Below are 60467 nucleotides of genomic sequence, written 5' to 3'. Positions count from 1 at the left end.
CTTACGTAGTCACTAGCAGAGTAGGCGGATTAAGCCTATGAAACATTCTAAGTGACGGTTCGAAATGCTTCCCAGTTGGGCTGCAAAGGAACAAGCTAGGGAGCATTTGGAATGAACATGCTAGAGGGGATTTCCGAAATCCTCCAGCAACTGCAAGATGATGACGTCATTCCATTGGGCGGCATGGTGCATCCAGAAGTTTATCAGCGTGCCGTGGAGTTGAGCAATTTCTTCAAATACGAATTTGTCGGTTTGGCTGAAAACGAACAGCAACGGGAATTACATGCAAAGGTGTGGCCCTACCAATGAAAATATGGCTTCTTCTTTATGTGCCTAAGTGATTTCTTCTCGACCAAATACAGCAATGTGTTATATAAGCTACAGAGAACAAGCATAATTCTGGTTGCGGACGGCTGCCTCATACCACTGCTGGCCTATTTGGTCGGCCTGTCGTTGTCGATGTCATCTCACACAGAGGAAGTCTTTGGCAACATCACAGAGCTTCGATTGCAAAGTTGACAAGTTGAACGGCTCTCTGGCTAGAATGGTCAACTTTTGATGGCCTATCTTGGTGTCTTCAGCTTTGATCGAGTTTTTGCACGGCTCGCCTTTCTTCGGCGTCCCGCAACAGGAACCAGGACCCTCGTGAGGGCTGACGTCGATCTCGCAAACAACAAATGGGTTCCAAGGCAGCATAGTAGACATTGAGTTGATGAAAAAGGGCAAAAAATGATCCGGATGGGAGTTGGTGTTGAGCAATCTGTGCAGCGTTCCAACGCCAGCTTTATATGCCATCGCCATGGGATCTATACCTACATAGCCTCGTGGCTGCTGACATGGAACTTCTCCCTTGAAACAGTGAATACGTCGAAGAATGCATTCGGATGCAGTATGCGCCGCTATACAGCCAAGCAGTGGCCTGCATGAAGGGACGTCTCATTCCAGATCACTGTTGCTTAAATCAATTGCATCTGTGGCTGTACATTACAAGCATGCATTGGCGTAATGTCTGGCTGCCGTTCCAGGTGGCATGGTCCGCAACGTTGTTTGTCGCCTATGGACATTACGAATTGCGCGTTAAGGCGTGGTTTGCTTCAACGCTGGAAGCTCTGGATGCGACATATGATATAGGAATCCCTTTTCCGCCCTGGGAAGGCATGGTGCCACCCCAGGAGCTCAACAGGCTTTGAAAGCCCCATATGCCCTCACAAGCACAAGCCAAGCATTCAGAATGGGAAAGCTATCTCCCGGAGCGACAATACTAAGTCATTTGTGATGAAGCCATCCGGGTCCCCACAAGGCCTGGTTAAACACTTATTCGTGGGATAAGGCGGAAGTATCCAAGAAGGCTAAGAATTAAACTTGAAGTGACCTTCCTAGAGACTGAATGGCTATCTCTAGGAATTTAGAAATTGCCCCCAGGAACACTGCCATGCGTTCCTTGGAGTCTCTGAGCTCCTTGTGGGGGTCTCACGTATCTGTAGATGAGGACAGCGTATTCAGATCAGTAATCAATATTAAACAAAGCTATAGTCGACTCTAGATACAAGAGGTAGCGCGAGGAAGCAAAAGGAAGGTAGCTTCCTCGCGTTCAGGGGAACCAAAATACACCATGTGGGTCCCGCGCAGATCATATCTCCATCCGTTCCATATGCTTCATGTATATCCTTGACACTCCTAAACTCCAATAACAGAGCTCCTAAGGTAGATTCCAGGAGCTACCGGATACGGGAAGTCAAATGACTTCGCTCCGCTGATCATTTGTCGTGCATACATCTTTCTTGGGCGATATAAAGGCCAGAGAGTAGTATTGTACTATTCTATATCAATTCAACTTCTAAATCTTCAATAAACCAGATACATTGAAGCAAACATCAACATGCCTCCACAGAGAAAAAGAACAGCGCACTTTTTCGGCCACCGCCCCCTCCCGAGGCGCTCGCTCATCTAGCCACACTCACAAACGACCACTCAAGACTTATGTGGGGCACGGGAAGCCTTTCAGCCAGACGGCAAAAAACACAACATGGAAAGGAGAGATTGGGGATCATAACCACCAAAATCCACGCTGAATATGCAGAAATTGTTGGCATGAATTACGAGATGGAGGGGATGCTACAAAAGGGGAAAGAAATGAGTGGCAGAACTGGAAAACCACATACAATACCTGACGTATTGCCTTCAAACAGCCGAGGAACGGGGTTGGGGACTTGAAGAGCGGGTCAAAGAGCGGGTCAACAAACTTGAAGTTGAGGTGGTATCGAAGGCTGGGACATCGCGAACACATCAATAAAGATAACAGTGAGAGACATTCATCTTATGGATTCGTACAGGGATGAAAACCCGCTCTCAATATTGATGCATTGGTTCAATTTGTGCGAGCAGCGATGTTGATGTGTGTTGTGTTGAATGGTCAGGCGGGAAAAACGACGGTTCAACTTTCGGTCACGTTGAACACAAACGTCATACTGTAACACACGGTCCTATTTTGTGATGACGCTCCCTATGTCAACTCAACAAGTCGTGAGGCTTGCAGGTTTTTCTGTGAATCGAGTGATAAGACGTTGTCTTTCAACGTGACCAATCCGAACTACAAGCCCTTCGCGCGTCGAAAGGAGATTTTAGCTTACAACAGTAGTGGTAGAAGCTCTAGCCGACCATCAATAGAATGCAAGTATTTTAATTTTTACATGTACAGTACAGTGTATGAAGAGATTTCTTGTTTACAACCCACTGGATCTCTCAAGACTTCCATTCCAAGAAAGGCGAGGCTCTCATTGCGCTTTCAGGAAGTGGAATATTCTACATCATGGATATATATCGTTGCCGTAGCCTGCATATCGCTTTGCGAGTTGGTAAATCAACTTTGCGAGGGGTCAGGGCAAATGAACACTACTACTACTAGCTGTATTGGCTGTACTGGATTGGGGCGCACAGCTATTAATTACTAGTCTTTGCTCTGTTTAGATGAAATGGAGTTTGGAATTTCATTAAAGCCGAAAGCGAGAAGCTACAAGAAGGAGTATACGCTGCGAGCACAAATTGGAGTCCTTCCATCGACTCCACCAGCAAGGTCGTGGGCGGCAGTTTCAGTTAGTACGCGCAGCCAGATACCTCTGATGACAGCCAGCCCACCAAGCAGGATCAGATCTGCGTTCGCATCAGCAGCCAACAATCATTTGGACCCAAAATATAACAACCACACCGAATAAAACATCGTCGACCGAGACACCGTTCTAGACGAATCTCACCCTTTTTGTACGTAGCTGAGATTGCCCCTGCGTTTGAAAGGAGCTGTAGCACCTTTTGTGGTCTATGCCACTTTGCCGCACCCTTTCCGATTGCTCTCTGTTGCTGGTGGCGGTCCTCTCACTCACCAAGAACCGCCCAGGGGACACTGTGTGCCAGTAATCCAAGAACAAATTCTTGATGGACTCTCTGTTCCTGGCGCATGCCTCAATCCATAGCGATATCCTATCTAGGTCTAGCACATCGGGGTTGCCACCACTTAAGGGCAGCAATTCTGCGAGTTCATATTTGCCTCGAAACACGGCAAACCAGAGTGCTATCTGTCTGTTGCAATGCAAAAGGTCGATTGCTATACCACGGTGTTGAAGCAGCTTCAGGACAGTAGTCGACCCGTATTCCACGCTATACCACAAGCCACTTTTGCCGGCCTGATTTCCATATTGATGAGCGTATTTTTGTTCCTCGGAAAAAGGGGGATGGTCGAGTCGGACCCATATTTCACGGCTGTCATCGAGGGAGAGAAACCACCAAACAAAGCGTTGACTTTGGCTCGATACGATAGGAGAGCAGAGTCTTAGCGAATTTGGCGTTGTTTGTTTTGGCGGCCCAATGCAACGCGGAACTGTTCTGATGTGATGTTGTGTTTTATCAGAGCCAGCCGTAACTTAGGATAGACTGTTCGGTTGGCCCGAGCAAGAGCCGACATTTCCGGTGCATTCAGGAAGTTCCTTATGATCCAAAGAATCTCGGTCGGCAGGTCGAGGATACTTGTCCGTACCTAGTCAATCTTTGAATACTTGGGCAAGACATTTCGCTGTAGCATTTGGAAAGATGGACTCTCAAACCGTGGCTCTTGGAGTCAATTTCAGCTATCGACCAAGAAGATAGGAAATATGAGTTATCCCGAAAATGGTAAAAGTTCAACTGGATGGATGACTAAAACGCAGAGCAGTGGACGTGCAACGACTGTAACAGGGAGGCAGATTATATAGGCCCTTTCACTATCGGAGATGGTCCCATAAAATAGTAGTATGTAGAATACCTGGGAGACGGTCCCAGGAGTCACATGGCCCCGGGAAAACCCGAGGTAGCCTCTGAGGGCTTCTACCTCCGTCTCGGAGACTCACGTCATGTTTCTGATGATGGATCCCTCAACCTTGCGAACACACGTCTTCGCTCTGTGAATCTGTTACTCCTGGGAATATGGCTTGGCTTTCGGACAAGGATCGGATTTGTGCGCTGGTTTGGCGAAGGTATCGTGTCAGGCAAAACATTGAATCTAGTGCCCAGAAGTAGAGTCCCATCAATGCAACAGCTCTCAGACCCAGCCCAAATGTGTTCCGAATGCCCGTTTTGTAGTCATTCAGGAATTTGGACTGGAATTACCAGGGAATACACAGCTCCTAAATAGAGAAGGCTTTCCCTTTCCCCTCTTCGCGGTACAATATATGTCCAGAGGCCAGGAGAGAGAGATATTTTTCTCTTATTGACTAGCATCAACCACGAGCGAATCCGTAAAGTTTCGTACAAAACAACTAATCATCAAGTTGCTATGTGGATTCAACTCTAGCTTCATACATTCAGGGGCTTCGCTTTATTAAGTCCTTCTGAGTAGACCGTCTATTGGTGATCTTCCCCAGACAATTTTGGAGCACTCGAATCGTTCTGCACCTCATGTGCAAAATAAACTTTTCACGAGCCGCAAGAGACAGGCTGACTTAATTATGAGCGTGCCGTGGAGTTGAACGATTAATTTCAGCGCGAGTAACTGATTTGGCTTAAAATGAGCGCCAGCGCAATTGCGTGCAAAATTACGAAGCTGCAATTGGAAGAAAGGAAGACTCCTTTGGTAGCGGATGGAGCGGGGAGCCGTGCCAGCCAGAACTTGTTGCTTGGAGAGAAAGACGGGACCTGAGATCTGTTCTCTTAGTGAAGTTGGGAACAATCGTATTACAGTACCAGTGCCGAAAACGTATCTTTCATTCGTCCAGGCCTTCTCCCCTCTCGGTGGCTTCCCTAGTCTGGCCACGGGTTTATCTAGAACCCGCATATTGAGAATTTCCATTGGTCATCCGCGATAGATCTGCAGGCTGGGCGCAATCACCGGCGCTTAGAATGCAGGGGCGCCATACCTAGTCGTGAACCATCACGTGTTACTCCCTTTTTGTCTTAGCTTCTCCTATCATTGCTACTTTCAAAGACGAAAGCTCCAGCTTGAGTTTCTCCGCACCACTGTCAGGTTCCGCGTTATGGGCATCATAGAAAGTAAGATACTGGTGGTGAAATTGGCGACTGCATGTTCAGTCGCCGAGCAGAAGGGACAAACTGAAGTTCAACATGTTCTCTCAGACCAGCAGGTCAGTCAGTACTATCAGAAAGGCATTTCATGTCTAATCAAAAGCAGGTCGTCGACTGTCTCGCAAAACTTTGGAAGCATCTGCCTGATGTTTCAAAGCAAAAAGTCGATCCCTCCTATCGCAAACGCTGTAGGAAAGCCCCAAGAAAGCTCAAAGACGAGAAAATCGATTTATCCAAACACTTGAAGGCAAACATGGCGCGGTGGAGTACAGATATCCGCTCATTTCTTTATGCAAATGGCACTACAGAGCCTCCCAGCATCGTGACGTGTCCGGTTGCAGGGTTCTACGAAGAGCTTTCAAAAGCCGAAATTCGCAACTCCGGGGATGCCATACGTTTGCGTTTTCTGAAGGTCCTGTTCCATCATTTGAAAGACAGGTTCTGCGTAACGTATCTTCGGCCTAATGCCGTGGAATGGATCACTCAAAGAGTTCTCGCGGCGGGGTTGGATGACGGTGACTCAGGCAGGATTACGTGCAAGATCAAAGACTGGGCTTACGTGGGAGGAAGATACGAAGCATTGAGCAGAGATTTAGGAGACTACAATGCGACACAAGATTACAAGTATCTAGGAAGCTTGTTTCGGTTACCTGATGATGTCACAGATAGATAGTGAGTGGATCAAACAATTTGGATTCTAAGCTAATCACTCCACAGCTTGCTGAAAGAAGTTCCCGTTAAAGGCGAAGACAGGACAAGCTTTATTAATTCGTTAACACGTCGTGGTGTCTGCAACCTTGAAAAAAGTGAAGACACGGACAATTTGGCGAATGAAATCTTTTGCTATCTGTGGAATAAGGTCGAGTCGTCAATTTCATTTGGACAACCCGAACAAGGAAGCCCATTTGTTGGCTTGAAAGGTAGCGTTGACTAACAGTACGGTAACCGCTGCATTTGTTGACAATGTTTCAACTAGATTGGCGTCGTTTACAAGGCACTCGAATCCTCAGACTCCAGAACGTGGATCACCCAAGCTTGCATTTCACAAACCCTGCACAGAATTCAGAATCAGCGGGAACAAGTCAATGTACCCCCGTCAGAGGAGAGCTTGGTACCGACTGTGTTCAGCAGGTATCAAGCGAGCTCGAAACCCCGGATGGGCCCACTACCAATCGGACACAAGCGTCTGAAATTTACACTAGCAACTTAACGGCATGGGACTCAGGGGTGTCGGGTGCCAATGAAGGACGTCCAAGTGGCTCTCAGAATGTTGGAACCGCCTTTCAGGATTCTGCGAGAATGTTTGCACAGATTGACCAAGAGAGGACGCACTTCAACCCTACGACGAGCGATGAATTTTTCAGTCTATTTCCAAATCCCCAACTCGCCAACCCTGAGGCACAAATCGATATAGATTCAGCACAAATCGGTTCTGCGAGATGCGAGACTCTTTATTCGCGCAACGTCTCAGCTTGATAATATCAAGACTAATTGCAGAGGAGAATCTCAGGCTGCACTCCGCATGGCTACGTTTTCTCGCGCAACACATAGAACCGAAATCGCACTTCGTTGACCCCGGGAAAAGGAAGATAACACTTGCCTTAAATCTGCTAGGATCTAAACAATGTGAAGTTCTCGGCTTTGTGAAAACTATATTATATTTATATATAACTATGCGTCGCTCTGGTAGCTAGTTTCCGAGGAAAGAACGCCAAACAAACTTGTACAAATTTAGATTCCAGAAGATGGGATAAGCCTCCTTGACCCTGACATGCAACCTAAGGCAGAAGGACGATAAGACAATCCAATTGAGCATCCAAGTTCAAAGTGCTCGTGAGTTGGATATAGGTGCCAGGCTTAAGAACTTCGCCTGCAACCTGCACCTCTCCTGACACTATGCTTTCAGGCCCCGAGCCAATAGACAGTGGGAAAAACAACAACGATCGATAATTATCAGGCTTCTCGATCGAACTGTTCCCATATATTCGCAATAGTCCAACAAGATGGCCCTAGAATCTCTTAGAATCTTCAAATTAAGACTATCAAGAACGTATTTGTCTTTTACCTGTATTTTGTCATAACCCAGTTTCTCCAATAACGGTCGTACTTTCGCTTCACGAGCTTCTTTATCCATACATCTGGAAAGGTTCTTTTCCCCCTTCTCCTCCCCCATTTCGGCTGTTTTGTAGACCCATGTCGCCAGGTTCTTCAACTCCAAAAAGGCGTCGTCAGCGATGTTGGTCGGTGGCATGATCGAGGTAGGTCTAGCTGGACAAATAGACGTGCACTATATGGTAGAATGACTCCTCAGCAGTCTATACGTGAAGAACCCAGGAAGGAGAGCCCGACGGGAAATTACCTTCAATCAAATAGAGTAGCTGCAAAGAAACGAGCACATCAACGATAGATTCATGGAAGGGAGCGTATAAAATAACCCCCAACGGCGGGGTAATAAGGGAAGGAAGTGGGATAAGTTTAATGCCCGACCCTTTGGTTCCGGTCCCGGAATAACATATATCCATGAATGCACTGTGTGGGGCGCTCCTGGTGGGAATACCGGAAGAAACATGACATTGAATGGTGTCGGAACGTGGACGTTACAGTACGGCCTAGTACGAGCATAGCCAATTGAGTACTTGAGAGTGTAGTCTAAATACTATAGAGGGTGCAGAATAAAAAGGGGTTTTGGAGCTTAGTAAGGTCATTGAGAGCCTTACGATCATGGTTGAAATCTGGCATAAGTTAACTATGGGGATGATGATTATCCTCGGGCGCACTAGTAAAATTGCGGCCCTGTTTTCTCAACAAATGGTGTCGACGATGGGTGAATCGGTAAGGTCTCGGATGTAGCAATGGATTATCACAGACTGATTTCGATCCATCCTGTAATGGCCCCCATGTTACGGACATACCAACACCAATCAGTTGCGGGGCCGCAACTTACTGATGGGCCACCGAGAGCCAAACAACCTATCTGTCATCCGATCACGTGACTGTCAGCCTGAGCACTCAGGGTGCTCAGCCAAGACAGGCGCCAGTCTCGGCTCTTCTTTTACTGAAAAACCCAAGATTACACCACAACGCTAGATGACGGTAAGGCCACTTTCGGCCTGCGACTCGCCATCTCATTGTATACCTTATGACTTGGGTTTGGTTTGGGCCAGCAGGAAAGTGAGGCTGCGCACAGTTCAAGCCCAATACCATTCCCAGTCATCTTATCGGGCTGCGCAAACCTGACTTGTCTCTCAGTCTGCTTCTTTTCATTCCTTATAATATCCTCTCCCCTCTCCTCATCTTTCAGTCATTTTCCATTTGATCCATTGTTTTTGACACAATAAACCACCATATTATCATCATCAGCATATCGACCAATTTCGAATCTCCGCCATGGTTATATTTATGCCCCTCCCGTTGGACGAGGAAATCAAGGCCTTTGAGGATTTGGTTCTCCAGCGAACGTACCGCTTTACCAACCGAGCTCTGATTCGCGAGGCTCTTCAAGGCTCTAGTCTATTCAATCCAGGCGGCAATAAGGTTCTCGCCTTGGCTGGCGACGCCACTCTCCGCCAAATTCTCATTGACCAGGGCCGAGACAGAAACAAGTCACCAGGTAGAGATCCCTTGTCAATTACTATTTTGCACGTGTGCTGACCATGATCAACAGAAGAGATCCAGAATGTCATCACCAAGGTGGCCTCTAATAGCAACCTGAATGACCAGGGCGTTGCCCTAGGCCTTGACCCCTTCATCGTGAAGAATCCGGGCCAGTGGGGCCTTGTGGCTGGGAGGAATGTTATGGCTACCACCATGGAAGCCATAATTGGCGCAGTCCGCTATGACTCAAACAAGAACGGCGATGACTGCGAAAGGGTTATGGCTGCCCTCGGCCTCTCCTGGTTCGAGTGATCCATCGCGGTCACTTCCATGGTACTTCCTTGCCATGGGGGCATAGGGAAGCCTCGATGAGGGGAGAGGGGCGATCCTTTGCAGTGCTGGACCTTTTTCATTCAGCGGTGAAGTGGCCTGCGAAGTGACTTGCATGCCACAGCACTATTGAATGAGCCTTGTCCACCCTGCGATGGGATCTCCCCTATCCCCACATAGCGGCTTCTCTATGGCTCCATGGTAGGGACATATCTCATGAAGAATATGTTCTAGGAATGGAGGAAGACGGTGGAGGAATGGAGTGGGCTTTCATGAGATAGTCACTTATCAACATTGAAATGAAAGTACAAAAGTTGTGCTGAATATGGTACTTTCTCCATCTTAGAAGAAATAGGAAATATTCAGATACCTAGATGTAATCTCAAACAGTCGATTGCGGAGAACGAAGGTCGAGATCCCACATAGCCGCAACACAGGATAGCCCGCCCCATCGGAATCGCCGACACTAACCTACGCCTGCCTCAGTGTGGAATAAGATAATATTTTTTGGGTCTTCTGCAAACCAGCGAGTTTGAAAACATCAATGAAGAGATGAAGTCTGCCACATCATCGGCGCCCGACGAAGAAACATCCACCTAGACGTCCAACAGTGGTGGGGGAACAGAGACAACAATGTGAACAGCGGCAGTGAGAAGCAGTACAATGCTGAGACCCAACATTTCTGTAAGGACTAATTGTCCGAAGTATTCTTTTTAAACCGGCAAAATATTAGAAAGGTCACTTATTCGGCTAGACTGTGTTGCTACAAAAATCTTGCATAATTCAACAGATCCAACTCTCTAACACTATTTCTCATCACGTAGGCTAGGGATACTCTGATTGAATGCTCCTAGGAGCTCACAATAATCCGTCCTAGGGACAGGTTTGAAACCCTTGGCTTACAAGCTTTGGTGCTATTTTCATTGAGTAACACCAGCCAAACGACAGGTAAACTCAACGTACAGGGGCAAGGGGCACACTTCTAGCTGTATTCTACAAAACGGGCTTCTGGTTGGCAGTAAATGTATTGTTGGCAAGTCTTGAACCAGGAGCCCACGTCGACCCTACAAATAAACAACCTTCTGCCTCGAGTAACATCGGCCAGTCCACTCGCGATTCCTCCTTGGCAGGCTGTCAACCTTCAATCTTCATGTCCTCATCAATGCCTACAAGCAGGCAATCTACAAGCTCGGCTGCATCCAACCAGCCACCGCTTGCTGATCAAAAGCTAGGTTTGACCGCCACTGTAAAAGGCGCATGCGCTGCACACCTATCGTTGTGTCATACGGTACACATAGACATCCTCTCTGATGAAATGCCCATGTTACTATGACTCGCCCAGATGGTAGTTCCTGTGCTTGTAAGATGGGGGGTTTTTTTGGCGAATAATCGGATCTGAGACGCTCGAATTTAAATTAGCTAAATACATAAAATTACATCAGAGGCTGCCATTTCTCTGGCAATAAATTGCGTGGTCAATCATCCTCTGACTCGCTACACACGGCCAAGTCATGAGGCAATCGACTTGTCCTGCATAAGTAGACGAGAAGTGAAATTCGATTGCGCCAGGTTTCTTGGAGATTCTCTGATTGTTTGCAGCATTGATATGATCAATCTTCCAGCTCTTTTTCAACTAGATCTATAAACAAACGTGATAAAGCCTTCCGCCGATTACGCTTTGACTCATTCAATGGCGCCCATTCGAGACGTTCTTCGCCGGTTCGTAAATATTGTTCTCGGAACTCTAACCAGAGTGAATTGTCTATCGCCGGCCGTGGATAGAATGGCTCGCCTTGCTGAAAGGCTCTGACTGCTTGTTGGACCCCTGCCCCATCCATGGACATCTCTCCACAAAGATCAAAGTCAAGCACCCACATGCAATGGTCACCAAGCGAATTAAAAATGGTGTCAGCCTTGATTGACTCGCCCCACGGTGGTGCGAGGATATATTCAACTCCGTTTCCGTCAATCCCGCCAATCCAATGCATGGTCGCAAGAGCCTCGGCCATTGTGCGCGTGTATTGTTTCATATGTGTATCAGAGACACCGAGCATTTTCATTTGGTCCACATACAAGGGTATATCTACTTGCGAGTGAATGTGTTGCTCCGGCTTCAAGCTGATCTCCTGTGGCTGGCAGCGACCGAGGTATGGTCTGATGAAACACTCCTTGTCCTTGACATCCAGCAGAACCGAATCTGGCAGTATTCCCTGAAAGCAATGACTGTGTATAAGCAAGCGCATCGTATCCTTTGGGAAAGGAAGCACCCGCTCGGTCAGTATGCAACTGCAAGGCGTGCGGGGTGTAGGAAGGCGTTCATCCATTCTGTCCCACCACTCCTCGTTTGCGGCCGTGATGAAGTTATAACAATCTGGTACTTGAATTCGGGTGCATTTCGGAAGGCTCTGAAAGCTTTGGACAACCGTTTCATGCATCTGGTAGTCGTTGTAAAGTGACCGGTTGGTTTCATCGTTTTCAAATTTGAAAGCGGGACCACCTCCCTCTGGTGTCCATGTGGTGCTGCAGGCGCCGGCGCCTATAATTCTCAATGTCCTTCCGGCCTGAGTTTGGCTGTGAGCACTACTCATGTTATCACTGTAAGTACGTCCGAAGGTACAGTCTGCGGAGGATTGAGGGAAAATGAGGGTATCAGCATCTGAATAACGGCAGAATCCTAAGAGTCCTTCGAAGGACTGAGCTGCGAGGATTCTCCTTTTACTTAGTCATCACCTGGGCTCGATTGGTGCCACGTAGTTTGAAGTTGATTTTGTCCAACGCAGCAATACCACCGTAATTGGTTCATAAGCCTCTATCATCCAAGTCTGGCGAAATCCTTGCATGACATTGGAACATAAGTTAATTGCTTCGTGGGTAATGAAGATTTCCAACGACTAGATTTCTTCTGTTCGTGCTAAAGTGACCTATGGCTCCGAAAATGCAAATATGAATAAATGGATATCTTTTTCATAGGAATTGTTGAGATAAAGTACTGAATTGGGTTGAGTTGTCTTGTTTCTCGGAGGCGGGACTCATCTATTTACATATGTCTTGGTAGTCCCCACCATATGCTTTGACCACCGTGATACTCAACACGATCGTCGAGCGAGGAACTTTACGCAGTACTTGCCTTTCAAATCTTCCCGTATTCAGGCAAAGATGTCTATTCGGAGTGTGGTCTTGAACATCTAAGCCAGACAGAATCGGCAGCACTCCAAATTCAATCTTATGTTTCGTGTGAGCAACCAGATCAACTCGGGAATACCCAGTGTATCATGCCCAGAATCCTATAGATATAGATCCTCTCAACACGGTTCACCAACTTTACCTCATGGGTGGCTCCCTCATTAATATCGCGTACGGGTTTCCTGCGGTCCGTCAGACTCCTTACTTATAGTAACCATCACATGCTTTTTCTTGTTCGTATCAGATACTGAAAACAACTCACCAGGGCTGATTAGGCCTTATTTGTTTTTGATATATGGATTTTATGCTTTTAAACTCCCCAAGCGCTCTAGAAAATGAGCCCGCTGTAACCGTAGCCTAGTCGTTTCCGATTGTCGAAACTTTCACCACCAATGGGATGGACCACCTACGGTGAGACTTTTGCAACGTTTTAATGTAACGACTGACAGATGATTAGACCGCAAACTGTTATCTTCCTACCCTAATGTAACCACCTTCAATCACAACCACAGCTTCTCCTTGAGCATCTCTTTTTTGCAGCTACCCCATTCTTTCAACATATATGTGGTGTCTAAGCCAGGTCAAGTTCTTGCTGGCCGCATAGGCTTCAACATCAAGAATGGCGCATGGTTTATAATCAAATCATAGAGGCTGAGCTGAGACTATAAATGCCCGCCCGCCGCCCCATGACCGTGGCAGCAGACAACCCATTTTTCAACTGAACTCTGATAGTCATCTCTTAAGATCAGTATGAATATGAGTCTTTTGCTGGCCTTTTTCACATCCATCACAGTGGCTCTCGGAGGGACCCTTCATATAATTGACTATGAAGGCCAGTGCTTCGTGTATTCCACGGAAAATTTCAACTGCACTGGGGTCTCAGAGCCATTTGCACCTCTTGAAGGCGCCTTCTGCACCAGTAAGAAACCCACCGACGATGAAGAGTATTCCTAACAGCTTCAAGATCTGAGTGCAGAGCACCATGACACACAATCAGGGTCCAGCCCCGTTAAAGTCAATTTGTGTGGCTCTTACCAACATTCTGCGTGGGTTGAACTGTATCAAAGTGGTTTGCTTTACTTTCACAACGACCAGGGAGATGAAGCGAGCTGCAAGGTTGATAAATCTCTTCGAAAGGGCAGTTCCTGTACCGTCGGTAGCAGTATATGAACCTAGACTTCAAGCACAACACCCCTGCCAGCTTCATCTAACGCTACGCCTGGCCATGTATTAGTTGCGGCAGCGGGATTGACCACGGCAACCTCTTCGGATTTGTCGATCTTTCCGAGTTCTACAATGCATTGTTAGATATGAAGGCAGTCAATAGTCATTGTTTGCCTACGCCACAAGTTGTCATTTTCGGTCTCTTGAATCTAAGTTTACTCGCTGAATGAGGACGCAAGTGAGTGATGGACGTTTGATTTTGTCCCAAGCCTCCCCTTCCTTAGGTTGGCAATTTGACCATAAGACAGTTGCTTCATGTTTCGCGAACATCAAAGTCTAATGGTATCCTTTTTCACAATATTTGAGGCTAGTGACCGTACTGTATGCACTGCACTGTATTTATTAGATACTTGCCATTATTATCCAGTTTCCAAGTACTATCAATGTATTTGTCGACTCGGCACCCAGCCAGAAGGTGTATTAGTTTCAGTTTACCGCTGGGAGGCACATTATCCGTGTGTCAAATTATGTCCCCTGGCCCCTCGTAGAAGTTGAATTTGGACTGAGGCAAGAATATGATCATTTCGTACGTATGGAAACATGTAGCTATGGAAAACTGTTGGCGTCGTCTAAAAACCCAAAGCCTGGTGTTTAACTCCGAGTCCTCCGATTGGGATTCAAAGTCAACTGTTTCTGTCCCTACCTGCTCCCTGTAAACTCCTGCGCTTTATCCCAAAAAGATGTACTGTAGCCAATTGTTGGCTTTGTCTGTCTCTCTGAACATTCTTTGCTTTAGTCGACGGCTATCGGATCACTACCCTTGGCTCCAGCACCGCCCCATACAGTAGCCGAACCGTCTAACCCTCAATCTGGGCCCTATTGACCAGTAGCGGGCAACCAAACCCGTAGTGCCAAGAACTAGTCTCTTTGACGATCACCGTTGAAATTCGTTCATCCTCATCTACCCCAATGATTCGTCAATTCGTTTCAACTAAGATGGTATATTGAGACAGCCTTTAAATAGAATGCTCATTCGGAGAGTCTGATGGAAGCACCATGAAACCAAGGAGTAAGCTTTTAGCACCTACCATGAGTACACATGGAAGCACACTGGGTACATTGACTATCTCTTCTTTTACAACATCACCATTACTGCCTCCAGAAGTGAGCGGGAAATTATACTTATTCGGCCTTAACTTTTTTCATGGCTGAAGGCTAGGGGAAAAATGAAGTCTAGGAAAAAGTGGAATTTTCCTTATTTTATGCCCAGTTTCTCTCTCTGTCCGTACAAACAACAAATAGACATCCAGAGCAGCATATTCGAATACACAGCATGCCAAAATTCGTCAAATCTGCTGGGGCTTCTACAGCGGATTTCGAAAACAGTTAAACCCCCACAGACGCATACGCTTCTTTCCCAGCGCCCCACTCAGAATGCGCTAATCTAACTTTGGCTAGCTGAGGTACCTTTCTTGAGGCGTAGCACCGTATTATTGGCTGCGGGGGAATCTGAAACCCAGCGGATCCAGAATAGACGTCCTTGTGGGTCTCTTGGAGAGAAATCGTGTGTTGGGGGGGGTGTTAAACTGTTTTCGAAATCGTCTGTAGAGAGGAAAAGCTAAGTGTCCCATGCTTCCATGATACGCAGCGACTTGAATATCACGGTTTCCTCCGCCGAATCTCACATGCATGTCGCCAGATGCCGCCGTAGCACCTGGCTCACGAGTGTCCTTCAATAAATTGAGGACCGCCTGAGAATGGTATATCGCTTGGCTCATTCGGTTCGCATTTTCGAATCTTTTGTTTCTGAATCTCCACTTGCCATGAGCATTTTACAGTTTTTCCAGTAGTTTGGTCTCTCAAAAATCGGAGAGCCGTTTTCTCCGATCCTCTACGTATGTGCTAATATTCCGTGCAGAGCATCCCTCGGCTACCAGAAAATTGGGTCGCATGCCAATATTTCGAATACTAAGTGGAAGGGACATGCGCTAATTTTACATCTGAGTTTACCTTAGTCAAGAACCAGAGGCAATGAAAATTAGAGGAGAGATACTGGTTCAGTACCTTCATTGGCCTCTCCAATACAAGGCTTTTGTGGTGGCATTTAGTCACAGACAAATTACTTCGTAAGAACATCTTGTTTTGTCCGGTACATGCTCAACGAAATATCCAACACACTAATCTATGAAATAACCACATGATAATTGGGAAAGTTTACACCCGAAAGAATTCGTTCACATCCAAGTCGTCAAACACGCCAATGGCAGACTGCGAGTTGTTGCACACACGAACATTGTGGATGCTTTGGGTGGGATGATTGCCACGACGAGAATCAGTGACGCCCAGTCTAAACCGACCACCGTCACTGATTTCGACTCGCTGACCAGTCCGTACCAAATGAACCTCTGAGCGGAGCTTATCAAGTAATTCTCGCGAGTGGCGGATCTCAGTAGCCTGCTTTTTAGTTTGACGAACGATGCGATTGAGGGCTACCAGCTTGTCCTGAAGCACTGTCCCATCCTCGTCAAACTTTCCGATCACATTAGCAATGCTATTCTCCCTGGCTAGGAGCTCGGCTTGTCTCTCCTGGCTGACGTTCTCCGACGGATACAGAGGAAGAAGTCTTAATCGAGTTGCAATTTGTCAGCTGACTTCTATGAGAATTTCCCAACAATGATTTTCACGTACAGAAAAGGGTCGATGATGCTCGACAAAAAGTCCTTCCACCGGGATAGCCGTTTGCTAAGCAATTGCACCTCTAATTCTCCAGAAATACCGAAGCGATCACGGTTCAATTTGCGAGTTGTTCCACCCAACGAGCGGTCAATAAAAGCGCGAAAAGTCTTTTCAAACTCGTCGCATGTCTCTTCGCAGTCCAGTAGGAGTGAATGAACGTGCGCTTCGATGTCATTCCTGGCCGTGGCCGGGGAGCAGCCAGAGGCGAGTGAAAGGCGGTGTACAACGGGTTCAAGAGAAGCCAAATGATTCAAGAGGTCAGCTAAAGCCTCAGGTGTGTCTCCAGTTGTTTTGATTTGGTCTGAAAGAGCAATGATGCTCAGTCGGGCATCTGTTGCAACCAACACAGTGCTGTAGGACACATTGATCGGGTTGGTCATTCTGAACTCGCAAGTTCATACAAAGTCGAATGATCACAACGAGGCAGAGGAAGAGGGTAACAAGAGAAAAATTTGTTGGGAGTGAAAAAAAGGCAATATATTTGGAGGGGGTTCCGACCTTATAAGCGTTTGCATGTTGGAGTTTGCCTAGACTGCGGACGGCAGGCTCCTGGGATTCTGATGGATCGGTGTGAGAGATACGCATGAAACATATAGGACGGATGGCGAAACGATCTGCCCAAGACCCACAGAGTGCATTCTAACGCGAGGAAGCAACCTTCCTTTCGCTTCCTCACGCTACATTTTGTATCTAGCGTCCCATAAAGTCGAGTATAATTAGCTGTTCTCAATATTTATGATTCATCTTGGAGCACTATCCACTTCTACATATACTGAGACCTTCACATTCCTCACAGAAGATACCAGGGGTAAATCTCATGTTCCTAGATTTTAGAATACCCAGGAGCTAAAGTGTATTTCCTAGGAGACGACTAGCTCTAAGAAATACTGTTGCTGTGTTTGACAGTCCCCTGTATCCGTAGATGAGGACAGCCGCTTAAAGATGAATAACCAATATTAAAAACAACAATAGTTGTCTCTAGATACCAGACGAAGCACGAGGAGGGAAAAGAGAGGCTTCCTCGCTCCTGAGGGAACCAGATGGACCAAGTTGGTCACGCAGATCATACCTCCATTTGTCCTGTATGCCTCGTATATAACTCTGACACAAGGCAATGGATGATACCAGGAGCTACTTTAACACAAGATGCCGGAGACCTGCGCTTCTCCTGGGCCGCTGCCCAAGAAGGTGTAGTAAGTTAGTCTAACTTTCAACGTATATCGCGGGGGAAAATATGGGCCTAGACAGCGGGCAGTGCAAAGAGTGTTTGGCGCAGCTCAGGATCGGCTATGTTTTTCATTGAACAGGCAAGCTTCGTGTATATAGAGCACACTGCACATACGGTATGTGTCCAGAGTTATTCACCACTACATTTCTGCTTCCACTCTCTCATTACACAAGAACTTGTCTTAGCAAGATTCAGCTTACCTTTCTGAAACAAAAATAAAAAATTTCTATTGCCTTGCTTGATAGAATGGAAAAAGAGCCTACACATCAGGATTTAAGACCTGGGTTTGATCCTGCGAGCTTGAATACCAGACTCACTATGTTTTCAAAGCGAATTGGTATACTGGTGAGTAAACGCTCAATAGTGGACGGCTCAACGATTAGTCACTGGAGTTCACGACGCCTCCCGGAGGTGAAAAGCATCCATATATCATAAATTTCAGGTCATTAATAGCTACTCGGGTCTTGAAGAATCTTTTGGATCCACTCAATTTAGTGGTTTTCCGTGTTTGGTGCTGACACTATTTTTATGAGGAACATCATAAAAGTAAATCGTTGACACACTTTCTAGAATCTTGTATTCCTCACCATCATCGTGTACCGTTTCCATCAGCACTGCAGAGAACACATTGCCTGTCTTTACCTCTCCGGAAAAGTCCCACTGTGGCCTCACCTAACAGACAATTGGTACGTATCAGTCAGGAGAATACTGCAGATAGAAATCGTGTCGCGGTTGCTCTAGCTGTCAAGATGTGTCGACAAACCAACATAGGCCAGTCTTATCATCAATGGTCTGATTCGAATTACCCACAATCTGTAGATTATAAGCAAACGGAGATAAGCTTAGGTCAAAACGCATGGTGATCACTCAACCGAAATCCTTCATTGCTGTTGGGGGGAACATGCTCTACATTTAGTTGATCCTCCACCGCTTACGTGTTGATTACTCTATTTCCGAAGAACAGGAGAGTGTAAATAGACAGAAGCAAAACGTGTTTTTATCAAATCAGCATACTTGTTGGAGTAGGAAGCGAATGGCGCGGGATGCTTGATGATTCTCTTTTCTTTGCTGTCTGATCATACCGCGCTGCCGTGCGTAGGTCTTTTAAAAATACTGTATGGCGGCTCCATCGTTCACTGTAGTCTATGCTCAAGTTCTCATGTCCAATTTAGTGGGAACCGGTACTCTGCAAAAAGTTAGTCTCCCAATGTTGCGTTACTAACAGTTTAGAACCCTTACCGGTCCATCTTTCGAGGTCATTCATAGCATCAGCGTAGAGACTGTAAACAGTTTGCCTTTTCTCTTCCATCTCTTTGGCCGTTAAAAGCCCCTTCTTGACTTGGCGTCGGAAGCCTTTAGCCTGGCATGAAACATTTTTGTAATGCGCGATCTTAAGATCAAAGGCGTGAGACGACATCTGAACGCGGGACATCATCATCGCCTTCGTCATACGATAACCTTCTCTCCACCTTTTCAAAAAGAATTGTGATTCAAAGGCCAAGCAATAGTCCTCCGCACGTTTCCAATCTGATTGCTGTAAGCAAGGCGTATTCATTCCACAGGGACATACGAACCATGTCTAGCCCGAGGTGAGAGATCTTTGCAATGCATTATTATAAACTGATGTGAAGGCAGCCAGTTCTAGTGTGGTTTTGTTTTCTGTTTCTTTCCGCTGGAGGTGGATTCAATATATATACTCAAGGTGGAAAATTATAGACGTTGATATGCAATCGGTCGGTCCATTCCCAGCCCTCAACATTTAAGATGAGGAAGTAAGTAACTTAACGTACTGTAGCAAAATCAAACAATATGGGATAGTTTCCCGGCTTACTGTTGGCTCCTTAGATATATGCAACGCTAGAGACTTCTCCACAAGAGATAGAGTGCGACGGTGAGGCCCACAATCTGTTACTAGGTACATGATTATTTACAGTTTACATACCTCTCTTGGAAAAGCCGTTTTGCCCCTACTCAAACCAAGAAATGAGGATGGTGGGGTTGCAAGCAAACAAGCCTTGCCATAGCGCATGAACTGGATAGATTGATCGAGGAACGTTCATATCCACTTCAACTATTCCTACAGGGTGATCCAAATTATGCTTCGTGATTTAAGGAGCTCTGGAGATCTGGAAATCGCTATGAACTATCTATGATTGATTGATGAAATCCTGTAGGATGAATATCCTACGAGTTATTGAATTCCGCTCGGCGATGGATCTGTGTTGCATAACTGATACTCAACGTCGAATATTCAGAGCCAACGCCATTTGAAGCCATCGATACGTAATATTTAGAAACCGTAGGCCAGTGTGAACGTAGAGTCAACTACGCGGGTTTTATTCGCGGCTCGTAAGACTATCCACTGTTACTATCAAGAAACTTCTCACGCTCCTATTGACGATTCGATCAGTGCTAGGAGCTCATCTCTTGATCCTGGGAGTTAACTTACTCCCAGGGGCTCCTATAACATTTCTGGGAGCAAAGAAGCAGCTTCTAGGAGCCACATAGCCCCCAGGAAACCCGATGTAGCTTCTGGGGTCTGGTATCCCCACCACGGGGAATCAAAGCCGCGTTCCTGTTGACGTTTTTTTGATTCCTGGGGCTATAATTTGACCCTCTAGGAGTGACCGAATGACGCAGAATTGTGCGCAGGTCCTGTGAAGGTGTCTTGTGAGAGCTTCTGCGATCTCGGAAGGCAGTATAGTGACTCTAGGACTCTAACGTAAGCTCCCAGGGGCGTCATAGCTCCCAGATCTGGCCAATGTATTCCCAGAGCCAGTTTCGTATTCAGTCAGGAACCTAAGTGAAGATCCCAGGGTAAGACCTCGCTTTCCTAGGGGATAAACAGCCCCTAGAAATGCTTTTGAAGGTTCCAGGGTCAACATAGTGATTTCTACAGTCAATTCAACAAGCACAGCAATCTGTCAGTTGCTCCAGCCCCACGAGTTGCTTTTTCTGTCAACAATCTCCGCCTTATTCGACGCGGCTCCACTGAGCTGAATCCGTGTCTTTTTGTCATCGCTGGTAAGGTAACTATGTCAGATTCAAATTGAGCGACGCAGCCAGCAAATTTTGACGAAGGTCTAGTGGTGTCCAGCACTTGCAAAGATGAACGGCTGCCTTGTAATCTGAAGTCTAAAAAATCGGGATCTCATTTCTTGCTAGGCTTGCTTCAAAAATCTATATCAATGCTATGGCGACAGTTGCTGGTCACGATGCCGAGTGTCGGTCAGGTGCACTCGCGTGCGATTGGCCGTCCCTTGTTCTATTTCCATCTTACCTCGCCTGCACCCTACGATCACCCACGCAGAGCGGAGAGTCGTGCCGACCGGCGAAGCGGTGCAGAGGTGGACGGGTCTCCCGGTAGATGAGGCCTTGCCAGTCTGGCTGAGCGACGGGGCCCACTAGCGGGAGACGATTCGCTTGCTGTGTGGACGGAATGTGTTTCGGCATCCGATGAGGTGATTGGTAAAGGGCGAATCAAGGCATCTAGGGCTCCTTCGTTTCGACTGTAATCATCAGTATCCTGGTCGCAGAATAAAGGCCATCCACACTTACCACACACAGCATGAGGTGCTAAAGCCTGTATCTCGCTTTTCGAACCATTCTTCCGCGCAGGATAGATGGCAGAGCGATGTACACTGACGGCAGCGCAAGATCACATGCTCGTTCGCATGGTCTTCATCATCGGCCAGGCAAAACACACAGTGGATGTTGTCGACCTCTTCACTCGGGGCGAGACTCTGGAGCGTCAATTCTTGGAAACCAGCCCGGATATTAGCGACCGACGCCAGAATAGCCGGTTGGGCCGGCGAAACACGCCATGGAACGCTGTTCGTCCGCAGCATTGTGGAAGTCACAAATGGATTGAATGGCTGCACTGGCTCGGGGTTGGTTGACAGGGGCACCGGTGGTGGTGATGACCGGGTGTTGTCTGATGCAGGGCGTCGCCTGGAGGCTGACGATATCTGACGCTGGCTCCGGTGTACAATGACTGACGGAGAAGCCATTCTGGAGCCATGTGGTACTCGCGCCTGGTTGCGGACGGCGGCTTCATACCACTGCTGGCCAACTTGGTCGGCCTGCCGTTGCCGGTGCCATCTCGCGCAGAGGAAGTCTCTGGCGATATCACAGAGCTTCGACTGCAACGATAACAAGTCAAACGGTTCTCTGGCGAGAGTGGTCAACTTTTGATGGCCGACCTTGGTGTCTTCAACTTTGATCGAGTTCTTGCATGGCTCGCCTTTTTTCGTCATCCCGCAACAGGAGCCAGGACCGCCATTGGGGCTGACCTCTATCTCACAAACAAGAAACGGATTCCAAGGCAGCATGGTAGTTATTGAGGTAGTCGTCAAAAATGCTTCGGACTGTGGTGGTGTTCGGCAATCACTGCGGCGTTCCCTCGCCAGCTTTATATGCCATCGCCGTGGGCTCCTTACCTACATGGCTGCATGGCTGGCATGGAACAATTCCTTGAAATAGTCGGTACGTCGAAGAATGCATTCACACGCAGTATGCGCCGTATACAGCCGGTCAGTGGCCTGCATGAAGGGATATCATTCCAGACCACTGCTGCAATCAGCTGCACTTTTGACTATCCATCGCGGTGACCACGCATTAGCGAACAGACTGACTACTGCGGTGAGCAGCAAAGTCGACAAATGCTACGTTAGGTTCTGGGTTGCTTATGAATTTCGAAGTGCGTGATAGGTTGTGATTTGTTCTTATGGCGCTAGGTGCAAGATGTGGATACGTAGAGATGGATTCGGTTCCCAGGCCATCGACACACTACCAGGAACAGTTTTCGCGTTCCCAGGAGCTAGACCCCACAGATTCTCCAACTCCGCCTGAACATTGTTGTCAAAGCTTTGATGCTGCCGTGTGATTGCTACGCACCTCTCAGCGGAGTGACAGACTACATTCATAGCTGACCGTGGAATTTGGCTGAGGTGAGTATATAAAGGCCTCCCATATCCTACTTTCACAACTCTCACCTCACCCCCATCTACATTTCGTTAGCTCAATCCGCTGTCCCGTCATGGTCTGTTCTATTCGTTCTTACGGAGTTTACCGATGAGCTAATACATTACAGCCAAACATCAGAGACCTGCCCAACGAGCTTTTGCTGTGGATTGTGTCGTATTTGGACGGTAGTGCATTATTTGCCTTCGCAAAATCATGCAAAGATTTTGATTTTAAACTGCAGCCCAGCATCTGGAAATACAACATCAAATTTCAGAACAGCAATCTGTTGCACTTGGCCGTCAAATACGACAACGTTGGTCTTGCGGAGGTTTTGCTCCGGCACAACGCCAACATCAATGCATTTTACCGAGGCAAAACTCCTTTAATGAGGGCGCTGAAATTCTCTTCCGCTGCTGTGCGTGACCTCTTGCTCAATCGTCGAGATCTAGACATCAACATTCAAAATCAAGCGCGGGAGAGCGCCCTGTGGTATGCCATCCACTACGGAACTTTTTCCACCGTCAAGCGCGTTCTAGAACAACCCAACGTCCAGGTGGACATCAAGCACAAACACGGCCGAACGGCGCTCCACCTAGCAGTCTTCGCAGGCCGAATAGGGCTCGTGCATCTGCTACTTTCTAGAGGCAGCGACCCTGATCTACAGGATGATTCGGGCCACTCGCCATGGGACTGGGCATGTCGCTTCAATAGACCCGTGATGGAAATGATTTTTTCAAACGATCCGATGGCCAAGGTGTTTCTTGGTACCAAATCATCACAAGAGGCTGAGCTACCTCTTCACCAAGCAGTGGCCTATGGGTCGGTAGATGTTGTCAAACGGCTTCTCGGAGAAAAAGGTCTGAACTTGGACGCCCACGACCCGAATGGTGATACGCCGCTCCATCTCGCCATTCAAAGCGATCGCCTAGAAATGGTCAATTTGCTCCTAAGTCACCCCCGTGCCAACGTGAACTGCAAAGACAAAAATGGCAATACGCCACTTTGGCTGTCGACTTACTCGTCATGCGACGAGATAACCGAAAGGCTGTTGGCTGAGAAAGACATCAACGTCAATTTTGTTGGAGGCCGCGGGAGTTTCGAGACGCTGTCTACATCTCTCCACCACGCCGCGGCCAGGTTGGATACCGTGCTCCTACGACGGCTGCTTGCGGTGCCAGGGATCAGTCTGAATCTCTGTGTTGGAGGCCACTCTCCATTCTCCGTGGCCGCATATCACGGACGCATGAACACGGTTGCTTGTCTGTTAAGTGTGCAGGGCGTGGAGATCAATGGAATGGATGTAATAGATCCGCCCATTTGTCGAGCGGTTGCACATGGCCATCTCGATGTGGTAAGGCTCTTGGTGCAGCAAGACGCACGTCTTAACATCAATGAAAGCACGATCGCAACTCACGACACTGCTCTCTGCATTGCCGCCGCTTGTGGTGAATTGGAGATGGTTCAGGCACTACTAAGCCATAATCGGATTGATGTGAACCTCAGGAATCAATGTTCTGAGGATCCATTGATGTTGGCGGTCAAAGGCGGGCATTCCTCGATTGTTGATGCACTTGTGGTCAATCCCAGACTGAACTACTTCAGTTTGACAAAGTCTCTGGATCTAACCAGGAACGATTACATTCAGAGGGCCATTCGAAGCAGAATGGAAGACGCCAACACTCCACAAAGATTGTTGAAGAGGTCTCCGGGGAGAAGGTTTGGTGGTCTGTACGAGCTGGCAACATCTACTTCCGGTAGCTGTCGTGATGATTTGCGGGACGGCCGAGTTAATCGACACTTTCTCCGCTAGCTACACTGGCCACATTGTCACTGGATCCGTAGTTTTTCGTTTATAATATATTAGGGTAATAAAAGCGACACCAGAACATGCGAGATTATTCGCAGACACATTCCACAAAAGCTGTAATATGAGTTCTCGAAAAGATATAAGCTTCTTTTCCTGCGGTAACTCTTCATTGCAACATCGTTGGATACTGTACATCATTGGATACTCTCCACATGGTAAAAGACTTAGGACAATCAAGAATATAGAACCCTTCAACCTTCTCTTCCTATGCCTGGCAGCCCTGCCAGGTTGAGTCTGCAAGGGTGATCCCAGTCATCGAGGATCCTAGTCAATCGACCCCGAGATGATTCCAGTGCCTGGTCAAAAAAGCGCAGCCGAGACAGCTGCTTGTCGTGGCGAAGCTGAAGTCCGTCCCTCTCTTTAGTCAGGTGACTGCTAGCCTCCTTCAAGATCCGATTGCTCTGCTCTAGGTTCTGGCCATCGATGTGTTTGGACACGCACGACTCCCATAGGCGTCGATACAGCCCGACAAGTCGAGCCGCGGGAAAGGCGGACTTGGGATCGTTGCGTTCGAGGTCTGCTAGTACCTTCAGAATAGGTTGGAATGGCTCGGTCGCCAAGGTATGTCTTGTTTCTGCTTCCTGTGGCGAAAGAGAGAGCTGCGATGGTCAGCAAGAGCATTGGAAGCTGAGCCGCTTTACTTACCAGTGGAGGGACATGATCAGAAGCCTCCTGCGAATTCTCTTTTTCAGAAACGATCGGCAATGCACTGGGCTGTTGTTCTCCTTCTCTTTCCTGGTCTGGCGTGCTGTTAGGGGCATCCATCTTGATCTCAGGGGAACGAGTATCTGGGCAATAGCATGTCCACTAATTCTTGGAGGCTTTTATAGACTAGAGGACATCGGTGGCCAGGTACTCAGTCTCATTTTCACCAGGAAAGTTAACCAGCGTAGTCAGCTTTTTAATCTCAGCACTCTGTTTGCAGTCTGTTCAATGATGGTGCTGGTGATCAGTCTCGTGGTGTTGATGGTTGGTGAATGTGCCTCATATTAGTGGCTTCCGGTGATGAACGGTCCAGGAGATATATATTCAATCACAACGCATTTTCCACATTCGTTTGAGAGCTCAGAAATTCCAAAAGTAAATAGAGTAAAACTTAGAGGATTGAAAAAGAAAATCGAAAAAACAAGGTATCCATCTCAACCATGATCACAAGTTCAAAAGTTGACTCTCGTCAACAAGGACGGCCAAGCTTCAACGGGTTGACGGGTCGAGTACGTACCCGCGCCCGCGCACGACCGTGGTCTGACGCTTTCTGCAGCCTAGACGGACAGAACCACACACAGCTCAGACAACCAACACTCAAGCGAGGCCAGAAGATTTCCATGTTCCTTAGATGAAAATGTGAGTGCCGTTGGTAAAATCAAAGAACAGCTTCCATTGCCTCAATATTAAGACCGTAGATTCAACGGTGAGCCAACGTTTCTTAACCGACTCACTTTGACTCATTCTCAACAAGACTATAGCATTTTTTTTCTCGGTGGGCATCTAACATGACACCAAAAATTCGGCTGCAAATAGTTGCGGTAGAACGAAGGCATGAATTGCAACAGACCTCACTTAGGATAGCGTCGTGTCCTTGAACGTTTGCTCTACAATAGAGCACGTACGCGATGGGAGCCGAGAAACTTATAAATTCGCCCTCTCCCCCCAGCAATTTGTTCTACAACACTGTCACTTGCTGCGCAAAGTCGAGCAGGCCTTCGGTTCGAGGCACCTGATAAGTTCTTCCCTTTCACCTACTGGATTTCCAATGTACTGACATCTATACTGTAATTACGTTGTGGACTGACAAGCTAGAAAGTGCTTGTGAGAATGAGATTCCCACCAGGTCCACTATGCCACCCATGCCAGCCGGTCGAGAAGCAGATCGGGGTTAGCTGGTCAAAGTATCTATGCGAACATCTGTCCACCATAGCAACCGACCACTGTCCCGTCCCTGAATATATCGATGCAAAATAAAGACTTCCATACAGGTATGTAAATTTCAGCGCGCCCCTGTCCGAAACTAGACTTACTTCAGACAGGATGCGAAACAAGGATCTATGCATTCCGTCCAATGCACGCGCAAGGCCACGGAGCCCTTTTCCGTGTCTTCTTTCAGAACATGTGAGTTCTACATGTCTCGCCGATCGACAAGCTAATGATGGACAGGAGACCGTTGACAGCGCCCTAATGTGAGTCCGACCCAGCGGCGCCGTCAGTGCTCCGGGCAAGGTCATGGCTTACACACCATTTCTAGCCCTGCCACATCAAACCATGCAGCATGTCCTATGTGAAATACTGCAAATCAAAGGCCAACGCGGGCCAACAACAGGACGCATAAGCTCGAGAACCTTGTTCTCTATGGTAAGGTGAGTGGATATCGCGGCTCTTGATGCGCCGGGTCCGATGATTTGTGCCAAGTCTGTGCCCCAGACACGAACACTACTGACATCTTCATGCCGTTGCAGGAGCAGCCCATCGCCAACCGCGCAAGGTCTCGTGGCGAGTTACCTATTCCCGCCGACTCAGATAAGACCAAGGAGCCGACGCGCCATCGCGTCTTCCCCCTTCTCACCGCCTTTTCATACGACTTGAGTGCCTCAGCCTCTCGCCGCCTATGGGAAGCGGTCTCCCTTTACGACTGTACAATTTCTTGTCATGGGTGGGTTCTCATGCGCCTTTGCCGTGTTGTGAACTTGTCAGTTCATCCAGCGCAACTTCTCGAAGCGACAGCCGGAGAGTGCGACGAGCCTGGATACAACATGGCGTGTTGGTGACTGCATTGCAGAACAGAATTGGCAGTGAACTAGTTGGTAAGCTGGTATGATGACGATCCTAATTGACCATCTGTCTCAACCGTACACTCGGGGAATTCTTCATGAACAACGTAAAGCACGACACCTCGTCCAACTGGATCAACACTTGCTGACTCGGGTCTCACAACAGGAGGCTCCCTCATATTCCCACACTCGAATTCGAAGCGATCAACTGTCTTGTCTGCTCAACCTCTCCTGCACCAACACCATCGCATGCTCTGTTTCTTCCTCATGACTACCGGTGGCATCGATGAGTCTCTCCCTCGACGTTCTAGTCGATTTGGTTCATCAGATCACGCGTTGGTATGCTTACCTGATGCAAGACCCCACAGAGCGCATAGCAGTGTCTGTCTCTCGGCATTTGAACACCTACATGGGATAGCCTACTTGCGGCTTGGATCCCCGGCGTCCAGTGGGTGCCATCGTTTTTCTCAGATGGCGTCTGTCCTCTTCCGAGCCTGAAAATCTGAAGGCACTGGGAGGAGCCGATGTTTCGTCTTGCTAAAGCCGTATTTTCGTACACGGCGAGGTTGTTCGTCGAGTCTGCTTGCAAAGAGAATGTAGGTGAAAGTCCCGTCATCTCTAGCCGAATCAACTAACAATAGCCATGCCAGCTTCGAATCGATGGACTAACCGAGGACGGCCAAACGATTGAGAGGACCCATAACCCAAGAACTACGTCTGATAGAGTCATCTTGATTCCTCTTCCTCTCCGGGTTGCTGAGCTTTTGGACATGTACGGGCGAGCGGGAACCACTCGGACATACACGGAGCTGCATGCTATCAGGATTGTTTGCTTTTCCCTGTTAGACAGAAGCTTGGTGATTTCATTCCTAAGCCTGTGTTTTTCTATCCAAGCCCGAGCACTACGTGCAAAGCCCATACACCTTGAATGTCAGAGCAGCTGGAGGTCAGTCAAGTTATCCAGTATCCTTCGTCCATTGAGACCGTCGTCTAACATATCGCAATTGGAGGCGCAAGCAGGTCTTGCCAGCAAATCACCGATTCCTCTACGTCTCTGAGCTCACTGTTCTTTGACCATCTATGATGTATTTCTCCGCGCCCAAGACGATATCTGGCATATCACTGTTCGAGCAATTCACCGTGAAGGTGGGTTTGATGTCTGTAACAGAATCACAAGAGCCCTCGGGTTCTAGGACCTCTGAATATCCTGTACAGCCTATACTGAATTGTCTAGCCCAATAAGCGCTCACGTTATATTTGCTTGGGGAGCAGTTGGAGCGGATGCCTGCTAGGGTCACACGTGGGTTAGAACACCCCTGTACAGATATCACCAGGTCCTGAGCGGTGATCGTGGAGAGTGTCTTTACCGGTTCTGATTCCAGATAGCTCGTTGGACCCCGATCGGAATTTAATCATGCTATATCAGCAGCGGCGCGTGATTTATCGCATGTAGTGGGGAATAAGCCTCACAGAAGGTAACGACCGTTTCTTCATCGCTGTAGTGGACTTCTACGAAAGACTGGTTCAATTTACTGGCGGGATATTATTCACAGAGTTGCGACGGCTCCTACATGTAGAAGGAGCGGATCAGATATTCCAGAGCCAAAGCTACCAATGACATGTTAACCTCGAGAGAAAGAAACTCTCACTCTCGCAATCGCTCTATGATGTAGGCATTCTAGTGTAGAATAGGTTCGAGTGACTAGCAATAGTCATCTCAAGCAATTTCTTTGGCGACGCAAGAAACTGAGCCTATCACATAAGCATCTTGATTTGAACCCATGATCAGATTTTCTAGACACATCGCATGGGTCTACACTTCGTATTTCTGATCTTGAGTGTACAGTATATTGCGTGATCAGAGTTGCACAATTCTTGAATTGGATCATCTCAATTGAGTTGGAGGCCGTAGTCAAGACGTGACCAACAGGGATCAAAATTGCTTTGCAGAATCAAAAAAAAAAAGGAATTGAAATTTCTATGATGTGGGTGACATGGCAAGAAACCGCGCTGCCTCCATGAGACGTTGACCACCCCTCCCTTCACCGCCCGACCGTTCACAACAGTGATGTTTCGGTACACACATTTCACCACATCGACATCAACACTGAGCAACAACACACCAACACCAACATCAAACATCAACATCAAACATCAACATCAACATCAACATCAACATCAACATCAACATCAACATCAAACATCAAACATCAACATCAAACATCAACATCAAACATCAACATCAAACATCAACATCAAACATCAACATCAAACATCAACATCAAACATCAACATCAAACATCAAACATCAACATCAAACATCAACATCAAACATCAACATCAACATCAACACATCAACACATCAACGCATCAACACATCAATACATCAATACATCAACGCGCATCACCACATCAAAACACAACACATCAACACTCTCACCAATTCTCACCAGCATGTTTGCCCTACGCCTGAATGAAGGGTGTCAATTTCACTACGCGAAAGGACTATCGGACCGCAAACTATCAGCGCAGAACATTTGGGAACCTCCCCTTTGATAAAAATGACAGTTTCGTTGTTATCGTATAATTTTGGCCATTGAATTTGGGACGATCTATCTAGGGCTCATTCTATCTATCCAATGATGATCCTTCGGAAAAAGAAACAGACTATGAGGAGGTTGGGCAGGTCTTTGCTTCTTCGAATACTGGATAACTTGACTGACCTGCAGCTGCAGTGACCCTCAAAGTGTATCGGCTTTGCAAATTGTGCTCGGGCTTGGATAGAAAACCGCAGGCTTCGGCATCAAGGCAACCAAGCTTTGGTCCAATAGTGAGAAAGTATACACTTCTAATAGCATGCAGCTCCGTGTATGTCCGAATGATTCGTTGCCGCTCGCTGGTACACATCGACAAGCTCATCAACGCGGAGAGGAAGAGGATTCAGGGGGACTCTATCAGACGTGGTTCTTGGGTCATGGGTCCTCTCTTTCGTTTGGCCGTCGTCGGTTTTGTCCACTCGATTCGAAGCTGATATGTTTATTGTTAGATTACTCGGCTAGAAATGACGGGACATTCGCCTCACCTTCTCCTTGCAAGCAAACTTGACTAACAACTTCGCCGTGTAAGAAAATACGGCTCAAGCAAGACGAAACATCGGCTCCTCCCGGTGTCTTCATTTTCAGGCTTGAAAGACGCTAGACGCCATCCAAAGACAACGATGGTCACCCACTGTATGCTGGGGATCCAAGCCGGCAAGTAGGCTATCCTATGAGGGCGTTCAAATGCGGAGAAACAGACACTGTCATGCGCTCCATTGGGTCTTGCATCAGGTAGGCATACCAACGCATGATCTGATGAACCAAATCGACTAGGAGAAGCTCGAGGTATCGACTCGTCGACAGTAGTCATGTGGAAGAAACAGAGCATACGATGGTATTAGTACAGTAGTTTTCGAAATTAGTTATACCTCGACACTCTTGCGACTTCTTTCCCGGAAAATAATTCCGAGATGCGCTAATCCTCTTTGGGACACCGCTTTGTAATTATGACAGATTTCCCGCTGTAATGGCTGTACCGATCAGTAACACTGGAATGAGTCATCGTTCTAACACCGTAACGCCCTATGGGATCTCGTAGAATCGATTGGCAGTTCTGGCGATCTGGCATGATCGCCAGCCTGCTTTCTCCCTTCCACCTGTCAGACCTTCCTCTCGCCCTCCCAGTGTGCGCCTTACATGTAGCCTTCGTACTACGCTCACGGTCATTACACGGAAAGATGCGATTACGCTTACTCCAGAGAGCTAACCCGGATAGGCAAAGATGTTTCTCTGTTTCCATGACTTGTATCGCCAATTGCGGCCTTCATTCGTCCCCAAGCTCCATCTAAAACTGGTTCTCCCAATAAGCTGACAGGGTGTTCCAAGGATTGTATGCTAAAATACAACATCTAGACACGATCATCATTTCAAGTTACGGTGGATTGAGTTCGAATGTACATGCCCGATCGAGTACTATACACGATCAACCCAAAATCTAAAGCACATGACCCAGTACATAGGTGGGAGACTGCTACCGTATCGCCTCCGATTGCTCCAATCATCAGTTATTTGAGGGCCCCACGCTTTGAACGTGGGTAACTCGTTGATAGTTAGTGTACGAGTTGAGGGGCACATCGCACCGGGCCGCAACTTAATGTTGCGGGCCCAGTAGATAATGTGCGCTAAGGTCTTGGCAGCGGGACTAGGAAAGATACTGGTGACGCGCGCTACCGCACGCTGTGGCCCTGAAACGAAACCGGGGGAAATGAGGAAGAATTTACAGATGTCATGAACATTGAAAGTTTGGATTTGGTAAGGTGCCGGAAAGTTACACGAACGTTCGCTAGGATACGCTAATTGTATGCAAGCCACCTCACGTTGTCCTGTGGCGTAACGTGTGATTGGATGAGTATCGATGCAGAATAGAATATATCTGCAAAAGGACCCTTTAGTGAAGAGTTGCTTGTATGTTTCAATTTCCCTGCCATGCAGCAATCGTTTCCTTCTCGAGCTCTTGAAGTCTTTGCATTTCAGTCAACAGCCGAGGATCGGGTCCGAATCGAAGGTCTTCTATTTCGAGTTTCTGCAGAAGATGAAGTCCTTTGGAGGATCGAAGCCGGGATAGCTGCACATATAGCGAGCAATACTTCCGATGGCGATCTTGCCCCCGGATGGTGGGGTCATCTTTAAGGTCTAGGATCGCAGCTGCAAGAGTCGAGCCTTGAACTTTGTAGTCGGTGAGGCAGAACGCTGGGCACATGGGAACCTGCTTTCTTCGGACCGAATAGCCCTTCATAGTGATAGATCGCTCTAATGGAAAGACTGGCACGATGGAAGGTTCAAGGTCTTGAAATGCAGTGGGTCTTGGTCTGTCTGGTTTGAATAAAATGCAGGCAGGTGGCTTGGTGCACATGATATAGAGGTCGTCGATTTCAAAGAATTCAGCTAGTGGGGAGGTGTCAAGAGGATGGTTTCATCACTGTTTACGAAAGATCAACATACCGGCCGGATCTAACACGACTCCTACAGCAGTCCCCGCTGCGCCATTAACCAGGCCGAGCAGGGTGCAGATGTTGGTCAGTACAACGGCAGGCATATTTGGGGTGTAGAGAAAGAGTCCGGGAAAAGGGATTTTGGTTCCTTGGTCCGGTTGCTGGAGCAAGTCGTCTGCACGAAGCCGCAGGTTGATAGGACCAGTAGACCTGGTCCGCGTATGATGCGCAGGAAAGACATATACATTCTGACACCGGGTCCGCGCGAATTGCTCAATTCGAACGCGGTTTACCTGGTGACGCAGAGAGTTTAACTTCACGACAGTGGTGGCGTCTTCCAACAGCGGGCTGACCAGGGTCGTGATAGTTTTGCTGTTAAGAAAGGCTCGATCGGCTTCTGTCAAAGTTCCAGCCCTCGCTCGTGAAAGGAGATCACGAAACGGAGCATCTTCTGATTGTCTCATTTGCTCATCCAAGATGATTACCTGTTTGAACTGATGCCAGAGGAGCCGACCGTTCTCATCCTCATCTCTACCCCTTCTAGGCTCCTTCCATAGGGCCGGTCCCCGAACAGGTGGAAACTGGAAAAAGTCACCGATGAAGATGACGACAGGAAGCCCACCGAAAAGATCAGTGGAGGATCTATCGAGGGATTTGGCGATCTTGCAGTGATTATCAATGACTTTGATCATGGTCAGATCCATCATGCTTACTTCGTCCACGAACATGATGGTCTTGCGAGACCAGAGTCGTCTAACTCGAGATGTCATCGCAGTTCCCCGTGAGCGGTCGATAGAGATCCCTAAAGATGTGTGGTACGTATTCCCGCCAATGTTATCGGCCGCTGCACCCGTTGGGGCCATGAGGATTACCTCGTGTTTTCGTCCGATAAGGTTCATACCGGCATCAATTGCCTTGATGATCTGGCTCTTACCCGTGCCCCCTTCACCCCCGACATACAGGAGGGTCTGTTTGCGTTGCGCTGAGTCATAAGGATGGTCCGCCCAGGCCAAAGCTTCAGATAGCACCCTCTCCACGACCATTAGCTGTTTCTGATTTAGGGGAATCACTTCAACGACCAGGGACGCCAGAGAGGCGCCAGTGGGACTCTGGTCAACCCGGGACTGGAGGTCATCCATAGCAGGGACCGTGTATGAGCCAACCAGTGTAGGTTCCAAGATGCCATCTTCAATCTGGATGTCGAAATCGTCGAGTGCGAAGTTAGAGCTGGTGGCATTACGATCTGTGCTTTGCCCATGATCAAGATTGGCGAAACTTTTCAGGTGAACCTCCCACGCTTGTAAAGTGGATGGTGGGAGGTACTTTAGGCCAGATGTTTCGTATGCAGGAGTATGAAAGATATCCAGCGGCCGGAGGCTCTGTAGTAGCAAGCTTCGCACTGGGGTTATGGCGCGGAGCAAGGGAGGAATCCGGCGTCCAGTGACCAGCGTCTCTCGATGCCATGCTTTCCTGATGGAGTGATAGGCGGCGATCAACGTCTCGGTGTTAAAAGTCTCATCCTGCAGTTGAAAGCATTCATCGTTCTCGTCGCCATCAGAAGCAAAATTTGGCGGCTCAAATCCGTCAACGTCATGGTGAAATGAATCAGCTGCGCCATTCGCCGACTTCCACAAGCTTGCATCGGCTTGGCAGTCTTCCTTAGACTTCCGCAGCAACTCGATGTTTCTTGCAAATCCCCGATTGTGAAATGGGAGGGTTGGTTCAACGGCCGCCCATACTTGAACATGGGCGTCCCGCTTTGTCGCATGCCGGCGGAAGAGATCAACCAAGTGATCCCAGGGAACAAAAAGGCCCAGTAATATCTCAGCCATGTCATTTATAATCGCAGTCGTTTTCGGATGGCCTCCCGGAATCGCGTCTTCTGCGGCCTGGAACTCCGTTAGCTGTCCATTGAAAGTCACGGCGGCCACCTGGGACGTTGTGCGCGCCAAGTGCTGTACATGCGTGCCATATCTAGGATGGGTTGGTTCGAAGTCCACGTCATTCGCAACAGCGTCGCGTATATTCTTAGTCTTTACAAGCATGCAGTATTCAAATAATGAAAGAGGAGCCAGGTGCGGTCCACGCCACTTATAATTGTCAAAGATGCTTACGGGGCCGGTGTCGCCCGTTTCATATGTGCAAGGTTCTTCTGCCATGGGATCAGAAGAGGGGCCGCTTTCAAGGTTATCTGGCTGAATGATTGCCCGAATATAACGCCTTAGCCACCAGAGGTTGATACGGACGAAGTTGTAGCTGATCGTGTAATAGGTTGGTAGCTGAAGCAAGACGCTAGCGACCTGCACACCACTGATCTCTCGGTCATGAGAGGGGCATTAAAGCAGCGTAGTGCAAAATTATTGACACCTTTTTCTCGAAGTCGGAGATCTGTCGCTGTTGGTGGCTCAGCAACCTTTGCATTCTCAATAGATTGCTTCAACAAAGCCGCCTTGGCAACCATCTGCCAGGGAGAGACGTCATCTTTCGTGGCGTAGTTGGTGATGTAATAGATCAGCGACAAAGACTTGGAGACTGTCGGAATCCAGGAGATGTCTTGATTAGAACGAACACAACTAGCAATGGCGGGGTTCCACGGGTTTATCCAGGCATGGTTTCGAGCGAGGTGAATCAGTCCAAAATCATCTACCTTAGAGGCAGGGACCAGATCTCGAGGCATGCCAAATCGACAAGCATTCTTTCCGGGACCTGTTTGCCGGTACTTGAAGCATGTGGCGAGATGGTGTTTCGAATGGACTTGTGTTTTACGAGCGACACAATTGCTGTCATACGATAGTCGAAGATGGAAGTCGTCATCGGATTCAAAATCTTTGGCCGATGGTGGCATGCCGGGAAGGTTCACTTCAGGGTCTTGCAAAATACTCTCATCAACGCCTTGGGTAATGATTGACTCTAAGTAGCGAATCATGCGAGCCGCAAAGTCGCTATCCTGGAGGAGCCGATCTCGCAAAGTAGTGAAAGCCAGGTTTCCTCGCGCCCATGCTAATCCGTGGAGATGTAACATGCCTCGACCATTCGTCTCGACAACAGCGAAATGGTTCGAGAGATCGCCAAGGATACCGATCCGGTCAGTATTAGTAGCGAAAAGGCCGTCCAGAACGGCTTTACAGACTTGATGGAAAAACTCAGCGACTGCCACCGGATTAGAGGTAACGGCGGCCTCACGGATAGCGGCATTTGCCGCAGCCAAGTTGTTCCCAGAGTACTCTACGCCAGCCAGGATCAGGACCAAAGGATTACGTAGGTCAGAGGGGTTGATAGTGATCCAGAAAGCTGGCATACCGTACCGTGTAATCAGTCCTCGAATTTCAGAACGCATTCTTAGTTTCTGGGCGAAGGATCCCGGGACTTGCATCCCGACAGTCTCGATATTTCGCAGCAGTCGTCGGATGACCGGATCCTCAATCTTCTGGCCGCTTTCGATGGTCTTCGCTGCATTCTGGAGTTGGGTCACTGTTAGAGAGGCGATGTCGTCCACTGCCGACTGCCAGTTCTGCCGTTTAATGAGGAATGCGTTCCCTAGCGAGGATTTTCGGAGTTGGATCACATCATACAGCAGGTACATGAACGTTTTGTGGCGTGCGAACCTACAGGAATAAGGAGAGACAAAGATCAGTATCTATAGAATTTTTTTTTTTTTTTTTTTTTTTTTTCAAAGAAAGCCACGCACCTTCTACTGTGGTGACGCAAAGCCCACTCGGCAAACGCTCCAATTGACACCGGGACAGTTCGTTCATCGAGATGGCCCCCAATGCCTCTCGGAAACAAGGTTGGAAACGCGGCAGTAAAGTAACGAGGGTCCGTCCAGTGATTTACCAGGGTGGTTTGGCCACGGATTGTGTAAGAAATTAATGGTATCTTTCGATGACCAAGGGGCCGTGTGCCTCTTGCACGTTCTCTGGCTGAGGTACTCTCACTCGACGGGGCCGGTTGGTTCGTAAGGACGGTGAACAATGCGTCCAAAACGCGGCGATCCAGGTCTTGACGTTCTCCGTTTATGTCCGTGGCGACAGAGCCGGTATTGAAAGGGCTACCGCCACTCGCGTCGAATGCACTATCCTGGGCAGCCTGAAGATCGTTCTCGTAGTTCCCTGTCTGTAGATTTACCGTGTAACCTTCGCGCTCGTGGTGATCCGGCTCGTCGAGATAGATGATGGTATCCCGCAGGTCCGGCGGGATAAAGTCATCGCCCCAGTCATCGATCATGGGACGGTTAATTATGGTGTTACGGTAGAGGTGGTTATGTTGGACAAGGTACTCCAAGGCTGCCAGAACCTTCGCCTTCCGCACGAGTAGGAATTGAATCAGGTCCGAATCTACGGGAGGTCGACGACCCAACCAGAACACCTTGATCAGACTATGTAATGTCAACTCCGGGCTCGGTAGGATCTCGAGAAGTGGTTCTGGGTCCTGTGGGATGACAATGAAATGGCCACGGAGAGCACGGTAGTTGGATTGGCGAGGAGCGGCCACCTGGTCGCAGTTTCAAAACGACACCGAGAGGATGGCACTTTGCAATGAGACATTCTTCTGTCAGAGTGAGGCCTTCCAGAGCAGACGGATAGTCCTGGCACCGAGTCACATTCACAAGGTTCTTCGCAGAGAACTTGGGGATCATATTTCGATTGAGCGAAGCATGGCACGACGAGCACAGATTCCAAGTGTTACCGTGTCGGCCGCAGGGATCAAGACTCCCCAACAGTGACAGCAGCAAAGGATCCTCATTATGTGCGCGGTAGATATCTGTGTCGGAGACAAGTTCCCCGCACGAACAACAGACGCATCTCTTCGCAGCCGCAGAAATCTCATCCTCGTATCTGGCTATGGATGCTCGTATATGCGAACAGGAGATATCCGGGGGAAAAGCATCGGAGGCGACGGCACGAGCCTCTAGCTCAGCACGCAGGAAACCTACCGCTCGATTTAAATTGGCCAGCGACCTCTCCAAATCTACCGTTCTCTCCCTGTTGGCCGTGGCCTGTAAAGGATTCGGATAGCATCTTGTCTCTATATTGATGGGAGATGCCTGTGAGATCCGTGGCGACTGTGGGGAGGACACCGGCAAAGGACCTGCAGGAAGTAGCACTCTCTGGGGTCCCGGCCCGGTTCTCGAATATAATGGCACAGGGACGGGCCGAAGCGCAGCGTTTAGAATATCGAACGATGGAGGCGGAGCCATCGGCGCTTGCGGAACTGGTGCCAGAGGCCGCAAACGGGATCTCCTTTCTGGCAAGTATGCTACAGTATCATGTACAGAATTGTCATTAACAGGACTTGGTATGCGGAGAGCTGGTGCTAGAGGCCTCAAAGGAGATGCCCTTGCGGGCAAGGATGCTCTAGGATCACGAACAGGATGTGGCGTGTGTGGAACTGGGGCCAGAGGCCTTAGAGTAGAACCTCCTGCAGGCAAAAACGTTCCAGGGTCTCGAACGGGCTGCAGTGTGTGCTGAACAGGGTCAACAATGCAGCAGATAAGAAGGACGGACCACTCCCAGTACCTGGTACGATGCTACCGTCCTCCGTGTAGCTGCCTGGCGGCAGCGATTACACGTCCTATGATACAACGACCGGCAGGGGCGTGCACATGTAGAGCACGAAAAATGTAGCGTCGAAAAGGCAGGAACAGTAGGGGAAGTTAGAGGCGGAGGTGGCCCAGTTAAAATATTACTCGTGCCTACAGTAGCTGAAAGCTGTCGGGCTCTGACCGCCCGTTGAGAAACCCTCCTGCGGCAATTGTCGCAGGACCGAAACTGTGTAGAGCGCCATGGTCTGGCGCAACCAGAGCAGAAAGAACGTTGCGCAGGAAGAGATGTCATTAGAGAAGAGATGACTTGAAACCAGCAAACGGCATCCGTTCCGAGGCGCACTGGGAGAGGAGCGACAGGAAAAAGTTGGGACCAGCGAGAAAGATCCGTGTTGATCATTCATATAGTAGAAGTCGAACACGTCACCGTGCGCATGAGTGCATAATAGTACTATCTGCAGGATGCTCAGGACAAATAAGGGTGGAATCATAATAGAAAGGCGAGAAGGCCGGAACCCCACCGACTCCAAGACTAGCGGGAACACCGGGATCCCTAGACACGGAGAAAAAGCAACAGAGGCCGAATACGAATTCGGGAAGCACAAAGCCTAAAGAGGAAGGAAAGGAAAGTAGGTGAGCAGCAATCAGAAGCGAGCGCGGAGAGACAGAGCAGCAATCGGAGGAGAGCCTGGAGAGTCGCAGCAGCAAACGAGAAGAGCGTATTGGCAGTCAATAGGAGCATTCCTTGGCACGAGAAAGCACCAATTAGCAACGAAAAAAACGAAGAGTTTGGCAGTGAGAGGCCAGCAAAGGTTGGCGGGCAGCTCGCGCAGGGTTGTAAACCCTTTCACTACGTTCCTTCGTTTCAGGGCAAGGTTGGCGGGCAGCTCGCGCAGGGTTGTAAACCCTTTCACTACGTTCCTTCGTTTCAGGGCAGGTTGCGGGCAGCTCGCGCAGGGTAGTAAACCCCTCCACTTCGTTCCTCGTTTCAGGGCAGTGGGAAAAAGGCAGCAAAGGAACGCGAGCAGCTCGCGCAGGGTAGTAAACCCCTCCACTTCGTTCCTCGTTTCAGGGCAAATGAGGGGATTCAGACTACGTCTTCATAGCTTTCTTGAAAAATAATTGTTCTACCTATGAAAATACACATGCTTTACAGTGTCCACGATATATATATCTACAACCTTACATACTGTTTTGTTGATGACCTCTGTTGACCACCCACTACATCGATATTATCGAATATTACTTGTAATTTGTAGGTGACCATGCCTACTGTTTACTTTTAGATGACTATTTCTTCATAATTTATTATGCTGATAGAGTATTCAATGGAATGTGTATAGGTTGACGGAACAGCCGTTAAAATCAGAGATGAATCATCCATTTTATCCAGCCAGAAGAGGAAAGGCGTCGAAAAATTATGCAAATGCGAGTTTATGCGGGTCGATGAGGGTTACCCTCCATCGACTCTCCCGACCCTCAGGGTTGGTTGAGGTGCGAAAGTCTGCACCTGCACCTCTTGAGGTGCGGTGCAGGTTCTGAGATTCCGCACCGCGGGGAGGTGCAAAGCCAGGTCTATGTTTAAGTCGATAGGTGCTGTTGTAGATGCCCACTGCTTGGCATTGACATAGGCGTCTGCAGTGGAAGTACTTGGGTCGCCAGCAAAATCCGTAGCAAAAGCTCCATTTTCATCCCCATACTGGAAAATCGCAGCGATATTGCAGCACGTGATGAAAATGCCTTGCTGTGCCTCTCGGCCTAACCGGCTAGCCCCCTGGCGAAGATTCACAAGGAAGAAGTTTGACCGAGCATCAAACTGCTCACTTGGCATGCGCAAGAAAAGAACACCATGGGCGGCCACAAACGAAGTGATCAGTGTGTGTCTGTCAGCGGGTGCTCTTAGGATAGGGTTGAACAGGTGAATCATGCTCTTACGCGCATTTGCAAATGGGTCCACGCTGAGCAATGCTTTCGAGTAGTAGAAGAACCGCTGCAAAGTATCCGAGCGAGAGAGGACGCCAAGGTGGTGCTGGATTCGGCCGGGTTCAGAACGTTGATAAAGATACTGATTGTACCAATATCTAGACACCTCTGCCCATATATCGCGGACCGTGACATCTGTATCCTCCACTGCCATACGATAGCGCGCTAGGTCCCCCAGACATTCGAACCAGGTTCCCTTGAAATTCGGGACCTGCTCTAGCAGAAGTGTCACCATCGAATACGAGAAATATATGAAGCCTAATATATGGTCTTGCATAAAAGGTGTAGCAAGGAGTCTTTCCAGCAATAGTTCGAGGCAGGAATGGATTCCGTAGCGCCACATGCGTCCAGGCATCTGGTGCTTTTCAGCTTGGCTCCTCACGACTGGACTGGCCGCTGGACGTTGCGAAGCAATAAAAAAGTCGTGATGTTCGTAGATGAGTGTTTGGTGCAACGAGATGACGGTCGTGATAGGCATTTGTGAGATGTTCTTTATCACTTCAATGCATTTGTTCTATGCAATGACTAGCCGTGCGTATGTTTTTTCCACTTCATTGACGAGCTGTTTTTCGGGAATGGGGTTGGCCAACTGCTTGACCATCTGTATATTTGAAGCGTGATTTGCCATTTCGAATTTGCTCCAGTCATACCCTAGGCTGGATATTGCGCTTTATCACGAGCCCTTGCACGTCACCAGATATTGCTATCAGCAGCAATGGGACTTTCTTGGGGTAACTGGAATCGAAATAGAATGAGGTGGGCCCTCGTTTAAATAGGTTGCGAAAAGCCCTAATGATGCACCCTAGAAAGCCCGGCCGTGTCACGATCTGCTGTGCCTCAGTTCCAGATTCTTTCAGGGGTAATAATCATAATCTTTGCAGCATGAGGGAATCAGAACCCTAGCGTATGGGAGCTATACGCGTAATTACGGTGATTTCGGCGCCAATCCTATCTGGTCATACAGTACGCCCAGGACCTCTCGGTATTGACCCGCCGGCGTGGTTCTCTTCACGAGCGCCTCAGCTCAATACAGGCCACTTGAAACTACTCTGGAACGGACTCAGCGCCAACACGCGTTCCGTATACCTCTCTGTTCAGCGTAACTACGAAAGCACTGCGCGCTACAAAGTCTCTCAGCATGGCCAGCCTCCAGAGAATCTTTAACCTCGTGGCTAACTTCACGACTCCTGGGCAACGTTAACCAAAAGGCCGTTGAACCCGACACTGCACTCACCGACCTAGCCGCTCTACGATCCTACCATACTGACAATTTCCTTGACGATAAAATCTTTGATAATAAGCACTTTCGAACACCTTATAGACGGCGCGAGAAGACTCAACCCCTTCACGAAAGTATATGTCAGAAAACCGATCTCGCGTGTCATTATCACGAAACTATCCGCATGCTTAGCTTCACTCCCGTTACAGCCCCTAGAGATGACTGCGAACCTTCTGGACGACTTGAATTTCGCAACCGCCTGCCGGTAGCATTTGCTGGTTTCCTCCGCCTCGGAGAGTTCACCCACAAGACAGAAGAGCTCAACACACGCTCTATCTTCTCAGCCACAAAGCTTACGCGCTGCGACCTCAGATTCTCGTCCTTGCTAGATCATGAGCAACTCACACTCAACTGGAGTAAGACGCACCGCCGCCACGAAGGAATACAGATTGTTTTCGCAAAAACAGCAGACGAAGCGTGCCCAGTAGACGCGCTTCAGAAGCTACTACTGCTCGACCCTAAAGAGCCCGATGCACCGTTATTGTCCTTCCACCGAAAACCGTTCAGCCGCAACCATTTCCTCTCTACCTTGTCCACTAAGCTGAGAGCACTTAGCATTCAGATGGGCGGCTACTGGGGCCACAGCTTTCGGAAGGGTGCGGCTCAACATGCGCACGATAGTTGGGTCCTCGACGACCAGATCCAGGTGCTCGGCAGATGGACCTCGGAGGCATTCAGGGTGTATTTCACCACAAACGCATCAGTTCTGTATAAGCTCAATCATCAGTTTCAGACGGGCTCGCCCGCTCCGCTATCCGTACTGCTTCCTCCACCGTCCCCTCCACCATCCTAGTTTGGCCTGGGTCATTTGGGCCTTCTCTGACGCTACAGTCTAATGTGTTTACGCATAAGACCACAGCGACAGATGACCCCTTACGGCCAAACTGTACACGTTCCCGTTCCCATCTTGGCTGCGAGAGGTTCACCAATAAATGTTTTTTTCTGCTATTTTTCTCTTCTCCTGCCGTTGAAAATAACGTTCAGATCTTTATTTAGTTAAAAGGGCAAGTACACACCATACTCGGGGGCTAGCTAATTTCATAAATTAAATCCCTATGGCTTCCATGCTAAACACGAAGGAAAATACACTCGATGGCAATAAATTAGCTGTTTGTGGGGAGTGACGACTCTATGGGTTGGACCCTACGAAGTATTTCACGCTGAATGAAACCTCCCTACCAATCCCCAAAATCTCTGCTAGCACAATCATGAACAATCGAAATCCTCCCTTGTGATGCCAGATCGATCACACATCCCCCGAAAGATACCCCTGTCCCTCTCCCACAGCCGCAATGGCGGATCCGCCTCCGCAATCTGGCCCTGGTCCATCACGACAATCCGATCACACGAAAGGACGGTGTGCAGCCGATGCGCAATGCAAATCAGAGTCCTTCCCTGGAACCACGTAGCGATATTTTGTTGAATACGACGATCCGTAGCCAGGTCCACTGACGAGGTAGCCTCGTCCAAGACGGTAATGCGCGAGTTTCGTACCAGAGCCCGTGCAAACGCTAGCAGTTGTCGCTGTCCGACTGAGAAATTCCGGCCGTCATCTTCGACGACCGTGTCTAGCTTTAGGGCTGCTGGTTTGCTGTGTGGGCCGTCTTTTTCTTCCCCCTCTACTTCTTCGTTTCCTTCATCCCCTGCTAGGTAGACTTTTCTCAATGCAGACCATAATTCCAGATCAGTGTGTTCATTAAACGGATCGAGACCGCACCGTGCCCCGGAAAAGCGTTGGATCCTGGGGAATGATCGCAAGGCGAGAACGGAGGGAATTTAGCGGGACGGTCGTGATGTCAACGTCGTCTATCTTGATCGTACCCACCGCCAATTCGGTAATGCGGAACAGCGCGGATAAGATGCTTGATTTCCCCGCGCCGGTGCGACCGACAATCCCAATGCGCTCTCCACTACGGACCTCGAGGTTCAGGCCACGTAGTGCGAGCGGAAGACCTGGGCGATATCGCATGTGCACGTTTGAGAACGTGATAATCCCATTTTGCGGCCAGGTGGGAGAAAGCTGGCTGAGTGTGCCCTGCTGGCCGCACGCGTCTTCCTTTTCGTCCGTCTCCAACTGAGTAGCGTAAGAATGTAGTCTCTCGGTAGCGTTCATGTGATTCTCTACCTCTGCAAGCTGGCGAACGGTAAACTGCAGGGTCTGCACAATCATCAATATATATGCGAGGACCAAACCCGCGATGCTGGGAGAGACGCTGAATCGAGAGGTTATGACCAGGATGCCCGTCACGAGTACCATCGCAGTTCCCACGGCATTAAGTCGGACACTGAGCCAGCGCTGGTTGGCCATGGTGAGGAAGTACGTTCCGTCCATTTCGTCGATCGCTGTGTTGATACGAAGGCCAAATTGCTTCTGCAGCCCGTATGCTCTGATACAGGCTGCACCGGAGATGACCTCAGTGAATTGGGCGAAAACGTGTGATCGGAGGATGGAATCATGTCGTTTGATATCACGGGCCGAGGCGCGGTAGTAGTTTGCGGCAAGGAGGAAGAGAATGAGCAGTGGGAAGAGGGCGATGGCGAACTGTGAAGTGGTGAGAAGAACAGACTCCTACCCCCTGGCTCTGGGGAAGGGAGACGTACATAGTAGTAAAATAAAATGATGAGTATAATGACTGAGATGATGGTTGTGATCGTCACAGTGAACGTCCGCAGGCCTTCCGTCAACTGATTATCCATGACCTGGATATCCTTCGACAGACGATTCGTAATACGTCCGATAGGGGTCGTATCAAAGAAGGTGATTGGGGCCCTGATGACTCTATCTACGGCACGCTGGAGGATCAGCTTACTTGCATCTGTGCCCGCCTTAGCCAGCACCAAGGCGAAGGTGTACATGAACAAGACCTGGGCCCCGCCGAGGCCTGCGTAGGTGCCGATATACTGCCCATTGGAAAGATCCCACTTGCTGGAGGTCCAATAAGCCAGCCATAGATTCGTCGTGATTGTCGCACCGCCCGTGGCCAGAAGGCTGAGGGTTAAGATCAGCATGTATATGAAACTGGAGCGGGGCCCGGAGGCTAAGATATAGGCTTTCCAGACGCTCCAGCTAACCGAGTTGACCTCCCGTCCTTCCTTTTGCATGATTGCCTTTCCAGTCCGAGGGGTCTTCTTCGGAGTCTCTTCCGTATGCCCCTTGCCCATTGTGTCACTTTGCTTTGTCTCTCTCTCCTGCGCCATCCCGGACATGAGCTGTTGGAAGATGTAATTATCCCGGATCAAATTGTCGAAAGTGTCAAAAGCCTGAATACGCCCGTCATCAAGCAGGACAATCCTATCGCAGCGACTTACAACTTGTAGTTGATGTGTCGCTAAAATCCTGCATTTCCCCCGCAACAGGCCGCAGATTACACGATCCATAGTATGACGACCAACATGGGCATCAACAGCGGAAAGCGGATCATCCATCAGGATTATGTCTGTGTTCGAGTAGACCGCACGCGCAATGTCCAGGCGCTGCTTCTGGCCGCCTGACAAGGTGATGCCTCGTTCCCCGACCTCCGTTTCGTCCCCTGCGGGCAGCATCTCGAAATCTGTTTTCAAAGCACACGCGTCCACGACGTCGTTATACCACTTTTCATTGTACGCCTTGCCGAATAAGATGTTGTTTTTGATAGAGGTACTTTGAATCCAGGCCTGCTGTGGGCAGAATGCTGTGCTGGACCTGATTCGGGCCTCCCCTGTTGTTAACCGCATCTCCCCAGCCAGGGCTGATAGAAGGGATGACTTGCCGGATCCTACCGAGCCGATGACTGCTATTATCTCGTTTGGCTTGACGGAGAGGTTGAGGTTTGCCAGCTTATAGGGCTCCGGCTCGCCTTTCTCATCCCTAGCTTGACTCTGTTGCGACTTTGAGCACGGATGCCGTGTATTCCCACCTTGCCCTTCAGACGGCACCTTTTCCCAGGTAAAGGACGCATTCTCCAAACGGATAGCCTGGTCCATCCCTTCGTCAAACTTCACATCCTCCCTCCGCTCTTCCGCTTACAGGAAATCCTGAATCCGATGAATCGCTGTCCATGCATCTGTCACCTGGCTAATGACCTGTGGCAGGAGATTCAGTGGATTCCTCAACCCATTGAACAGCGCCACGGAGGAGAAAATACGAGATGGTGTAAGCGAATGCCCTGACAGCGAATACGTGATAAATGACAGCATCGACGCGAACACCGGCAACGTGAGCGAGACACAAAGAATGGCGTTGCGTATTGCCAGAAGTAGCCGGATCTCCTTAATCTCACGACCACGAATTTCCGTTAGACGGGACAGGAAACTGGATTCCCAGCCAAGAAATTTGACGATACGGATGTTTTCCAGGAATTCCTGGGAGAGGGATACGCGCTGGTCGGAGAGCTTGTTGATAGTTTTGCGGCGCTTGACGAGAGAGCGGATGGAGTAGGCCAACAGAGGGATGCCGATGACCAGCAGGGCGTAACCGGACAGAGCGCTGTACCCGATATTGATCGCGAGAATGACCAGCGTGAGAATTATGGTAAGCGGGGCAGTCCATAGAATATGCAGCATGCCCGACGCGATATTGATGCGGTCGATGTCGACACTGAGCAGCGTCAGAATCCTGCCATTGGTCCACCTGCTCTTCGCACGCCCAGATAGCTTCAGTGCCTTGTTGAAGATCACGCTCGTCAACACAGCCTTCGCTTGCCCACCAACAATCATCCCCTTATACATGAAATGGTTAGTCCCCAAGCTCTGGAGAACCTGCATGCAGGTTATTCCGATGACGATGCCGATGCCCCGCCCGATGCCCGGGCCTGGCAGGCCACTGTGTTTGGCATTGTAGACATCCGAAACAAAGGAGATCAGATACCGTGTAGCCAGAGGAGTGAGAGCGGAGATGACGGCACTGATGAGCTGACAGATGCCGCCGACCCAGATTTCGTATTTAAAGGTCTCGTGCAGGGAGATGAGGAGGAGGTTCCGATGCTCATTCTGGTTTCTCTCCCCCTGTTCCAATTGTCGGCGGTACGCGTCTTGGAAACGTTCCACGAGCCGGGCAGCGGCACGATCTGGATTAACCTTCCAGATATCTTGCTGCTCGATAGGACGTAAGTATCCGACCTTCATGTCAGCTTGTGTCAGCTTGCTCTTTCTTTCCAAGAAATCAGATTGCCATTGTAGGTGATGAAAACTGACATGCATCAAAGAAGCAATCCACTGGAAGCTAATGATATTAAAAATCCCCGCGCCATATTCAGGGCAGACAGACCGCTCCTCGGGAATGGGAGGGATCTTCTGCAGCCGGAGGGGGTTCAGCCACCAGGACCATTTGCGTTGGAGCCGGGAGTCGATGAGGTCGCCGATTTTTTTCTGGGGCTTGCTTTTTGAATACACCGCGCTAGAATCCAAGGGTGAGATTAAGTTACTAGGTGGCCTTTCCTCCAGGTGTACGCTGGTCGCTGCCGCGACGCGCGTGGGCGAGTGCGTCGCCATCTCTCACTGGGAGCGAAACTGGGAAACGAGGTAATCTGAGGTATGTTAAACGAGGGGACAGGCCATGAGGGATTGTGTGTGTGTGTGCATGAAAAGGCGCTGCACAATCTGTACAGTGCGTTTCTGGAGTCGAGCGGAGGAAGATGAAATGGCGATGACACAAAATTTGTGAAAGGGGTTACCTTCCTTTTAGCTGGTTAGCCTTCCGTGGCAGGAACCGGAACTCCCCTCGGCCGTGAACACCACGGAACGGGTGGATGGAGCCTAAATTATAGAAAACGCAAGGTACGTAGGATTGATTCGCCTATAATAGCAGACCCTCCACCTCCCCCATCAGTTTATTCTCACCATGGCACCAATCCGCATGCTAGCCTTGACCATGCGATGGTTCTGCTCCGAGCCGTCCTGGTGGGGAGGATATTGGACCAAAACATAAGGTGAATAACCATTGGCATATGGATGTAATGGGATTTGATAGTTCTAAAGACGCCCAAAATACCAGACCGTGCCTAACTCGTACATCTACAGTTGATCGAAGGGCTCTGATGCTTCTCAGCACGCAGAACCGAAATCGGTTATAGAACTAATTATAGACATAAAAGCAATAATGTGTTAGATGGGAAGGACGTCCAAAATATGCAAAAGCTCATTTCAGTGATGCCCTTACATGGCAGCTGCGCTTCCTCAGTGCCTACTCCCTCTCGCGAATATTAATCATCAACGGAGGCTTGTCCCAGACCAAATACGTTTTCTGTGTCGTAAACCAGGTGTCTGACTTATCCACAAGCTCAAGGTCAAACTTCCAGAAGATATGAGCTAGAATCAGTCTCATCTCGGCGTACGCCATACTATCGAGCCAGGCAAGAGTTATTATACTGACATCAATAGGGGGAGGAGCGAGAACCCCTTGCACTCACCTTTTACCGATGCAATTCCGGGGGCCATACGAGAAAGGCTGAACGGAGGTGCTGATATCATTGGCGAATGGCGAATCCGCAGAAACATCCAGCCAACGTCCAGGAATGAACGACTTCGCCTGATGAAAGTTCCATTCCATGGAGCCTGCCGAGAGCTGGTGGACGCCGACAGCGATCTAGATCGTATGGAGCAATCAGCCAAGGGAAGGTTACAAAATCAAGACCTAATACACCACCTACCCCTCCTGGAACCCATTTACCATCAATCTCCTCGCCCTTGCCAGGCACGAACCGCGGCAGGGAAGACGGCGAAGGAGGGTATAATCGTAGCCCTTCCTCGATTACAGCGCCTAGGTATCTCAGCTGGCCCGTCGCCACCATGGTGATGTCCTCTTCCTTCTGAAAGGCGGACCGGATCTCGTCAACGAGACGACGGTAGACCGGAGGGTTGCGAAGCAGGAAGAACGTCATACCCGACAGCGCCGCAGCGGAGGTCCGACTGCCCGCAACGATAAACGCGGATGCCATGATGACGAGCTCCAGGTTCGACAGTTTCTCCGATTTGTTGTCTAGGATGTAGCTCATGAAGTCCTTGCGGTCCTCCTTGAGCTGGAGTCTTCTCCGGATTTTCTCCCCGCGCAGTTCGATGTGCTTCTGCCGCGCCTGGAGCATGTATTTCGGTGCGATCCACGCGATCCAGTGGTAGAGTCCATAGTAGACGGTGAATTGGAGCCACACGAGGGTTTGCGCGTAACCCCAGGACTGCCAGCCAGTGGCTGTCGGCATTATCTGAGCCATTGCCCGAATGTATTAGCCTTCGCACCAAGGCATCACATACAGACAGACACGCCGAGAGAGAGGGAAGGAGCGATGGATGGACCTACCCAGACAGCCCGCCGCCTCTCTAAAGGCCAGGTCACTCACGATATCGAATGTCGTAAAACTGTACCATCGCACCATGTCCTGCGGTCCACTTTTGCACACTCTGCTCAACTGGGCCGTCAACTTTCCCGCATACAGCTGGAAGAAGCTCTCCTGCTCGCGGAGTGCTCTCTCCGAGAATGCCGGCAAAATCGCCCTTCGCAGCTGCGCGTGCTTCTCTTGATGTGCAGTCACGATGCCTCTCACCCCCATTCTCGATGGCGGAACGATGCCTCGTCCATCAAGAGACTTGACAAACTCTGGGCTGCGCTGCCCGTAGATTTTCTTCCCGGCGGTGCTGGTCGTGTAGGAGAGTTCATCGGGCGCGATGCGAATCACTGGCCCGTACTGCTCGTGGAAATCGCGGATAGTCCAGGCGATGTCGCCGCGAAGACTGGTCCAGATCCACGGAAGGCGAGTGAGAGCCCAGAGTTTGGGGCCAGGGTATGCGGAAAGTGGGTGGAGAAAGAGACTGTAGAGTGTCCATATAATCCAATACAGACAGACCTGCAAAGGGGAGTTAGAACGTATACGGACATAAACATGTTGGTGGGGGGAGGCCATCGCGGCGAAGAGAACTTGACCTACAGAGCAGAGTAACCCCAGAGCAATTCTCGCTGGCGTCAGGACAGCATATGATAGCAGCGGCATATTCGCCATCTCGCGAAGGTACGGTGGCAAGGGAATTGAAGAAAAGCAAGGGCTTCGGGATCCGGGATCAATGCATGATTTATGGGCATAATTTGGTTTGTGAGAACCTTCTCGCAGGCCTGAATGGGCCACTTGTCAGGGCTCGATCAACCCTCTGACATTCCTGTGGAAACCTACTACGGCGTGTTTTCAGGTGGCCTGTAACCCATATTGGAAAAACGCTAGCGTGGAGGTAATTTTCAATTTGCAATTCACTGAGTAAGGTACCTCTCCTGCGGGTCTACGTCGGGGGGAACTCTCGGACAATTTCTCTGAAGACTATTCTATAAAGCTTATCCAGTCTGGTGATGGCGAAGCTTATTCTCCGCTGGCGGATCGCAAACGTGTTTTGGATACCCACGTGGAGGAGACGCATGGAGCCACTGGGCGAAACAAAGTGTGCTGGGCCTTGCGGGGCTTCGGGTAAATGCCACGTTTCCCAGGTACGGTACGCCAGGCTGGTGGGTGGAGAACTCGGGAAAATCCAGCGATAAGGACTGTATACACTATCCCTTGTTTGGGTCAGCGGCACAGAGCCTCGCTGGGAGGTAATTGGGGCGGTGAATATGATTCAACTGATCACTAAATGCTACTGTTACTCGAGTGACCATTTTGTCCATCTGCCTGTTCCATTTTATTTTGTCAAAGTGTGAAGGATCAATCCAAGCCCAGAAAAAAAAAACTGGATACCGCTGTCTGGAAAATGAGGTCTAGGAAATTTTGAGATAACAATCCCCTTTCAAAGGTCCACGTTCGCATACAACCACCAAGCTCCAATTCCCACAGCCACTCCGGCCGCAGGCCAAAATATCTTCCCTAGCGCCCACTTCACCAACCGGATTTTCCCTCCCAGCAACAGCCGATCCGAGACATCATTCCCTTTGTTCGCATAAGGAAACGGCTGATTCGGGACTGGTTTCCCCAGGAACTTGCAGAGAGGCTCCCATCCATCTTTGGGCTCCCACTCTAGTAGGTTATCGTTGGGGACGATTTCCCGGATTTGCGCGTAGTGCGTCGTATAGCCTTCTCGTAGCTTGTCACGACTACGCCAGTCGCCGCCACTCCAGTCGTGGAGTACAAGGCAAAAGAGTTCCGAGAGGGCGTTTAGGGCCTGCGAGATCAATCCGATATTCAGCCCAAGAACTACCATGTCAAGCAATCCACGATGCCTCTTCACGTGAGGGAGGGCATTACCGGATCAAAAACCGCAGCAACCCTGAACCCCTTATTCTCCAACACACGGTGATACGTCCGGAAGATCGAATGGAGCCATTTCTCTGTATTCCGGTTTGTGAGAATAACCTTGGCATCTGGATATGTTGCCAACAGCTCATCTGAGAAGTTGACACAAGGGGCATCTGTCACGGCGTTGTACCGCCGGAGAAGTGTGCGAAATTCCGCTGCCTCGTAGCGCTTCCCGCTGTTGTAGAGCTTCGCGATGAGGGCTTCACGCCAGCACCAGAGGTGTCTCTCCGAAACGTTTTGTGGACAGCCACCGATTTCTTTGAAGTGGTAGGTGTTGTATCCGAGGAGCTTCAGGGCCTCCCACATGGCTGTAAGATGTTAGATACCGAGTGAAACGGAGCATAGGAGGCTAACCAGACACATAGTCGCAGTGCGGGACAGTCCTAAACAGAGGACTTGCATTTCTTGTGGCGCAGTGTCCTCTGCTGGGATCTTGTCGATCCATCGCGCTGAGGCGGACAAGGTGGTGGGCGCTATGACTGACATCTCTGTTCGTGTCGTAGAGTTTTTTTTTTCTGCTAATGAGTTTGCAGTGTGTCTCTCCAATTCTACATATATATGAATGGTGTCAAAAAATTACTAGAAACAAGAACACATATCGGAGAATGCAGGTCGCAAATCTGAGACTTCCAATCACATCCGAAGGAATAACTTTATGTCCAGGAGACAGGGAAGAAGCGATAAGAGAGTCGGGCCCGGCCCAACAGCGCCGAATCTGAAATAAAGTTGAGACTACTGCGCAAAATCCACTTAACTGGCTGCTCCGCTAAGTGGTGGAAGTGACGGAATTCGAGGACGGGGGCGTGGTACTGTATGCAGATTCAGTGTAATACTGCAGTAATACTGGTACATAATAACGAGTGTATCCGTAGATCTCACATGCCAGGGATATCCGTTCGGACCTATAAACATCTGGGAAGTCGAAACATGGCCAATACGCTTTCCTAAACAAGGCACGCAGCGCTGCTCGGTGCCCCATTTTTCTTAGTCGTTGTGGGGGTATATGGTGTATATTTCTGCACAGATGTTTGATGACTTCGAAGAGGAGGTTGAGGCATTCCCCTTCTCTCTCAGACTGATTTCACCATGTTTTCCGGCAGCTTGACCCATATATTCCTCACTCGAGTGCTTCCGTTGCTATTGCTTGTTCGCATCAGTCACGGCTTCCTACGACGATGGCGGCAGCAGCAGAAGGCTGGAAGACTCGGATGCAAGCCCATACCACTTGAACCAACACGATGGCTGTTCGGAATTGACGTTCTGCTACGCCTGCTGGAGGCAGATCGCCAGCAGCGGACACCAGACTTCATCGTTGAGCGATACAACGCAATGGGCCCTCGGTATACCTGGCGAACGCGGATGCTGGGCAGCGAGCACTACACCACAGCCGACCCCAAAAACATCCAGGCAATCTTAGCAACACAATTCAACGATTTTGGGATGGGTCAAGCTCGCAGTCGGGGGCTGAAGACCGTCCTTGGCCGCAGTATTTTCGCCGTCGATGGACCAGAGTGGCATAGCGCGCGCGAGGTCGTCCGACCAATCTTTTCGCGTGAGCAGGTCTCCGACCTCGCTTTGTTGGAACGACATCTGCAGCGCATGCTGCTATGCATGCCTGGCGAACCGGATGGCTGGACGAAACCCGTCAGTCTGGCGTCCCTCATTCCGTGTCTGACCATCGATTCGGCCACGGAACTCTTCCTGGGGAAAAGTTCAGATTCGCTCCTGATCCGTCTGCAAGAGGAGCAGCACCATCAGCAGAAAGACTTCCACTGGGCCTTCGAGCGGGTGCAGGAATTGCTCAGTAAACGCCTGCGGCTCCGGAATTTGTACTGGCTCTATGGGACCCGGCAGATCAAAGAATGCGTCACCATCCTCCACGCATTCTGCGACCAGGCAATCACAGATGCAGGACAAGCCGACCAAGGAAACAAGAAGCGTTACGACCTCCTCGAGGCGCTGATCTCGCGATCTCCAAACCCAAGCGAAGTCCGCGACCATGTTCTCGGCCTTCTCGCCGCGGGCCGGGACACGACAGCCTCCCTTCTCAGCTGGGTCTTCTACTGTCTCATCCGCCATCCGGCCATCTTCGACAAACTCCGTCGGGTCGTTCTCGACACCTTTGGCCCCTACCATGAGAACCAAGTTACCATCACCTTTGAGCGTCTCAAGAGCTGCACCTACCTCCAGCACGTCCTGTCTGAGACCCTCCGCCTCCACTCCGTTGTCCCGTTCAACAGTCGCCGGGCACTACGCGATACGACTCTCCCCAGTGGTGGCGGACCAGACGGTACAGCTCCGGTTTTCATACCTGCTGGACAGGAAGTGAACTTCAGCAGTCATGTCCTGCATCGCCGCCACGATATCTGGGGCCCCGACGCGGACGAGTTCATCCCGGAGCGGTGGGAGGGCAAGCGACCGGGCTGGACGTACGTCCCGTTCAACGGGGGGCCCAGGATATGCATTGGGCAGCAGTTCGCGCTGACGGAGGCTGGGTATGTGATCTCACGGATGCTCCAGCGGTTTGACAGGATCCAGGGGCTAGATGTTGATCCCACGAGGGATTGGCATCATTTCACGATTACCTGTAGTCCGGGCCCCGGCCGCGAGAGCGTCAAGGCGACATTGCGGATTGCGCGGGATAGTTGATCGGTGCGACTAGGATCAGTCGCTTGATAATAACTCTATATGGGCAGGACCGAAATATTCCAAAGAAGACCTCTACATGGTCTACGGAGTATCCCGTACATGGCATTGAGATTGTTCAGGCTCTAGACAGCATCGGTAGTCTTTGAGGTAGCGCAACTTTGAGAATAAGCCTGCCTTTTTTTTTTTTTTTTTTTTTTTTTTTTTTTTTTTTTTTTTCCATTCTATTAAAATAATTTCTCTGTTGTCTGCTGCGTAGACAATTAACGGCCTGGTTACAGAATGTCTGTAATAAAGGCATAGTCCAGGTGTCCGAATACTAGACCAAGACTTCAAGGAACAGATTGTTGGCACCTGGTACGAAAGAAAAGAGATGGCCAGATCAGCCTAGAGCCCTGAATATATCACCTATAAAGACCCACAGATTCCACACCAGAATGCTCGGGTTAGGAGTCGGCACGAATAAAAACCATATCCGCATTCGTTATCAATATTCGTAGGATTGATACGTGGTGGAAATATATATTGAAATGGGGATGGCTCAATGGCAGTCTGGCATAGCAGACAGGTCGATATCATGGATGAAGGATCAAGCAACCAACACTCCCTAGACAGCACTAGTAGACAGCGGAGCGTATACCCTGAGACTTCTTCATAATAAAAGGGCTGGAAACGAAAAGAGTGAATTGTATGATGCTAGCCCAGTCCTCTGCTGGAATCCCAACATGGAGGAATGCTATCTGACTGGCCACGTGACTAATAGTCCGTCCATCTTTCTACTACTGTCACTGGTTCCACCACTACAATATGAAATTTTCCTTGAATGTTGGATATTACTGTAGAAAGGGGTGTGGTCAATCTATGGGTGGATGAGAGCTTTCATGCATTATCTACTTTTCTCTGTTGGGGCTCCGGTTTTAGACCATACCTTCCTTCGGGCCCTATTTTGGTGCCTAACCATACTTTTCACCCACCTCGTAAAACGTCAATTTTCGTAGCATTTTTGTATAGCAAATTACTGCATAAATATTGCATTCAGAAGAGCATTGCCTAAGCTATCTAATGTAAGCAAATCAGAACGCAATGCATCTAATATTGGCCTTAGCATGATGTTTTCCCGCTAATATCTCCATGAAATAGCTCATTTTTCGACCATTTCTCGCTGCCATGTCGGATGAAAATGAGCTCAAAATCGCCAATGCATTGGCCGCTTACCATGACCGTAATGAGCCGAAGATCAAGCCATTGGCAAGGGAATTCGACGTTACCAGACCCTGCTAGGCCGTATTCGGGGTGCCAGGTCAGCAATTGGCCAATCGGCCTCCAAGAAAAAGCATTGCTTGACAGGATTATCTTTATGGATAGCTGCGGCGCCCCTCAAGGTAGAGCTGCCTGCACTAGCAGGAGAGCTATTGTGAAGAGAATCCTAGAACATGTGCTCCGATCACAATCCACAAGGTTCGGCTAATGCAACGCGTCTCTCCTTCGCTGCAATAGTATTCTCTTCGTTGACGTCGCTAGTTCCAAAGACAAATGTTTCATGTAAACACTTGAGCTCACCTGCGTCTATCTTGCTGTTGTATCCTGCTCTGAATGCATTATTCATGGAAAGAAGGGCTCCGGTTGGCTGTACGAGGGCATTATTTGGTAGTATGGGAAGATATTTCCCCGGGTGCCTCAAACATTCCCAGGACGTCCTAGCGGAAGGGCGATGCGAGGCTATAAAGCCAATGAAAGGGACAATGTATGCGGAGGATCCACCTCCTAGGTTGAGTGGGTTGCACTAATGCACACTAAGACACTAATGTATGCCACAGATAAGGAAGGACATTTTGCCCCCTTAAATCTGGCACCAAAGAAACTCTTACATATGGATTATGCATATTCAAGATTTCATTAGGTTTATGTTTGTTTCAGGCGGGCAAGATACAGCTATTCGCCGAGAGATAAAAGCGATACGCGAAGAAGCAGACCGAGTACACTGCCGAGGTTATCGCCTTCTTCTTTTCGACGGCCATAAGTCTCAATTGTACGCCTGAATTCTTCCTAAAATGCTGGGAAAATCGCATTGTTCGGTACGCCTCCCGGCCGCATGTCTCCCATATATCCCTGCCCCTCGATTTGGTTCCATTTCAACGGTATAAAGCGCTATATCGGAGAAATAATGTGGAGGTTGTCCAATGGATAAAAACTAGTAAAATGTAGGGCGACAAGGATAACTAGTAAGCGGTGACCGTAAGTAGCTCTCCACTTTTCATCGGACAATACTAGACCTCGAAAGGATCCGTTCTGATCTGTATCCGGATCCGCCCCGATCCGCCTTTGGGGCGGATCCGGATCTAGTTCTTCGATCCGTGGGGCGGTTCTATAAATCTTTGATCCGCCCTGTACGGGGCGGATTGATCCGCCGGATTAACAAAAAGGACAAACATAAGAAACCCTGTGATATGCATATTTTATGTAGATTTGGGCTGTATTTTTAAGTATTTGGCTTACAGATTAATCAAAAAAGTATACTAATGAAATAGAAATTGATTTGGAACTCTCTAATTCTATTAAATCTAGGGCTTTAAGTACTCCCATTCACCATCATCCCGCTTTGAACGCTTTGGAACCCGCCCTGATGTACGCCTCTGAGTACCACTTGCATCCTGCAGATTTGAATTATCAGGTAGCGGGATCTCATCCTCTTGGACTTCTTCATCCTCGTCTCCGAGTTCAATCAGAGGTGTATCTCTGATATCTCTAAGAGGTCTTTTACCAAGCGCAACCCTGCTCGGGCCCTGCGATGGTTGAGCCTTAGCTGAGAAATCTTCTTCAGTATCACTGATTAGATCAAACATATCATCATCTAGCCTTTCGCTCTTCCTTTTCTCCTTCACTGCTTGTATCTCCTGTGCTGTAAGATACTCCTCTATCAAAGTATGCTGATCACTTTCAATGTCAAACCTCGATGTACATAAATACATCATAAGATCCTGGATAGTTGTCGGTTTAAGAGACCCTCGGCGGTAATGACAGATATCACGAGCAGTATTGAAGAGTCGTTCAACACCAGAACCAGTCGCAGGAATAGAAAGAACATCGCGTGCAAGGCTCGCAAGAACTGGGAACTCATACTGATTACACTTCCAAAAGACACATGGATTAATCTTGCGAGTACCTAGTAAAGGATTAGTAAGAGATAATAAAAGGTATTTAGTAATGATTCACTTACTACTTCCAAGATATTGTGTAAGCTCATCGTCTTGGTTGATCTCACACCCCTGGGCTTTCTGCCTGTCACCTATCTGATCAACTATAGAGAACTGCTCTATAGAAGAAACTCCATGCAACGCTGGCCGAGTTTCAAAGTAACGCTTCTTGTATGGCTCAAGGTATTTTTCAAGACTCTCGCGGTATTGTTTGCGATAAGGCCCATTCCAGTCCTTCCCAGAGAAGTATTCAAGCTTGTTCTGGGGTGCCATGATAGTCGCAATCGCATAGAGATCACCATAGGCCTTGTCGGTCTCGGCATAATAGTCTCTTAGCTTCTGTGTTGCATATTCGAGAGCGGTTCGCATTATTATCTGCCATCTTGCTTTCTTTCGTCTAAGCTGGTCCCTAGACCTCTCGAGATGATCGAATAGCTGATTGTAGATACTAAAGACTATATGGATAGTGACATCCTTAGTCTTTGAGAGAACACTTGTGAAGTTGAAGAAGGGTTGTGTGATAGAAAGAAGATAGTCAATCTGCTTCCATTCGTCCTTAGTGAGCACAAGGTCAGAGAGGCCACACTCAGAGCAATACTTGTCGCAGATAGTCTGTAGTCTTTTGGCACGCTGGAGCATCAGAAATGTAGAATTCCACCGGGTTTTAACGTCCTGCATCAGAACAAGCTTTGGTTCTTTGGACTGGAGCTCGAGGAATTGCTCTCTACGCTGAGGGCTTCTATTAACCCAGACTGCTAGTCGCCGAACCTAGGTTGATATTAGTATAATATTAGCTAAGAAAGAAGGAGGGGGGGGGGGGGGATTTCTTACCTTATTAAGGGTAAGCACGATATCTTTCTTCTCTCCATGAGCTTTACCCCGGGACTCAGAATCTGTCCATTCCATTTCTTCTCGGTCATTCTTTGGGGCTGCTTCCATCCTGCCGAGAAGCTCGTTTAAACTGAGTTGAATAACATGTGCCATACACGGGATTCGAACAATAGGGGTACCATCTGGTAACACGAGTGAATCAAGAGCTTTCATGATACTATCATGGAGCGTCGTGTTATTTGATGCATTGTCAGTGGTCATTGTTAAAACCCGATCTTCGATGTGATGTTTTTTTAAAAGATCCAAGAGGACAACACTAAGGTCGGCCCCTTTATGGCTTCCATGAAGTGGCTCAAATCCAAGCAAGATCTCACGGTAATGCCAGTCTATATCGATAAAATATCCGGTAATGGCCATAAAGGCTTGGCGGAAGGGCGAGGTCCAGCAGTCTAATGCAATAGAAAGCTTCGCACCTGACGGAAGCATCTGTAGAAGGCCTTTTTGGCGTTCTATCACTTTCGCCTGGATCTTCTGTCGTACTAGATATGCAGACAAAACCCGAGGCGGAGATGAGGCGAGACTAGCCAGTTTGACTAGTTTATGAAACCGAGGATGTTCAACAAACTGAAATGGTAGTCGTAACTCAGTAATTAGAGATATCACACACTCATCAAACTCCTCGAGGGTAAATTTCTCTGGCTGAGGGCCATTAAGTACCTAAGATAAACAAGTTAATTGTAGGTTCAAGGAGGAGTAGGCATAATAAAAATAAGTTCTAACATACCCCTGATTGAAGAAGCTTTCGAATATCCTGTGAGGGTTTCGATCTCCGGCAATTAACACCCTCCCGGACATGCTTATTTAGGGAGGATGTCCCACGATTTCCGACCGCGGGGTGGATGATAACCTGGCTGCATACTTTGCACATGACCTTAGGTGACCCATTTTGAATCATAGCAACCTGATAGAAGTGTTTCCAACAGTCCGCTTGGCGTCGTTTCTCGAAGATATTCCTTTTCATCTGACTTCCATACTCTGTCATCAACCACCACCCACAGAATTCATCATTCATCTCCTCAGTCCAGAGTATAAAGTGCTTCTGGTTTGTCGTAGGCCCAACACGTTCTAGAGTCGGTGGAACAGGAGGTACTATTAATGGTCGAGCGGAATCGCCGTCAGGTGTAAGGGTGGATGTCTGCTGAGATAGAGCACTAGGGGTAAAATATATTGCTCCGTCAGAAGGAATATCTGAAAGGTTATCTAGAGGATTATCCTCAAAGATAGAGGAAGGGTAGGTATCCGAGAACTGAGAGGCTTGACTTTGTGACATAGTGAATAAGTATCACTACTAACTTTAGTAAAGAGAAAGAAGGAGACTTACAGGGAGGAAAGAAGCGAGAAAGAAGGGAAATTAAAAGACGCGACCAGGAGCGCGAGCTGAACGACATTGTAGATATATCAATTCTAATATGGGCTAGGCGACCTACAGCCCTACTATATGATTGGCTTTAAGAGCAAAACGAGCCCACAATAGAACGGATCTTAACGGATTGATCCTGATCCGCCCTGGGAAAATCCTGACTGATCCGCCCCGCCCCGCCCTCCTAAAACCTTTTAGTATGTTTGAATTTGCCTGACTCTTTAATCCAAAGTATGCTATGTAGGCTACAGAGATAGGTATTTCGGTAGGAATCACTTATTAAAAACAAAGGAAGAAATGAAGTACCTTAGTTTATCAGCTAACTAATCATAAGGATATAATGATTTTAGAAGGCTTTGCTTTAAAATAGTTCAAGAAAGTTCCGAAAAAGTGTGACATGATACTTGGGTGAGAATATATATTTCCCATGTCATTACAACACCTCAACTTTACTTTAATAATTGGCTAACAACCAAGGTCGGAAATGATGTTACAACTTCTATTATTCAAATTCCATAGGTAAAATGATTTACATACGGTTTCAAAACATGAAATTTCAACCAAAAAATCACTAAATCTTAGGAGTTATGAATGCATTGACCAGAACAAGTGTATATTACAGTATTTTATTTAGATAAGTCATCATTTATATCCGCCAAAACAGGAAAGTCTTGGCGAGTTTATGCAAATCAGGATCGAAACGGATTGATCCTAATCCGCCTTGCGTAGAACCGCGGTGCGGATCCGGATCAAAGAATTCGATCCGGAAATCCGGCGGATCAGGATCAGGATTCAAAAGTTGGATCCGGATCCGCCCCATTTCGAGGTCTAGACAATACCGTATAAAATCCTACTCAACAAGTATAAATGATGTGAGGTTTATACACAATAAGGTTGCCGCTTGACCTGCCCACACATGAGCTGGGTCGGGTTCCTGAGGTCTTTCAGCTCTTTGCAGCGTCTGCCAAAGTCCAAATAAATGTATACACATACAGTGGTGTATCATAAGAATTTGACCCCTAGTACTTCGGGCCTTGACCGCCTTTCATACCGCCTACTTGATTAGGTCATGAACATCCTATATACCAACGCGTTCTAATACAACTCTCGCATTCTTGTGTTTAAACATGCCTTTGATACACGGGAAAAGGGGCAGTGGCTGATATTATTAATTATGAAGGATACTGTCGGGACATATCAGTGACACAACAAATGTTTTAACACCCCTCTGAATTTTTAGATTCTGCCGGTCAAAAATTCGACTTTTTCAACGCCCTTTAACTTGTTTCTTAATGAAACACTTGGCCTTTGTGTATTGAATTGAATTATACCTTCTATGAAAAACACCTACTGAAACAAGAATGCTTAAAAGTAAGATATCATAAACTTGCTCTTCGGTTTATAATAGGCGGTCTCAAAAGCGGTCTGTCCAAGGGTGTTAAAACATTTGTTGTCACTGTATCTGTCGCAATTACCTTACGAATACTGCATGAAACCGGGTCTACAGATGATCCGTCGGCATAGCTTATGTAACTAGAATGGACCCCTAAATAGTGAGAAATAGGGGTAATGGAAATACAGAGTCATTTACATCTCCAATTGGCCGGATACAGGACAAATCGTGACAATATCCTCCCGCCAGAAAAAGCAAAGACATGTTGTACGTATTCTTGCTAAGCTGCGGCTCCCGCCATATGGATTCAGGGGCTTTGGACCATGACACGGAACACATATCTATCATACATGAATCGATCAACTTTCGCTTTAGGAGAATGAGAACTGTTCACTTAACTGTGTACACGGTACCTAGCTGGCGATACCAACAGATACCCTACTAGCTACATATTAGACTGAAACTGAAGTTTCTGAGGTTTCTGCACGGCAGTATAAAAAGTGGGTCTTAGGTCAAAGCACCAGAGGTC

General features: G+C 48.7%; 10 protein-coding genes across 10 annotated transcripts; 3 read left to right on the top strand and 7 right to left on the bottom strand.

Moving 5' to 3' along the window:
- Positions 1-5498: 5498 nt before the first annotated feature.
- On the top strand, positions 5499-7023 carry N7446_012178 (uncharacterized protein; the record flags this gene model as incomplete). Its single annotated transcript, XM_058520920.1, has 4 exons — positions 5499-5606; positions 5654-6219; positions 6265-6467; positions 6524-7023. 4 exons carry the CDS (start codon positions 5499-5501, stop codon positions 7021-7023), a joined length of 1377 nt encoding a protein of 458 aa, XP_058366286.1.
- Positions 7024-7181: 158 nt separating this feature from the next.
- Positions 7182-8003, bottom strand: N7446_012177 (uncharacterized protein). Its single transcript, XM_058520919.1, has 3 exons — positions 7907-8003; positions 7613-7850; positions 7182-7556 (listed from the first exon to the last, which is right to left on the bottom strand). The coding sequence occupies exons 2-3, from the start codon at positions 7796-7798 to the stop codon at positions 7326-7328; spliced, it is 417 nt and encodes a 138-aa protein (XP_058366285.1). The 5' UTR covers positions 7799-7850; positions 7907-8003; the 3' UTR covers positions 7182-7325.
- Positions 8004-8934: 931 nt separating this feature from the next.
- N7446_012176 (uncharacterized protein) lies at positions 8935-9453 on the top strand (the record flags this gene model as incomplete). The annotated part of the gene is made up of 2 exons (XM_058520918.1): positions 8935-9157; positions 9212-9453. The coding sequence occupies 2 exons, from the start codon at positions 8935-8937 to the stop codon at positions 9451-9453; spliced, it is 465 nt and encodes a 154-aa protein (XP_058366284.1).
- Positions 9454-11081: 1628 nt separating this feature from the next.
- N7446_012175 (zinc finger protein) lies at positions 11082-12059 on the bottom strand (the record flags this gene model as incomplete). The annotated part of the gene is made up of 1 exon (XM_058520917.1): positions 11082-12059. One exon carries the CDS (start codon positions 12057-12059, stop codon positions 11082-11084), a length of 978 nt encoding a protein of 325 aa, XP_058366283.1.
- Positions 12060-16032: 3973 nt separating this feature from the next.
- On the bottom strand, positions 16033-16934 carry N7446_012174 (uncharacterized protein; the record flags this gene model as incomplete). The annotated part of the gene is made up of 2 exons (XM_058520916.1): positions 16033-16441; positions 16507-16934. The coding sequence occupies 2 exons, from the start codon at positions 16932-16934 to the stop codon at positions 16033-16035; spliced, it is 837 nt and encodes a 278-aa protein (XP_058366282.1).
- A 22469-nt stretch (positions 16935-39403) lies between these two features.
- N7446_012173 (DNA/RNA-binding domain) lies at positions 39404-40411 on the bottom strand (the record flags this gene model as incomplete). The annotated part of the gene is made up of 1 exon (XM_058520915.1): positions 39404-40411. The coding sequence occupies one exon, from the start codon at positions 40409-40411 to the stop codon at positions 39404-39406; it is 1008 nt and encodes a 335-aa protein (XP_058366281.1).
- Positions 40412-42418: 2007 nt separating this feature from the next.
- N7446_012172 (2-alkenal reductase) lies at positions 42419-46681 on the bottom strand (the record flags this gene model as incomplete). Its single annotated transcript, XM_058520914.1, has 5 exons — positions 42419-42872; positions 42925-43754; positions 43814-44473; positions 44522-45205; positions 45263-46681. 5 exons carry the CDS (start codon positions 46679-46681, stop codon positions 42419-42421), a joined length of 4047 nt encoding a protein of 1348 aa, XP_058366280.1.
- A 691-nt stretch (positions 46682-47372) lies between these two features.
- On the bottom strand, positions 47373-49179 carry N7446_012171 (cytochrome P450; the record flags this gene model as incomplete). The annotated part of the gene is made up of 5 exons (XM_058520913.1): positions 47373-47529; positions 47599-47774; positions 47839-48374; positions 48483-49026; positions 49108-49179. 5 exons carry the CDS (start codon positions 49177-49179, stop codon positions 47373-47375), a joined length of 1485 nt encoding a protein of 494 aa, XP_058366279.1.
- A 769-nt stretch (positions 49180-49948) lies between these two features.
- Positions 49949-50760, bottom strand: N7446_012170 (sulfotransferase family protein; the record flags this gene model as incomplete). The annotated part of the gene is made up of 2 exons (XM_058520912.1): positions 49949-50320; positions 50404-50760. 2 exons carry the CDS (start codon positions 50758-50760, stop codon positions 49949-49951), a joined length of 729 nt encoding a protein of 242 aa, XP_058366278.1.
- Positions 50761-51540: 780 nt separating this feature from the next.
- Positions 51541-53103, top strand: N7446_012169 (cytochrome P450; the record flags this gene model as incomplete). Its single annotated transcript, XM_058520911.1, has 1 exon — positions 51541-53103. One exon carries the CDS (start codon positions 51541-51543, stop codon positions 53101-53103), a length of 1563 nt encoding a protein of 520 aa, XP_058366277.1.
- Between the last annotated feature and the right edge of the window lie 7364 nt (positions 53104-60467).

The sequence above is a fragment of the Penicillium canescens genome (assembly GCF_028828765.1).
Source record: "Penicillium canescens strain IBT 15451 chromosome Unknown utg000010l_segment0_segment0, whole genome shotgun sequence".
Classification (NCBI taxonomy): Eukaryota; Fungi; Ascomycota; class Eurotiomycetes; order Eurotiales; family Aspergillaceae; genus Penicillium; species Penicillium canescens.
This window is presented reverse-complemented; position numbering and strand designations above follow the sequence as displayed.

Bases quoted from the DNA above. Each gene is read 5' to 3' on its own strand.
- N7446_012177 (XM_058520919.1), bottom strand. From the start codon at position 7,798: ATGCCACCGACCAACATCGCTGACGACGCCTTTTTGGAGTTGAAGAAC. The intron at 7,557-7,612 runs GTAAAAGACAAA...AAGAGATTCTAG, and splicing joins TGGGTTATGACAAAATACAG to GGCCATCTTGTTGGACTATT.